The sequence below is a fragment of the Ciconia boyciana genome, chromosome 1, assembly GCF_034638445.1.
Source record: "Ciconia boyciana chromosome 1, ASM3463844v1, whole genome shotgun sequence".
Classification (NCBI taxonomy): domain Eukaryota; kingdom Metazoa; phylum Chordata; class Aves; order Ciconiiformes; family Ciconiidae; genus Ciconia; species Ciconia boyciana.
In genome coordinates, this window is record NC_132934.1 from 4788588 (window position 1) to 4860676 (window position 72089).

Genomic DNA, 72089 nt, shown 5'->3' on the forward strand with positions numbered 1-72089 from the left:
CAATCATACGTGTTGGGCTGTGACATGCTGTCCCCACCACAAGGAGTGACTCGGCTGGTTGAGTGCAGATGCCTGCTGTAGGGTAAACTCAATCATGGGGCTTGATTCAGCTGCTTATGCAGAGGTGTCCACTGCTATTGGGGTGCTTTGGGGTAATAGGGCTGTGGGATATGCCACAGGTTGTAGGAGAGAGCCATGTTCAGTGGAACTCCTCCGGAATACCCCAGGGTGTCCCAGTGATGCTAGATGACTAAAGGTGAGCAGTTAAACTGCATTCCTATGCCATAGACAGCTGCATTCAATTATTTGAATTAGGACCTGAATCCAGATTGACAGAATCTGAATCCAGGACAGAAATACTTGGATTTCTGGGGGAGATGTCAGGGTAGGAGTGGCTGCTCTGTGTTACCCAGGAGGCCAGATTAGGGCCATTCATCTGTTCTAGTCTCAGGTTGTCCCATCCTCTGAAATCTCAGAAAATCCTGTGCTTCAGCTACAAAAGCAACTTTAGGATGGTACCAGTGTCTTTGAAGAAAAACAGCAGAGTTGTAATTGAAACGATTGAATGAAGGGAAGTGTTGCATAAGATTATACCAACTGTTGCATAAGATTATCCCTCCTTTCTTGCCTGCTTTCCTTTTCTGTGCTTGTTTCATCTTCCACAACTCAATTATGTTTTTTCTTTGTTTCACTTTCCTTTTCTTTTTCAATTATTTCATGTCTTTGTGTATATAAACATTAAGGTAATACAGAGGATAAAGGACTCCATCGCGCCTGTTACCATACAGTAGAATGGACCCCATCATGTCAGGTACAGTCGCTGAGCTGTACAGGACCACTGGCTCGCAAACAGTGCCAGTTACAGAAGAGCCAGAAATACATTAATTCCTGTATTTCACCAGCTCTACATGTGCTGTCTCGGCTGCTGTGATACAGCAAAGATAAAACTTTGTAAGCAAGGAAGGTAGAAAAGCTTCCTGTGGTCTGCACTGGGACCTCTGCTGGCTTCACAACACTGCAAGGCACGCTTTGGGCCACATATTGAGTATGATCATAGCTGCTGTAAGTGATACACTAGCTGAGCTGGTATCTCTTGGAGTGAGAGAGAGTTTAGGTCCCAGCTGTGATCTCTTGCTTGGGTTTTAAGTGTCTAAGGTACAAATACAATAGTAAAGGGAGGAGCATACCTACTTGCAGTACCCACTATTTGGAGCTGTAGTGGCAGATGGGGACTTTTGGTGATACCTCTCCACTGCAGGATGTGCTTGGTAACCACTGGGCAAAGTTGCCTTTCCTTTCTGCATGGGCAGCAAAGAGCTTGGTGAGGTGCAGGATGGAGCTTAGTCTTCCTTGTGGGAGAGGCAACCATACCCCTGAGCTGCATGCTGAGGAGCTGTGAGACCAACCAACCTCCTCTGGAAAGCAACTTGGAGGTCTTTGCAGGAGGGCTGAATTCAGCGCTGGTGACTCCCACTTGTCCTGACCTGTTTATCAGCCTGAGGTTTGGTTTGGTGAATGCCAACAAGTAGGAGTTCATGCATCTGTCAAGTGAAGCAGCAAGACTGAGGAAGGAGCGGTTGGGTGGTGAGGACTCCCAAAACTTGAGCTGAAGCAGGTAGTGCTGGAGGTCAGACCCTGATGTTTGCAGCTGCCATGCTCCTAGGGCAGTGCTGTAATTCCATGGGGCTCCAGAATAGGATTGGGTCTTCAGCGAATGAATAACCAAACCTGGCAAGCCCCATCTACTATGCCATAAAATTAACATTTTTATGGAGGAGGGGAAAGAAAGAAAAAAAAAAGAAAGAAGAAAAGACAAGATGGGTATGGAGGTGCCAGGTTTAGTCAAGGCAAAGGAGCATCTTTGTGAGTACCTGAGCTTCTGCTCATTTCCGGGCGGGTGTTTGGCTTTCAGCCCTCATCGGCTCCTATCTCTCAATCGCTGCCACCACAGGAAAACGCTTGCTGCTTACCACGTCACTATTTGCACACCACAGGCACAGCTGGGAGGGTTTTCAGGCTGTGGCAGTGGTGAGACACATAGCACGCACGTTCGTGGTGGCTCGTACCCACCTCTCCCCATCTCCCTCCCCCCATCCTCAATGAGTTTATTTGGTTTTTAAGCTGAAGACACCTTGCAGAGAGAAGCAGGCACTTCTTCTTGTGGTTTGCATCAAAAGCCCTGCAGTAAGACTAACACTGTGTCTGCTCTAGCTGTTACTCTAATGTGCTCCTTTACAAGTCACTCTTAAGTTTGGCTGGTTTAGCTATGCAGGACCATAGCTGGAGTGCAGAGATCCCGCCTCTGGTCAGAGAGGTGTTAAACCCTGTTGCTCTTCAGTTACTTAACCACAAGAGGTGATTCAGCACCCTCCTTAGTCTACACTCTTGGGGTATCCCTGCATTGGCGTCAAGCACAAAACACTGTGCCATTGCAAAGAAAACATCCCTAACAGTCATTTAGAGTGGGATACTGCCAATTTTCAAATGCTTAGAAATGCAATATCTAGGCTGGATCAGGCCATCTGGACTCCATCCATAGCATGTGGACAGAGTCAGGCCCTCCCAGGGCTTGGCTGATCCAACCTCATTCAGGTGTCAAAGGAAGATGACCTGAATCGCCCTCTAATAGTAACGACCTCTGCACATCTGGCTCTGCAACCCCTTTGAGATGCTAGAGCCCGTTAACAGCCATGTCACCTTCTGGTAGTGAAAAGGAACATTTTACTCTCTTCTTGGATACCTTTGCACAGCGCCAAATCCTTGTTTTAGATGCTGATCTGTGGAGTAGTTACAGTTGTTCAAATGCTTGCTGATCCTCTGTGTTTATGGGTTGAAATTCCCCTGGGGAACATCCCCCAGAAAGTGCAGAGCCATTTTAATGGCTTTTCTAAGCACCTCTGTTCTTTGTCCCTATTTAATCACTTCAATGCCCATTTTCCAATTATACACAACATTTTATTAAACTGTACAAACAGCACTGGCATTTAAAAAATTCATGTTAACTGTTCTAATTAAACATGATGACCAGATGCACAAACTGTGAGCACAAATTCCCCCTGCATTTCATACAGCACAAACAAGGATTTCATGAGAGTCACTGGACTGAAACCTTTTTCAGCGTGCTCTGCTTTTCCTGTCGACGTTAGGCACTTCTGCTCTTGGTCCTGCAGGATTCAGTGCCTGCAGTCACTGCCAGCGGTACCCCAGCACTGCCTGCAAGGCTGCATTCATTCTGTTGGGAGGTCCAAGCTGACAGCCTGGTCCAGCAGAGCCAGAAAGGACCTCTGAAGAGAATCCGATTTTGGGGTGACTCACCTTCTAAAGCTTCTCTTTCTCCATGGACTGGAGGGGTTCATGCAACGAAACTCCAAATGTATACACTTCAATTAGAGCCTAACACCAGCTGGGGTGACTGCCTAAGTCTAAGCTATTACAGAATCCTCTGTTTGGGCTTTGACTTAATTTTGACCCGGAATTTAACTGGTGTCTCAGTGACAAGCAGTAACTGGGCGGTTCCACATCTCTTCAACTTCAGAAAACAGTGCATCTTTATTTAAAAGGATCCAATGATGAAAGGATCACAGAAAAGATTTTTTTTTAACCCGTCTACGTTTCCACAGACTGCAAAGGGATAGAACACACAGCAAAATGTCACGAGGTAAATGAGAGGACCACCCTCACACAATGGGCTGTCCTGCCCTGTGGCCGCTGGGTGCAGCTTGTTGACCTATGTCTGCAATGCATGCCAAAGAGTTGGGACATCATTTAAAGCAATAGAAAGTATATCAGCCTTTGCAAGGACTGATTACCACCTTTCAAGTAAAATATGCCAATGCTGTGACTGGAAGGCCAGTTTTACGATGCTTAAACAATGGTTTGAGGAAACCTCTTCCACCCTTTTCATGCAGTTTTAGGCTAAAACTCCAAAATATCCAGTCCACATTTTGCTCTGAGCCTAGCGTGTGTGAGGCTAGTTAAAGCTTTAGAACAGGGGTTCTCGAGGTTTTCTGCTGGACTGCAAGTTCCCATCCTTCCTGCTCAAGTACTAAGTGTAAACCACTGGTGTTTTGTATTGATCTTGACACTTGCCATGGCAATGATCCTCCTTTGGGGTTGAGTCCTTAGCTCCAGGGCCTCTGACTGAGACGTACAAATGCTGGAATAGACACCTGCAAAGTCTCTTTGTCCCAGTGGAGCAAAATTGAGTCCTAACACCTGTGAACATTACTTTTAAAGTGTGTAGGGAGTAAAATTGCTTCTTCAAAACTCCTGTCTACACATGCACAATTCTGCACATGTACAAGTGGAGGTTACCAAAGCACCCAGCCTGAAGTCTTCCAAGATGCCCTCAGGCCTTGAGCAAACCAGTTGTCCTTCAGAAGGAGGTGGGCTAAGGTGAGAATTGCAGAAATGGGCACTGACATCACCAGAAGCTCAAATATACTTGTTTTTTCTTACAGAGAAACCCGTTGGCTGTGTGTACAAGTAGTGGGGAACAGGTTTTGTCACTTCCTCATTTTCAGATGCTCTCAACTTCAAGAACATTGGGAAAAGAGAGAAGAGAGACCAAAAGATACCACAAAGAAACTTCATCATCAGTGAAGAGTGGCTGGCATCTGCTATAGACTGGAATAAGCTGGAAGCCTCCAGGCATGGTACAAACTTTCACTGAGGTGTTTTTCTGGTGGGTTCTTGATAAAAATAACCATGTACAGTCTTCAGTTGACAAAGTGTTACTCAAACCATTACAGAGAAACCCTTCAGTAAGGCAGATCTCAGGAAAATATTTTCTCCATTTTAGGGTTCACGAAAGAAAAGTTGCTGAACATATTTTGGTCCATGCTGTTAATCAGTGCTCTGTCGGCACAGGACAGTCTAGGTTTTTCATTTAGAAATTCCTTGTCGAAGTTGCTACAGTCACTCGGAGATTTCTTCAAGAAAAGGAAAAAAAAATTATGTCAAACCACTAATATTCAGATCTTCATTACAATGGTACTGGCCCTGTCAGTCTGCTTCCTATGGGCTAAGCTCAACTAGTTGGGAGCAAGCTTAGCTCAGCCAGGGAACCCGCAATGCATTTGCTCTTGGCCTTCTGCACAATGATTAGTTACTCCAGCCCAAACGATGCACGGTAACATGTCAAACTGCAATGAACTTCTGTCTGAGCTCTTGATATCCAGCAGCCAGTGCTAATCACTTCCTTATTACCATCCTACTGAAGTAGTAATGGGAATAAATATTATATAGGAGGCACTGAGCCTGTGATCCATTAATTCTGCCAGGCAGGGATGTTACAGCTTTGTAACACAGCAGACTGGACCCATCAATTAAATAACACTTGTGAAGGACTGTAAAACGAAAGTATGATGCACTTGTCAAATTAAATTATATTATTGTTATTAATAGGACTTTAATAGTTTAATAGGACTGTTTATTAATAGTTAGGACTATCCTGACTTAGCTAACCACTTGGTTACCTGAACTGCTTTTCCTTCTTTACCTTCTGCAGTGCAGTGAAAGATAACCCCTACAGAATGGGTTGCGCTTATGTGGTTAAGGGAAGGTGTTTTAAGTGGCATCCAGAACCCTGCTATGGTAATTGAGAAACTTATGAGTAATTTATGGTTTCTCAGGTGTGGGCATGCCTGACCTGAGCTTATAGCCATCAGAACGTAGTAGTCATGACGATCAGGTCAGGCAGCCCAGCCAATAGATATACATAGTTCACAGTTATCTTTCCAGTGACTGTACAATGAGTGAGGCTGTGGTAGATCCAAATTGTAGATGGTTTCAGCTGCTTGCGTCTGATGTACACAACATACCAGACAGCCTGTGAACAATTTAATCTGCATTTGGACATTTAAGTAAGAGTCAACACTTTCCATTCTGACTGTCCAAGACCAAAGTCCTAAAGACAGAGAGGCTGCATGTGCAGAGCAACTCCAGAAGATATCCCTGAAAGTTTGAGGGGATTTTGAAAGCCTTAACTTGGTGCCTTAAACTGTTAGTTCCAGTGTGAAGCAGACATTTATCCACCTTTAAAATCCTGACTTCCTGAATCTAAACAGGATTTGAGGTTTTTGACATTAAAGACCCATATCTGAAGATTTTGGACAGTGCCCCTAAATAAATGGGTTTGTAACATTACTGTGGGTCCTGGCTTTGGTTTAGTGCTAGCATGTGCTGGAGGATTTAAATATTTGTGGAATGAATCATTCAGGAAAGAAAGACATGAGATGGGTGGAATTGAAAGAAGATGCATTCTTACCACTCTCGGTTTGAAAGGAGGCTCCATCCTTCTTTCTTCTAAAGCCTCCCAGTTTATTTCCCGGAAAAAGGCATGCTGGCGGATGTTCCCTCTTGCTCCCAGTCTCCTCTCAGGTTCTCTTACAAAAAGCTAGAATGTTGAAGAAAGAGAAATACCTTAGTCTTTTATCAATAACGGTGTATTCATTAGGACAGTCCTACCAGATAGGGCCTTAGACTTCAAACTCAAGCATGGTTGGTGAGAGTGTGAAGACTCTTCTAACTTACTAAATCTCTGATTGGGGAACCAGTTTGGATTCTTAGCCTAACATGCCAAAACTGAGAGACCTTGGCTGTATTTTTCCTTCGCAGGAGAGAGAGGACAAATTTGCTACAGTGGCAACAACATATGTGTCTGAGCATGCAAATATGCAACTACACAGGTGAAATATCTGGATTGCACTCGCAAGCTTTTGTCTGGACAATTTCTTCCTATCAGGAAAATTTTTAGGGCCGAAATATAAGCGTAATTTGTGAAAATACTAGTCTGGCCTATGTGGGGTTGCATTCACCTTCTACACCTTTGGACACTTGGGATGTCACTATTTGACCCTTTATAATTAATGGAGAAAAACAGTCAAATCATCTGACCTTCTTTACACACTTAAAGTTGAGATAAAAGACACCCTGGAAGTGCTTGCTTCTCTCCACTGACTAGCTCAGATGCTGACAACCGTCTACTTTGTCAAAAGAGTCCCAATTCAGATAGCATGCGTTTGGTGCACACTGCAGGCTACAAGTCCTGTGGATGACTAATTCTGCTGAAGGTAGGAAAAAGCTAGAACTGGGGGCATATCTTTTCACCATCAGCTACGTGCAGGTCTGAGCCCACTCTTCAGTTTAGTGTAAACATAACCTGTTTTGTCATAGATGTTTTTATGGTGACACAGGAGCAATTTGACTCTGGAAGCAGCTGAAGTGTTTCTGGGGGAGAGTTTCAGGAGCGCTAAACACTTCAGAGCTCCTCTCAATGTTCATGAGCAGGACGTAGTGTTGAAATATTGCTGTAATGGTGGGTGTGAATAGTTTAAAATTTGTCTTTACATCTGCAGTAAAATGTCTGGGGCCTCCAGGTCAGCTCCATATACCGCCAGATCCTAGATCCCTCTAAAGTCAATGGAGAGGAATAGTGGCAACACTTGATAGCAGGTGACCTGAATGCAGCCAATATGTCCTACTTCAGAGGTAAGGGCAAATTTTCAAATGCACTTTACTGTTGGAGGTAATCTCAAAATGGACTTGGGTTACATATGGTAGAAGTTTCTTGCTACTCTATTTGGCCAACAGTGAGCATACAATAGATACCACTCAGCAAAGAATAAATATAAATATCTAAAGCCAAAAGTGGCAGCAAAAGAATCTGATATATGGACCATTGAGGGCTTGTTTGAAAAAAACCCAGGCATTGGGTTTTGGTGAGCACTGTGGGCAAAGCCTCACCAAAACTAAAGTGTCCTACAGACAACTGATTACACAGCAGTGCAGATTCCAGAGGTTAAATTCTGTGCTGATAATACAGACATTAAGCAGGGTGGAATATGTAATTATCCAGAGTCAGTGGCAATGAGAGTAGCCGATAAGGGAGAAAATGTTTTTTTTCCTACGCAAGGAAGTTTATTGATTGGTATAAAGATGATTAACATCTCTAATCCTGACAGAAGTACAGGTTGTTTGTGCAGAAAGATGGCAGCATATGTCCCAGAAATAGACATTCAAAATCTCAGTCTGCTATGGTATGTCTTCCGGAACAACTTCTTTTGAATGTTTTCATTATTATAATTTTATAGTGATACCTAAACATCTGAGCCCAGCACAGATGCTAAAGTAATCTCCTATTCTCCATTTTTTTGTAGTGGAACGCTGTATGTTGCCCTGTCGCTTTGTAAATGCAAAAGGCAAGGTAGGGACTGTAGGTCAAATATGACAAAAATCCAGTGATGAACAAGTTACCTCACATCAGCTGAGCCATTATAACCTTCTGTACATGATCTCTCACCATGCTCCATCTTGAGGTAAAATGCCTTAGCTTAGATCATGTTCAACGTCAGTCCAAAGCCCAACTGAGGGGAGGTAACTTATTAGACTAGCTGTGACTTCATTGCATTTTTATCTTGCAACTCTAGAATAATTTGCATCCCAAGCCAGAAAGGCTACAATGCTACATGGCACGAGGCTGAGAAGGAGGCAATGAAAAAATCAGCGTATTAATGGAAGGGAACCTAAAAGACGAGGAGGATGCCCATTGGGAGGCAACAGAGGGAAACAGAAGAGTGCTCCACTCAGAAAGGACACTATGCATTGCTATGTAGGAGATTCAAAGGGCCAAAAATCCAGATGACATGGTGCTACTAGCTTGAGTAGCTCCTCCACTTCAGGACACAGCTCAGGCTTTGTTTTCCTGCTCTTTAGTTCAGTGCAAAGATGAAAAACATTCTCTACTGAAAATCAAGCTGAACACCAAAGCAATCTACCCTCGATGTCCTCATATCTCTGAGGCACAAGAACTGCTTCAAAGCCATAATTTTCAAGGAAGTCACTGTAACCCTTAGTTTGAAGCCTGGCAAAATATCTTTTCCAGGAGTTAACATGCCTTGCACCTTAGGGATTGCTCTGCCAAGAAACTGATGTTTGCTGGTATCTGATACCCTGCGACCCTACTTACTGGATGTGAGGAGCCATCATCACAACTCAGGAGAAAGAAGACACCAAGATGGCCTTATGACTTAGGTCAGGTGTGCTTTGAGCTCCACAGACAAGAAAGTGACTCTCTCTCGTCCTATCACACTAAACTTGTTTCTCTGAACAACAGCTGAAGATGCACAAATCAAATATGACAGTTCTGGCAAAAAGACTGTTGTTCAATGTGTGGTAATTCTTACCTTCACCAAAATGTCCTTTGCATCCTTGTCAAGCCAGCGAGGGTAGAACGGGTTATCCATACGGATAGACTGGAAAAGCTCCTCTTCATCTTGGCCATGGAAAGGAGATTGGCCAATAAGCATCTCATACAGGAGGACACCAAAGGACCACCAGTCAACAGAGGTGTTGTACTTCTGCCCCAGCAATATCTGCCCAAAGAGAGGAGTGACAAAGACAGATGCAAAATATCTGACGTCAATATTTCAACTTCAGAAGGGTGGCCAGACCCTGACCTTTTATCAGTCACTTTGCACTGAGTGGGATAGCAGAGGTGCTTCCCCCTGCCTGAAGGGGATGAGCCAGAGCATCTGCCAGTGGTGCAGAGGCTGTGGTTGAGGGAGCTCCAAATTGCAGACACACCTTGGTGACAAAACAGTCCTTCACACTACAGATAACAGGTGGTATGTTTCTCTAGTTACTCTTAAGTTACTTGAACAAATCCTTGGCTACCAGAGATCTGAAACAAAAAAAAAGTGAGGCAAATCATCTTTTGCCTGCTCTCCAAGTTATCCCAGGGGTTCAAATCAGGCTTGTGAACTCCAAGAAGACAAATGGTTAAGTATTAGCATTTTGGGACTGATTTAACTCACAGAAGCTGTATTTTAAAATTACTAGTTTGAAAGTGTAAGGGTAGTTTAGGGCTATCAGTCAGTGGAAATGGTGTGAATCTACCCCTGCAAAATCTGCCCCAGGAAAAACATGAGAAAGTGGTTGCTGATCTGTCCTCTTGGACCAACTGAGTTATAGGTAGAGGAATGGGAATTTGTCCTCAGTCAGTCCATTGGTTTGTGCCTTTCTGTGTCAGCTATAAAGTGAAGGCTAAATCCAGTGTGTGGGGGCCAGGGAGAGTCAGCTGGAGTGATGACCTCCCCTAAGAAGGGATGTGGTATTTTCTTCCCCTACAAACCTGGCTGGACACCACCAAGTTCTCAAACTTCCCCTCTGGGGAAGCAAAATTAATCTCACCTGCCTTTAGATATCTGTTATGGAGATACTTAGAGATGAACCAGTTATCATTAGCTCCTTTTATATTCAAGGAAGAGAATTAGTCTAATTTTAGACATCCAGCTAAGTATCTACCTGCTGTGAAATGCAACCCCCTATTTGGCTTATACATAGATATTTACATTGCAGATGTTTAAAGGTACATGTGATGACTATGTTGTCTGGGATCCTTATCAGGATTTTAGAGCTGGAGAGAGGAATAGCTCATTTTAAGGCACAATCTTTACTGTTGAGCCCAAAGCCTGGTTGCACATGTGATCTCCTATACTACAGCTATGGTGTAGGTATCAATGACAAGCCATGGAGATGGCTTAATACCAGTGAAAACAACTATCCAGATCAGTACATATGAAACTGCTGATAGTTGAGAAATTATGATTTAGAGAGGTAATCTTTACTGCTGGCTCTGAGGTCCAGTGGAAGTAGATGAGTAATTTCTTCAGTGTTTTCATACCTTGTCTGCATTGTTTGTAAATTGCCACTTGGGCCCAGATTCATCTTATTGCCTAAAAGTTATGTGTCTTATTAATTTAGTTACCCAGAGTCTCTGCACCAGAGGAGGTTTAGACTGGACATTAGGAAGCACTTCTTTACCAAGATGGTGGTCAAACACTGGAACAGGCTTCCTAGAGAGGTGGTCGATGCCCCATGCCTGGCAGTGTTTAAGAGGCATTTGGACAATGCCTGTAACAACATGCTTTAACTTGGTCAGACCTGAATTGGTCAGGCAGTTGGACTAGATGATTGTTGTAGGTCCCTTCCAACTGAAATAGTTCATTCTATTCTATTTCTTTTCTGTTCTGTTCTATTCTGTTCTATTTCTACTCTACTCTACTCTATTCTAATGGAGGAAAAACGGTGATTTTAACTGACTTACACACCTAAGACAGGAAGGGATTATTTGTCTTCTGGGATGTTTGCCCTTCTACAGCACTATAAAGTGCCATCAGGTGCTTCACTTTTAGATGAATTTCCTCGCATTAGGTGAGAAATATCCCCCTCTAATGTACTGTGGCATCTAGCAAAGCAGGAACTTAATATCAGAAGTCTAAACCCAAGCTGATGTAGAGTGTTCATGACTAACACATCTGTCTCCAAAAATGCCAAAAGAGGAGATGCAAAAAGGACAAAAAACGTATTTGAATGTGAGAGGCAATATATACAATGTGTTTCACTCATAGTCAAAAAAAAGGAAAGAGCAAGACTCCCAAATATATTTATTCTGAGTCACTTATAAACAAAATCACCCAACCTTTCCTTCTGAAAAGACACATTGTTTATATAAGGCTTTACCTTTTAAAATATAAAATGCCTGGAGAATGAAATTAAATGCTTTATGGAAGTCAAGTTAGCTTTGCAATTCTCTGGAAAAAATAAACAAACTCAGAAATTTCATTTCAGGTTAAGTCTTCTTTTTTTTTGTCAACTATTTTTTGAAATAAAAAATTGCTTGTCTACTGACCCAAAGTCCCCTTATTTGCACGGCTGTAGCCAAGGTGCTGGGTCCGTAACAAATTATAGTGCTAGCAGCCGCAATGAAATACTGACAAAAAGTCCAGTGCTCCAGCCTCTGGCGGGAGAGATGATGCATAAACTCTAGCAGTGCTTTCGATTTAGAGGTAAAATGTTTTATATGCACTCGTTGAATCACTAAAATAAATGATGATGCAGAAATAAAACTCTGAGCTATTTTAGTCTTTCTCTTTTCTATGAAGTAAAATCACAGATAATGGATTATCACTTGGCTCTCTTTTTTTTAGGACCAGAAAATAGCTTTTTTTTTTTTTTTAAAATAAAAGCATACTGAAGTGGAATAAAAGACAATTGTAGCTTGATTGCAGAGCACACTTAGACCTGCTCTTAGGCAATACAAATCCAATTAATTTGAAGAGACCAGCCTTTGTGTCAGCAGTGGTGTAACCCAGATCAGAATCAAGCCCTTGGTGCACAGTAAAAGATCAATGAATTATAGTGGAGGGGAAAAAAAATGAAAGCTTTAAAAGCTATTTGGAGAGTTCCAATATCCATCATGAAAACACTAAAATCAGGAAATGGGATCTTGAAAGGCAAATAAATGGATTTCAAAGTGATGTCGGACATGATGCATGGGTGACTTGTAGGTTCTTCTCTGAGCTGAAAAATGTTTTCTTTGGCCCCAATTTGCCACCTAATTAGTTAAAGCCTCTCCACAGTAAGATCTATCATTGTGTGAAGTCACCAGGTTAAGGGAGCTTTCTCTTTTCTGGAGGGATCTAGTCCAAAATATCTACATTTACTAGGGGGAAAAAAAAAGAACAAGTTTCTGTCTGGGAAAAAATGGAAAGAAATGAGGGGAAGGGCAAAGGATCTCGCTATGGGCAAGCTGGAGTCTGGTGCCTGTGACCACCCAGTTTTATTGCATGGGCACATGGAGGCCAGGTTCAGCTTTTCTCCACCAAGTATCAGTAGATATCAACTGCAGAAGGAGAAGAGGAACTGTTGGCATGTTTTTGCATGGAGCTTAGAGACTGTCTCCATGCAAGCCCCAGCCCTCCTGAGTCAAGGGGACCTTAACACAAGCTACAAGCTCTGCCTTGCCCTTGTTAGCTCAAGCACAGCCTGGCCCTGATACAACTCCATCATCTCTAGTTTTAGAGTCTCCTTCACCAGGAGGCAACTTGTGGAGGCATGTCCTCCAGGGACAGATTCATGCAGTGGCATGAGGTGCTCTGGCACCGTGCACAGCCAAAGAAGAGAAGCAGTTTGTCCAGAGCCCAGACTTAGCAGTTCGGGTCCCAGCTGTCCTCCAGAAAACACCACCTCTCCTCTGACTGCTGGCATTTAGAGGGGAAAAATCAGGATGTATGACCACTCTCATGTTTATGCCTCCAAGCATCTCAGTCCCTTTTACAAGCAGCTTTTGGTTGTTTTTTATCTAGACAGACCTTCAAACCTGTGCTCAGTTTTAAGGTTATGCCTCTGATGGCAGAGCCTTTTCAGAGCATATATTAACTTATTCAGCTCTGGGAGAATGCTTGTGATGCAGGCTGTGTTTGCAGCCAGCTAAGAACCTGTCTGAGTAAGAGAGAAGTCCAAGCTTATGGGTGCCAACCCTATTCAAGCATCAGAGCATATCCCAGAGGGAGGGTGAACCCCAGTCTCTGGTCTATCATGGACCCAGCCTCGCTTCTCTATCTAAAAGATGGTTAATCAATGAGGAGGGAGAATCAGCTCCAGGCGGGCATTTTGTCCCACCTTTCTCTATTTTCTCTCTTAGGTTGTGATGAACATCATCCCTTAGAAGTGCCCATAGCTCCCTACTAGCTACCAAGGAGCCTGTACAGCCATGGAAGCCTACTGTTAGCTAGCTAGGGAACATGCTTCCCATTCCTTGTGCTTTTTCTGTCCCTGAATTGCAGGACCTACCTCTTGGAGCTTCTTCTGCCATGGCCCAAACTGGATTTCCATTAAGCATTCTGTTTCTTGGTTAAGCCAAACACAACTTGCTTCCCAGGCCCATTTGCACAAAAAATGAATTAGCCACAAAAATATGCAATGCCAGACAGTGACGCAGACTCTGAGTCAAACTAAAATCCAGTTTCTAGCCTGGCATTGCTCAAAAGCAAATTACTCTTTGTACCCTCCACCACTGACTGACGGTCATGTCTTAAGACACATTCTTTGTCCCACAGCGGCTTGCTGACCTCCATGGACCCCACACCTACCTCAGGAGCAATATAGTCAGGAGTTCCACAGAAAGTACTTGTCTTTGCATCTCCAAACATGTTCTCCTTGCACATCCCAAAGTCAGCAATTTTGATGTGCCCCTCATTGTCCAAGAGGACATTGTCTAGCTTCAAGTCTCTGTGGAGGAAGAGAAGGAAACCCCTCGTTTAAAGTGTTACAGAGCCACGCAAGTTATTTTAGCACATTACGCTTATTAACTTGCTATCTGCCTCTATGTAGTGCCTACATGTTGCAGTTACAAAGGTTGAGGGCCGAATGAGGAGCTGCTCTCTTGGACTTCAATATTCCTCTTCCTCATTCCTTCTGTCCCAGTACTGATTCATTTGCTGGAGAAGACTTTACCCAAAACATCTTCTAAAAGCTGCCTCCTTTGAGGATGCAGAATAGTGAAGCTAAAAAGGGCTTTGCGCCAGCTGGTGCTTCTGCCCTAACACAGCCTGAAGAAGGTGAGTGAGAAGGGACTGGCTAATGCCCACTTTCTCCTTCCCTGGGAGTCTCAGTACTCTCTCTGAAGCTACTGCCAGCTCTCCCTCCCAGTGCAGGCTCTACAAATGTTGGAAGAGGTAAGATCCCGCAAGCCCTGCATGGCTTGCAGAGGGTCAGAATAACCCCAGACATCAGCAGAACACCCACCACCTTTTCACTGCTGGGCTGCACTATCGGAGCCCCGGGGATTTACAAAGCCCTTCACACATAGCTGCCAAGCTGTTGTCAGAGGTTTCAGGCTCTGAGCTACTGTGGGAAGCAAAGAGCCCAGAGAAAGAAAAAAAGAAATGCACAGAGAAGGAAATAAAAGCAAGTGAGCTGATGAATCATGGCCACTGACAGAGAACAAAGAGGTCCCCATGTGGGAACAACCTCTGAAAGGAGAGAAAACCATGTAAAGAAAGAAAAAAAGGCAGAAAGAAAGGAAGGCTGGCATGGTTTCTATGTTAAATTTTTTATATCTTACCTAAACGTTTTGCTTTGCATTGAAATAATGACTCAGGGAGATGTTTGGATCAGTGATGCTGCACTTCACCTGGGATGTAGGTAGAATTTGGGTTACCTGGTCTCTGAGCACTCACGCTCCTGCACTGCCTATCCTTTGCTATCAATCACTGCCCCTTCTCAGGGCTCCCAAAGCACCCAGACACAACATTTGCTTGCGCCTGCAGCTGAGGAGACAGTTGGTCCTTTCCAACCTCTGCTGATTCACAGTCTACACACATTTTCCACATCTCAGGCAGGAGTCCTAACCACGAGGCTGCTATATAGCTACCCTCCTGGTAACAACTGCTTTACAATGTGGATTTTCAGAAATGGCTTTGACTCCCTCAAAGAAGGTAATTTCTAATGCATGATGCTCCTGAGATGATTGCCTACAATTGCAGGAAAGATGGCTGTTCAGCCTCCCTCTGTGCAAAGCTCCTTGTCTTGCTTCGGCCAGGTCCCAGTCGGGGTGGGGGACCTCGTAATGTTTACACACTAAATTTTTGTCATGGGGCAATTGTTCGTGGCTGCTAGAATATGGCCCAAGAAAAAGCGGGAGTCATCAGTCAAAAAGAAATATAGAGACAACTGAGACATTTGCCTTCCAAGTGGCAGACACTCATGTTGTCACAATTTCCAGCTGGAATGACTTATTTTAGTTACACCATTGAGATCAATCTCTGGCTGCCAGCACTGCTTTTATTCATCTGGTAGATTGAAGCAAAACAAAACCCCCATCACCTACAGTTTGCTTTCATTATTTTGATGAGTCTCAAACTCATTGGCTCCAGGGATTGGAGTTTCTGCCAAAAATGCCTTGGCTCATTCATTAAAATTTAAGCCAACATTTCCAAACGTGGGTGCATGAGACAGAACAGCTGGATTCATTATTCTTACTACATCGCAAGTGATGTAGTGTCAAATATGATTTCTATTCACTTTCCTAAGTGCTTATTTAGCTCTGACTGAGATACTGATGGCTGTGCGTTCTCAACTGATCTCATTGTCATTGTCTTCAGTGAAAAAAGGAAAAAGGAGTAGGACTGGTTAAATCTTTTCTCTCAAAGCTTGATACCCAAAGCAATGCCGCATCGACTCCCTATTTCTTCCTATCACCATGCTACCCAATGTCTAGCTATCCCAATTTGCCCACATTTCCCAAGGCTCCAGACTCTAAACGTTTCTCTCCTTTCATTAGGAAATGGGTCCCAAACCCTGACACACCACTGGTGCAGCAATTCCAAATAAAAATGTGAATTACAAACAGGATGTCAGCATTAACTGTCCTGCCACAAACTCAAAATGTCCTGCAGATATTTTTAATCAACTTTTCTGAGAAGTCTGAGCAAAAATGATAGACATGGCTAAGTGATTTGGGCACTTCAGAAAATGTTTCCCTTCAGTCATCCAGAACAATAATTAGAGCCAGAAACTTGCTGAGACCCCAGAGATCATCTTAGCTTAATGCCATTGATATTGATCTCATGTTTACGCAATCACCATCATTGGTCAATAAAAACTATAAATGGCTCCCACATGAATACTAATAGTGAATAATAAGGCAAGTTTCTATGAATCAAATCTTGCGGTTTAATGCGAGAGTGGATTGTAAACAAGCCATTCACTTTTAGCATTTGTTCTAATGTTCATACTACATGACAAACATTGAAATACGCTCATTTTGGTTTCTGCAAACATCATTGTTTTAGTGAGCTTTCTCATTTGTTTGTGACAAGCTATTTGCTTCCTGATTTTACAGAAGGCTGCAATGTAGTAACTAACTTTTGCCATGAAGGTGAGCTGGACTAGAGCTCCCCAGAAGTTCAGTTCCTCCTTTCCGCCATGGGAAAGCAGACTGTGGTCTGATTTCTGCAGCCCTTCTTGCTCCCACCTTGTCTCTGTCCTTTTACATAGGTCTGAAGCACAACACTTGTACATCAGATCAAAGCATCCGTGCATAACTTTGAAGCTCCTAGGGAGGTCAAGCAGAAGCTGGAATGGGCAATTTTGTAGTAGAGGACTTCTCGGGATTTGATAGGTTGCATTGTGGACTAAGTTCATACCAGTAACTCTGGGAGATGACTCCTCTGTCTGAGTGCAGCTGCACTAGGTGTCCCACCTAGTCCCCATCGGCTCCCTGTAGAGCCCGCTGGTAGAAATGGGTACTTCTCACACACACTCTAACACAGGTTTGATGAACCTAAAAAAGCACACTCCTGTCTGCCTACTACAAGAGTTTGGGTGGCTAACTCTGATTCATGATGGTAGGTGAGATGAATCCCATCTCACCATGGAACTGTGCACAGCAGACCTGTTAATAACCCAAAATTTAAGGTATATCACTGTCTCCCTGCTGTTGTTACTTGAGCTGAGCTTGTCACCACTGTCCCAGGGTAACCAGCACAGCAGATATACCAAATTTCTCATGGCTAGCTTGACCTTATATAACTTCATACATGGAAAGCTTAAACTGAGTGCCTATGCTAGGTGCTATATGAATGACTCAGTGTAAATGCATCAAAGGGCTTGTTTTAATGTTAACTGAAATAGGACTGGATTCTCAAAAAGCACTCACAACTGCCTTTTCTATACTATCTCTTCAAAATAAAACAGCCAGACTCTGTAAAAAGGAAATCTTCATAGAAATGGAATACCAGTAAGTACATCCAAGCAACAGTCTCTCAGTTACCATTAGTGCCTGCAGGAAAAGCAGAAAAGGTTTAGCTTATTAGACACTAAAGAGTAAAATTACCTGTATATTATGCCCTTGGAATGGAGGAACTGGAGCCCACATATGATTTCAGCAGCATAAAACCTGTGTGACAGAAGGCACAAGTTAGAATGGATGCTTCCCAACAGGCACTTTCAACTAGACCCAAAAAGATGGAAACTTTATCTCCACAGGAGCCAAAATTTTATTATGTTCCCAGAAGGCTTGAAGCGTCTCCAGAAGGCTTGGGGTAACTGGGTTTTACAGGTAACTGACGGATGATGTGAGATTCCCAAAAGCATGCCACACGGCTAGCAGCCCAACTCCCACTGAAACCACTTTGTGAAATCGTAGGGATTTAGAGCCTGCTCATCTTCAGGGATTTGGAAGCCACACTGCATGGCTAGCTGCATTTTTTGATATGTAACTGACTCTGAGGACATGTCCTTCACTGCCCAAGGATGTCTCCAGATCAGCTGTGGAGCGAAAAACCACCACCCAGCTCCTACTGCCTACCCTGCCTCGCCTCAAGATATGGTCCCTGTTGCAAGGAAGGCAGACAGGGTGGTGTCTGTGTCTTTCCCTTATTTACATATTTAAAGTAAATCAGTGAGTTACAGTGACGTACCAGACTGCAAACTGCAAATTACAGTTAATGCCTCAGACGTCAAAACAGCAGCTATAATTTGCTGTGTTCAGTAGACAAACAGTCTACTGAACTCCACAACTCCAAAACCAGTGGAGTGGTCCCAGTAATGGGACAGGAAGGTGGGCATCTGGGTTTGGGGACCACAGACAGTCTCCTTGGCTTGTCAAACAGACCTCTTCACTGCTCAGATTTATGACTTGCTTTTGAAATTTTATCCAAGATAGATATGAACTAGTTTGGTAGCCTTTCTCTAGAGTCTTTTAGAGTTTGAGATCTTTCTTCTCAACACATTTCTGCCTAAAGGACAACACCATATCCTACTGCAAAGAGGCAGCATAAGGCTGAAGCACCATTGCACAGTGGAAGTGCTCTCCCAGAAGGGAATGTAACCGCAGGATCGTATGCCCCTCCAGTGTTATACAGCTCTGCTCCCTCAGTCTTCAATGCATTGGCCCTTAATTCTGAACATTCAAATGCTTTTGAAAAAATCATCAAATTAAACACTGATTTAAATGAGGGTTTGGGTTTTTTTTAAATTATTAAATAAAAATTACTTCCTATAGTGGTTTCAATATTGACTTTTAAAATACCTTTTGCTCACAGAAGGATTAAAAGCACCTTTCATTTATTCAAATTCTTCTATTTACTTTAATCAAAGTGAAATAAATTTTTAACTCCCTGTTGGTGTATTAATTTTTTATTTAAATTTACCTTTTGCACTTTTGATAGGTTTTATCTCTTCCCCCCTCCCTCTCCCTTGAACCTTAAAGGGAAAATCCCATTAATTCTAACAAACAACTGCTTCACCTCTGATCACTGGACTGGGAACCTCAGCTTAAGCAGGTCCTGCAGCTTGGCTACAGGCCACCCAGTGTTGTAAAGAACAAGATATTTGGTTCCACAGATGGCTTAAAATGTATCTGTGCGATTTCTTTGATGGTGGTAAATCTGGGGTGGAGGTTGGGTCCACAATGTCATTACTGGGGCCTCCAATTATGGGCTGAGCAAGAACTCAATGAGTACAATGAAGAGCAACCCCAGCAGACACCTGTAGGTTGCTTTAAAATGACCCTTATCCATGGGCCATGTAAATAAGGTCTTAGGCATGCTTGGGGCTGTTTATAGACAGTGGAGGCACCTCCAGAGGTAAGACCTCAGGTGGATTGAAAGGTCCCTCTGGAGTCCCTCTCTGTTTGAGGGACAGCAGTCCTGGGAAGGGGACTGATCCAGCAAGCAGGGCAGCCTAAAGGACAGCTTCTGTCCAGCTCAGCTCTCGGCCCTGAACAAATGTTTGTGGGACTATGCTGAGCTTAGCACAAAATATGGGAGCCAGGTCACAGGCTAGAAGGAGGTCCCTGGTTTGCAGGCTAAAGCATAAGCCTGCAGGCAGATGCAATGCTGACGAGGGTGTAGCAGCGTCTGTAACACTTCCAGACAGAAATAGCTTCCCTGGTTGACCAAGAATGCAAAGTAAGGTCACGTCTGACTGAAATCAGCTGTGTGGATGGGCTCTAAAAAGCCTTCTGTGGGAGGGGAAAGAGGACAGGGAGAGGAAGTGACTTGCTCCAAGTCCATCATTGAGTCAGGGTGATGACCTGCATGTCTATTTTGTTCAGTTTGGAGAGAGCTGGGATAGAGAGTGATTCTGCTTCCAGCACAAGCATTATCCTCACTTTGCAGTTGGGTAAGGTGCAGAGAGGTCAAATGATTTGCCCACAGTTTCCTCTACAAGACAGTAGCAGAGCTGGGAATAAAATGAAGATCCCTTGTGTCTCCAGCTGCTGCCTTTGCTTCTACCATGCGTGTGACTTGCAAGCCAAAAGGTAATAATAACATCTTACGTTGCTCTGGGAAGGTCGAACTTATGACAACTCTGGATATGGAACATGAGGTCTCCTCCATTGAGGTATTCCATCACAAAAAAGAGGTTTTCCTAGAGAATGAGACAAGATGACAATAAGGGGTGGGGAAGGGTGAGATAAAAGTGAAAAAAACCCCACCCAGAAAGCACTCAAAAAGAGGAAGGAAAAGATTACAGTGAGGGTTTTGGAAAGAAAGCAGTTTCTTTTTCAGATTCCTCATTTCTCCTTTGTTCTCTAAGCCCATACTAACCCTCTCTGCTCTGATTTGTATAAACGGCATTAGCAAACATTGCAAATCCACTTAATAACCAGCTGGTGCCATTGATTTTTACCAGTAGATCTCAAGGTTCACTAGAAGGGGATGAGTGACTCAACAGCGCCTGTATAACAGAAGGACGGATGGACAAGCTTCCTGAGGGACTAGTGGAAGAAACAGAATTAAATCCAGGTCTCCTCTGGTCCCCAGCCCAGTGCATTATCCATCCCGTGGAGTGATCTCAAGCTGGTGTTACCTGCATTCCTGCACATCTTTTGTGGAGGCACATGGGTCTGACCTTTTCAAGTTATCAGAGACACTGGCCAGATGCTGCAACCTGTTTTAAGCACGCACTTGGTTTTAAACCTGGGAGCTGCTCTATTAAATAAGGCAGGATGTAACTTGCTAGTGGGAAGATTCATGAATTAATCATATTTCTGGATACCCGTTGGGTGCTTGCATGTCAGAGAAGACTGGAAAAAGATCCAGTCTTTGTCCCCAGTTGCATGCAACCATCAGCCGTTCTACCAGGGCAGTGGGAAATTCTCCTCCTGGTACACAGAAAGGATGGGGGGAATCTCTGTATTGAATAAAGAGCAGAACAGATCGTCAAGGTTTCCTTTCCAGTCCTTGATGGACACCATATTGATCCCCTTGCTGCTTCATGAGCCATAACCACCACCAGGCCCCCACAGAAGCTGGAGGCTGATTCAGACCAATCCCTTCCACACTGAATTGCACCAACAAAGCAGTAGGGGTGCCTTTTTCTGGAAGAAGAGTATCTGTGCAGTAAGTTATGCTTCCAGTTTAAACTTCTGTTTCAGGAGTCTCAGCTTTTGTGCATAAATGCATGGATAAAATAAAATGGATGCAATTTTTTTTTTTTTTCTCACATGCCTCTCTCTGTTCTGTACACATCTGAAGTTAGTAATCTCCAGGCTATGTTAAAGTCTATGAATATCTTCTCCTTGTTGCGTATTGCCCATCACAATTTTTTTGGGGGGAAATAGAGTTCTTTTCACTTATATTTTTAACAGTCAAAGGAAGATTTTTATCCATAAGATCTAATGTAAGCATCTCTGGCAGCAAGCCAAGATCTGGCTATTTAAAAAAAACCGTGTTTGTTCCTTTCGAATAACAGCTGTCTGCTCTAATTTGTGCAATTTCTTTAGCCAGATCCTTTTAATTACAGTACTCTTATTTAAATGGATGTCTGGCTGGAAACCCTACCTGTCATCCAACAAGCACAGGGCCAGATCTGGCCTCCCAGGGAAAGAATACAAATTTTGCCAATAAACCAAATGGGTGCAGGTTTTCAGTTTGAAGGCCTTGCATCTGTAGAGGTCTGTGCACATAAGTCAGTTTAAGCAAGTAAGAATGCCAAATGGGGATGGGCAATTTAGCACAGAAATGCATAAATCTTGGAAGCAATGTGAGCTCAGGAGCCTGTTAGGAAAACACTTGAACAGATGCTCTTTGTGAAGGTACACAGGGATGTGACGAAGTTTAGCTAACAACAGACCAGCAGCCCCATGTATGACACCGGGACAGAAGAAACCTCATGGATCTTCAAATATGCCAGACTCAGCTTCAGTGGACTGGGAAGGTGAAAACCCCTGGGTTTCCCTGGAAAGTCCACTGAGTTTGGCTACACCTTATCACGCATATTTAAGCATAACGTAAAGTCCGCGTTTATTCAGCAGTCATGCTCTGCTTGTTCATGGATTTGAGCAACCATCTGATGCATCTATTTAATTAAACTGGAGACTCTAACCTGAAACTGGGGACTTTGGCAGTATCCTTCTGCCATCTGAGAAAAGGAAAGGTGGACAACCTCTCAGATTAATTGGCATCCAAAGATCATTATACGAACTCAGTTGCTCAACTGTCTAAAGCTATGAAGCTGAAAGCTACAAACTTGACTTAGGCATGATTAATACTGAAGTTCACACTCTACCAGGTGCTACAGAGTGGTACATAAATGCTGTTGAAAAGAAAGATGGCATCAGTCTGAGTTTTCTGCTCTGAGACTTGGAAGTTCCCCTTGCTTCTTACAAAGGTCAGCTGTCTGGAACAGCCCATGGACAAAAATTGCTTGAGATCAACCCTAAGTACATCATTATGAGTAGCAAGATGTAACCAAGCAGTGCAAGCTGCAACAAAAGATTGAAGACAGCTTCCTAAGCCTGAGATCTACAGAGCCGTAGAACACGTTAAAAATGGGAAGCGGCAAAACCCATTCTTGAAACCACCAAAAATTCAACAGTGTGCTAGACGTTAAAGGGTTAGAACGGCAAGGAGGACATGTTTGCAGACAGGCTCCAACCTACACTTCCTCTTGTCCTGGGAAAGTTATCTGATGGCTCCTGTCTGATACTGCCAGGCTCTGAAGTCTGTCAGCACCTGGAGCAGGTGAGAGTGGGTTAAGTGGGTGTTTCCCAAGACGTGGCAGCTCGGATAGCATGACTTTATCATGCCCTTATCCCCTATGATGGTTCTAGTTCAGGGATGCTAAGCAAACAAACAGGAATGCTGTTCCTCAGTGATGAGACCTACACAGCTCTGAAGGAGGCTTGGGAAGGGCCTCTCACCTTCAGCCTAACTGTCTGCCTTGCAGACAGACAACAGACGATTTGCTGACCCCCTGTGAGAGCATCCTTGGGTAGCAAACACTTAAGTCAAACTTCTGGTCACACTTCCAGACTTGCACAACAGAACAGAGCGAGTCTGGTCTCTTAGCAGAGTCTGGGGCCATCTTTTACAACCACAGAGCTCAAGGAGGACTGTAAAAGCATTTCCTGCACTCAGCAATGGACACTGCCCCAGGATAGCTGGCACTAGTTGTCTTGTGGACATCCATATATCAGCCATTCCCTACTTCTAGATCATCTTCCAGAGGCCTTCTCCATTGCAGCAGGGGGAACATGACAAACCCCTCTGCGGGAGGATGAAGCGCTGCTCCTACAGCAGACAGAACTGTACAACATGATGTTGTACAACACACAGTTAGACACATGCAGGTGTGCATCCTGCACACAAAATAACATGGTTCCCTAGTCGACTCGATCCTGTCAGGTGCTGAAAGACTTGATTACTGCAAGAACTCAATTTCTTGCCCTATCAATCCCTCAGTGCCTGTGCTGAGCTGAGCTCCTCTCTGCAGAGCCACCTGCTCCCTCTGCCTCTCCAGGACATGGCAGGGATGGAGTTAAACCAACCTGCTTCTGTTCTGCATGCAACTGCTGTGAGAATGAATAGTCACTATCAGAGATGCTTTCAACTTTATAAACAATGAGTATAAAGCAGGCAGCATTTAAACTGATCTTTTTTGAAGGTACATCCTATAAGAGGCTCTTAAAATCCTCAAACCAGCTGGAAGCCCTCCAGAGCACTTTTCTGCAGAGATTTTCAGATTTTATTTTCTTTGCATTTGAAAGCACTTGCATACATACAAATACACAATTTAACACCATTTACTGAAGAGCAAAAATTCTTCCTTGGGATTCCAGGGGGATGAATATCGGAATAATTAATGCTGTAGGACAGCGTGGCTTTACCCTTATTTAGGGCAGTTACCCTAGCAAAAGGGTCCATGTGGAGAAGGCTCCACAATGCATATTAAATGACCTAACCTCACTGCGTGTCCAGTGAATTAGGTTGGCCCTTGCCAAGAGACAGGTTTGACACCATGCAACTCCTGCAGCTGATTCTTGTCTCACATTTTCATGCAGCTCAGCCCAGCCCAGTCTGGGTGCTCATCCATGCTTCAGATCTATTTTATTTCATGGGATAGATGGGAGCCAAAGGCCTCTCAGCCCTTCTCCACCACACTACCCAGTGAGTGTTGCAGTCCCATCACAGCATCCCATCCAGTGGGAGAGCAAGCAATGCACGTGCTCCTCACTGTGTCTACTCCCATGAGGAACAGCTAACGCAGGGTCACTCCTTGCTAGTAGGTGACCACAGGAGGTATTAACATTGCTATTTGCACCATCTGGGGATGAGCAAAGCCAATTTGTTACAGGTTAAAGCAACCTCTGGTTTAATTTTGTTTTCTGGTTTAAAGACTTTTTTTTTTCCCCCTCTTGTGTAATATCAGTCTATCTTCTGGAGATGGCAGCATTTCTTACAGCTGTCAAATAATCCAGTCCAGTCCCTGATCTCACGACTTATTTTTTTGTTCTAATCTTTACACGGTCAGCATTTTTGACTGCATGTTAAACTGCTCATTTGGGACACTTAGCTTTGTGTGCCCATCTACTTGGTACAGAGCATATGAATATATTTATACACATATATAAAAATACATACGTATACATAAAGGTGCAGACATGGCTGGCAACAGCTCCTTTCACTTGAGTTCTGAGATCCCAGGACCCTTCCTCACAGCTCAGAGCAGGCAGAGTACATCACTTAGAGTGGTAAACTGAGTTACTATCAGCCCTGTCTTGCAAGAAAAAGTGGCTTTCCCTATCACTATAGGGTGGGATCTTGGAAAGAGACTAATTTTCTCAAGGTTAGAAAAAAAATTCCGTGAAAATTTGGGGATTAAAAAAATCACCAGACCTAAAACTAAACAAAAAGTAATCAAATTTATGAAACATAAATATTTTATCAGCTGAAAAATTGTGGAAAAAAAGTAATGTTTTTATTTTAAGAAGTCACCTTTTTTTCAGGACAAAGAGCAGCTACACTGCACTGCAGACTTTTAGAAATCTCAGGCAAAGCTGAATGCATTTTGGGCTGATTTTTCTCAGAGCTGGACAACAGGAAGGCAATTAGAATATGTATATTTAATATGTCGATCATCTATCACTTAAAAAAGCTATGATTATGAGCTGGCCCCCTCTTTTCCTTGCCAATACACTCCACCTGTTCAAACCCCATGGGCTGACACCACCTAGAAGTGTCTCGTAAAGACTTCATTTTTTTGATGTTATAATTACAGCTGCTCAGACCTTCTCTGGCAGAACCTTGTTGAAATCCCAAAGCTCTGCTGAGACGCTGCTATTTCTACTGAACCGTGTTGAAATTTTGGCCAGGATTGAACGAGACCTTGCCAGTTTTCCTGCCTGCTGGTTGCAAGAGGTAAAATCCCCAAAGCCTCCTTAAACTTCCCAGTTCTTCCCCAGCTTTCCCACTAGCTGGCTCAAATTTGGCCAGCTAGCCTTGAATCAGGTGTTTCCAAGCTGACTTATCCCCCACAAAATACTAGGAGGATGGAGACCTAGAAACCTTGAAGCTTCAAGATTGTGTCTCCCAAATGGCTGAACACCAAGATATAGGATGGTTTGTGCAAGGGAAAAATCACTGTTGCCCTGTACTCTCTTCCTTACCCTTCCTTCCTGGTCAATGCCAAAAACTGGATGCTGGCTAGAAAGATACTGGTCTGACCCCACAGGACACCTCATCCTGTGACCAAGATTTTTGTTGTGCTTCTAGTTTAGTCCATCCAATATTTTGTTGTGTTTCAGTGGTTCAGCAGCGCTGGAAGTCAAGGCTTGCAACCTCCCCTCCCTGCAGGATGACTTCTCCTGCAATGCATCAGCATTCTGCAGCCACGCTGTGGTCAGAGAGGATCCTGCATTGCCTGGGAAGGGCATGTGAGCCTGATCCAGGGCTGCTCAGAAGGTCCGTGGCACAGTCAGGCAATGGAGCTGAACATCTAACGGGTGTAAAATGCGTGTATGCCAACCTACACAGTCTGATTCAGGTCAAATAATTCAGCCCTGTCCCTCTAACAGCAAGACAAAGATAGAAGAAAACTGAAATTTCCCTTGGAAAATTTTGAAGGAATTGCAGTTTCCTCCAAGGAGATATTTTAATGAGAAATCCCCTGAAAATACTCATGGACATGGAAAACACTTCAGAGCCTAAGAATTTTTAAATTAGGATCACGCTCCTTATTAACAATCCTTTTCTCCTTTCTGCCAATGTAAGAGTTTTTAAAGTCAGTATTAAGCACATTAAAACAACAGAGCATGTGAAAATGGCTCACCACCAGGACTTTAAAAAGATATAATACATTAGTAAAGCAGAAAAGAAATGTTTCTGTAACATTTCCTTTTAAATTGCAATAAAGATTACTTCTCTTTTGGGTTGAGAAAGTCTTCTGTGTTGCCATTTTGTGCTACAAGCCAAAATGCCTAAGGACTTAATTTGCATTAGTTTGTGAATAAAAACTTGGTCAATGAAGTAAAGAAACAGTTAGAAACAAAAGTGACTTTCAAAAAGGGAAAGCCTATTTTTATCACAGAAGATCAGTGAAATGCAAAAAGAAGAATAAAACATAAGCACTGGGATGCCAGTCACTGTTTTGGCATTACTGATTTGGGGATTTTACAGAATTATAAACATGTTTTTCCTCCTCTTTAACATAACAGTGTCCCTTTAAATCTAATACAACAGAATAGCTCTCCAAGCTTGTTGTTAAAATTCACACCATATAATTATGTCAGCTGAATATCTGGATGCAAAGATTACTGAAGTAAAATAAAACAGTCAAGTTCAAAAACAGATCAGGGGAAAAAAACCCCATGTGTTTGAATTTATTCTCATGTAGCAAAACATGACAAGTATTCTGAGTTTTGAAAGCACTGATCATTCAGCCTCCGCAGGAATAAAAAGGAGCATTAGGTGCCTGGTGCCTACAAAAACCTGTCTGAAGGGCTGTCAAGCTTCATATATTTCAGCATTCACTGATTACCTGGGTTGAGGCCAGGAAGAAACTCATCCCAGAGCTCAGAGAACTGTCAACAGCTTATATGACTTTTTTTCCCTCTGGAGACATGGGGACTACTGAGATTCTTGTTTCAGTATAGGAATATTCCTATTTTTACTGTCCTTTGCAGAGGCACTCAGTACCTGAAGCAGTTCAGAAACCTTGCGAGTCAAAGCATTACAGATTCAGGACAGCGTTGGCACATGCATTTCTGTTTGAAACTACTTATCTAGCCAGTGAAACCTTAAAAATATATCAGTTTTTTAATTGAAAATTCAAGTTTTCAATATTAAAGTCCAGAGAGGGAGTACACAGCAGTGCCCTGGCTTCTAAAATAATCGCTCTAAAATGTATTACGACTGAACCATGCTGTCATTTGAGCCATGAAAGACTGTCCATGGCTTGTCACAACTCTCCTGCTCTGAATGACTTTTATGTGTTGAGCGATCGCTGCTTGGCTTGTGAAGGTCAGAGGAGAAAAACATAAGCTAGGAATCAATCACAGCCTAGAGCTGCTTTGGCCTGGGCAGCCACATTCCAGCTTCTGTATCTCTGAACTTGAGGGCAAAATTGAGAGATCGAATAACTTTAAAGGGACAAGTTTGACTTGGGATGAGATGGATGGAGATTCTTTCTGTATGTCAAGAGGGCAATACTGTGATGCCGCCCATAAGACAGCACAGGAAAAGATCACTTGGGTTTTTGAGCCTGACACCCATGGATTTTTCAGGCACTCATTGCTTTTCCATCCTGCAGGTTTTTCTTTCATCAGCCACAGCTGGAAGTACAGTCCCCCTCTTAAATGGTCAGTAAATCCCATCTGGCTCCTGGCATGACTCCATTTGGTCTCTCATCTTTTTGCCATGGTCTCATGAGAGAAGTGGACACTTGCATGCATGCACTGCCTGAAACCAGAGCTGCAGACTGCCACTGCTGTATTCATCCTGAACCTGACCTCCAGCTTCCAGACCAGGGCTGGACCAGGCTGGACCACAGACAACATGGTTCTGCTGCTGCATGCAAGTCAGCCGCTGGCATTAGTCAACCTCTCCTTGGACACCTGGAGTTACAGGCAGCACAAGCAGCTGTCCCTGGAGTATAAGCTCCCTCATACAGCTGTGACTGTTGTGAATCAGTCAGTTAATTAAGTCTTCATTTTCTTTGCTTTTGGAATTGGGTCATTTATATTTTCCTCTGAATCTAGCCCCCAAATTAATTCCTTTCCTCTCTAGACAAGGATCCATTCCCAGGACATGCTGTCCTCACTGACAGTCCTGAAGGGGTTAAACATGAATGCCTGGGCTTAGTGTCACATCGCCTACAGCAGTTCGCAGGCATTCCCTGTTATAAATTTAATCTGTCTTTAAACAGGTGCCGCATCCCCCGGGTGACTGGGATATACCACAGAGGTTATATTTGTTTCTCCTGACCCCGCAGAAGCAGCAAGCCTCTTGCTGAGCAGGTCCTAACCTCACACCAAGCAGTATTTTGTATCACTAAATCCTGGGACTGAACAGCGACTGGGAGCACCCTAACAAAACCCTGAACAAGCAGCCTTTGGAGAGTGATGTTCCTCTGAATCGAGCTTTGGGATAGCAAACACCTCTCAGGAGTGGTTTGGGTAGGTCGGACAGACAAGACGATCTCTCAAAATTCCTTCCACCATTTTTTTCTATGCCTTGTGTGTGCTTTAGTGTTAAGATGATTCATTGTGGCTGTAGAAAAGGCTCTGGAAACTAATGGTGGTTCATTGCCATGTAGGGCCATGAAGGTATATACATTACTTAAATGTCACTTCAATTTTGCTTTGGAGTTCTAACCAGGATTTCAGATGAAGACGCTTTGTGCTGCCCCTCTGAACTGCAGCTTTCACCACCAGTGATCCTGCATGAATTAGGAAGTCTGATGCAATTTAACGGTAACTGGGGGCAAAGAAGATTACCAAAGTGAATGACAGCATATTTATTCTCCATAATCAGAGTTTCTTGAGTTAGCTCCAATCCAGGCTAGTCGCTGCAGCACACCGCTTCACAGTCCAAGAGATTCAGATAACACCAGTGTGGGCACATCTGGATCCTGGCTGTGGATGTGGCCTTTGCACATCCTCAGCCCAGGGTACCAGGACGCAGATTTTAATAGTGGGTCTCTGCATAGCCACCTCAATCAGTCTTGGATGCCATAATCCTCAAATGCACTCCCCAGGTTAATGTGAGGAAGGCAGATGAAATTTCTAGAGCCATTTCCCAAGTGGTTAACCTGAAGATCCCTTCCCTTAGCACCACATCATGTCCAAGCTATTCCCTAACATCTAGGAGACTTAAGCCCTTCACTAAGTATCTGTATCTCAGCAAAGTATCCTCAGCCCATGGAGGAAGGTGACAGATCCTTTTCTTACCTTGGTTTGGAACGTACAGAAGACATGAGTCAGGAATGGGTGCTCCCAAGCTAAGGAGAGGACTCTCTTCTCCACCATTGTACATTCAACATCATCATCCATCAGCACCACATCCTTCTTCAGGGCTTTCACGGCAAAATACTGGTCTGTGCTCTTCAGCTCTGCAAGGAACACCTAGGGTGGAAACAGCTGCTCAGAAAGAGCAATGCTTTTCTCTCCAGAACTGGAAACAGCCATGTGAGGATGGGAGCTGAGCTCTGGGGAATTCACTAGGGTAGACCTTAAAATGTTGATGTTTAAGGCCCAGTTCTGCCATTACGACTTTGTAGACTTTGAGTTTGTTTCCCACACCCAGAATAGTTTTATGAAGCTGAACCCCGAGGAAGGATGAGAAGGTCTTGAGAATTACAAGAGCAGGGGCTACATGCCCGTATGGACAGGACAGGTCAGAGAGTCAAACACTTCTGATAACAGAAAACATCTTTATGCAAATGCTCATGAGATATATTTCCTGTTTTTGACTTCAAATAACAAAACATAGAATATTGCTTTGTCAACATGTGAAATGCAAATGCCCTGCACCAGATCCTCAGCAGGTGTAAACTGATGTCCACCAGTAGTTACACTGATCTATATCAGACATGACTTTTTCTCCTCCCTCCCAGTTAGCAGGAGGCCTGAGCAAACAGGCTGGGTCCCCCATGCTTCTGCAGGACTTCTTCTCTGAGAAGAGCAAAACACAGCCCAGAGGAGTCAGGACCTCTATCTATTTTTATGGGCAGGGAAAATGAGACACGGAGCAGCAGAAAAGGGTTTTCTAGAGACCACAGAGCAAAAAAGTCTCCTCTGGAAGGCAGCGCCAGTCCTGATCTTTACGCTAACAGGCTGTTAACACTGTTTCCCACAGACTGAATAAATATATAAGATTCATCAAAGAGGTCTTTGAAGTTCTCTACCAGACACTATTTACTGAGTAAGCTCAGACATGTTTTAGCCCTGACAAAAGTTTTATTTACCCTTTTGGCTACTGCTGCATTTCACTTTGTAGCACTAGACAGAGAGTAGAGCCTAGAGCCTCCCTCTGTTTCTGCAGTGAATGACCAGAAATGCTAACAGTGCTGATGCTGCAGGCACCCTTTTTACCCCTGTTTTTGTGCAGGGCATTGATGTCCTGGGGAAACGGGGGAACGCAGTACATTTGTGACTTGTGCTGTGACTTCCAAGGTGCAGGTAGACAATGCTAGATCTCATGCAGAGGGGCCTTCTTCACAGGTCTGGACCTCAACCTCCCTGCTCCAGGCAGAGCTGGAGAGACCCCTCAGGCACTGAGCTCTGCACACCCTGTTCCTTCTGTGGGGAAACGAATCTTGCTCTAAGCAAATAAGGGCACCAGGAGCAACACCTACACAGGAAACTTGTGGGTGACGTTTGTTGCAGAAGGGCATGAAATAGCCCATCCTCTCCACACCCACATGCTGCACTGCAGAGAGATGCAGACGCTTGCAGGCTTGGAGAGTCCATGTTAACACAGGGGGCTGAAGCAAGGTACAGAATCTGCTTCAATGGAGGTATTCAAGACTTGACTAGACAAACCCCTGAGCAACCTCATCTGATTAGACCTGTTTCAAGCAGCAGGTTGGATTAGATGACCTCCAGAGGTCCCTTCTTTCCAACGTAAATGTTTCTATGACATCTATGCTCTTGTGTCCAGGTTAGTCTGGGCTGTGGATTTGGGGTATTCTGGCTTAGCTCTAACTGAGATGCCTCAGCTCTGCTTCCCATGCAAACTGTAGACATGCCAAGTATTTTCAAGTATGGAAAGGCAACACAGCAAATATTTCACCAGTTTAAGAATTGGCTGCAGCAATTGTTCCAGCTCAGTTAGCAGGCAAAAAGCAGCCCTTCTTTAAGGCACAGTTTCCACCTTGGAAAGACGTGGGATCTGAGCAATGTGATACATAATGATACTCATTCTCCTTATTGGCTGTGAAAATACAATGGTGAGTTCCTCTGAAATTGCTTCATGCAGCTCTGCGCTGGCACTGAATAACACGAGTCCCCTTCCAGGGGACATCTGCAAGAAGGAGGAACAATCCACAATTCAATCCACATTCATCAAGATTAATGAGTCCACTGAAAACAGGTGGTTCTTGTTTCAAAAGCACAAATTCTTGGCTGTTGCAAAATTTGCTTTATGCTGTCGCACAGACTGGAGCTGGGAATGAGCAGTTAGCACTCCCAGCTGGGGACCTGCTGCTCTGGAGAGGGAGGTGATCCACACTCAACTTTTCAGCTAATGCTTCCGCCTCCCTCCGAGCTTGCTCAGCTAAGTTGGCAGGAGTAGCTGCACGAAGGGGGACAGCATGGAAATCTTTCCCACTGGCTCTCTGTGGATGCCCAGGCCCCATAAATCTGCACAGAAGGGGAAGTTGCAGCTTTACTTGGCTGCTTTCCTCTCCTGTCATGGTCACTCATGAGACAGCAAACTAATGGGGCACAGGGAGGGGCAAGGAAGACCTTTGTCTTAGGCAAGGAGAAGACTGAGTTCAAGACTCAGCCATGCCAGAGCAAGGGTTCTTTGAGGGCTTGGAGATGTTTTTTCCTAAGTGGCCTTCAAACCACATGCTATTTAGTGCCATAATAAGCAATATGCAGACCTATGCAGTTGTGTCTAGTACCCTGATGCTTACCTTGCCAAAACTGCCCTTCCCCAACATCTTGTGCAGGACAAAATCTTCGATGGTTAGTTTTAGCTGCACTTGGTGCTCTTCTTGCTTCTGAGGCTGTTCTCCCAAGTCTGACTCTATCAGAGACTCCCCCTTCACTGTGCCCTCCACCGGAGTCTCCCAGGAGATGCCCTGTGGCTCTGCAACACACATCAAAGCATTCAAATAAACCCCTGGAAATGAACAGAAAATCCCCAGAACGCTTACCGGTATTGTGTTTAGAGTTTTAAAAGGGTATTTTAAATAAATGAAAATGTGGTGGCCAGTAAATTGGCTCTGCTCCCACATTGCTTTCTCTCTGGAAGAAATTTTAATCCAGTATAACTTCACCTTCTTCAGTGGCATTACTCCCACTTTACAAATTCCTTCATAGAATCGTAGAATCATAGAATCATAGAATAGTTTGGGTTGGAAAGGACCTTTAAAGGTCATCTAGTCCAACCGCCCTGCAATGAGCAGGGACATCTTCAACTAGATCAGGTTGCTCAGAGCCCCGGCCAACCTGACCTTGACTGTTTCCAGGGATGAGGCGTCTACTGCCTTTCTGGGAAACCTGTTCCAGTGTTTCACCACCCTCATCATAAAAATTTCTTCCTTATAGCTAGTCTAAATCTACCCTCTTTTAGTTTAAAAACATTACGCCTTGTCCTATTGCAACAGGCCCTGCTGAAAAGTTTGTTCCCATCCTTCTTACAAGCCCCCTTCAGGTACTGGAAGGCTGCAATAAGGTCTCCCCGCAGCCTTCTCTTCTCCAGGCTGAACAACCCCAACTCTCTCAGCCTTTCCTCACAGCAGAGGTGTTCCATCACTCTGATTATTTTTGTGGCCCTCCTCTGGACCTGCTCCAACAGGTCCATGTCTTTCCTGTGCTGAGGACTCCATCTGTCTTTCTGTTTTATGGCAGCAAAATATGACCAAACCCTTCATTTCTGGCTACCCATGTTCTTCATTCCTTCTTGCTGGTTGCTGTTATGATGTGGTCCCATTTTTTTGAGGCCTTTTCAAGACCCTTGGTAAAGCTAGCATGTGAAAAGATGGGACAGCATTTTCATATTGTGTCCCTGCTCCAGATGTGAAGCTCTGATCGAGTACTCCAGCTGTCCTGGAGTGGAACTACTTAGAGTTTCTTCAATACTCCATTCACTTGGATGTACGTGAACTTCTAAGAGATCCTGTCCCTTACTGGATTTATCCCATGTACTAAAATGCATATTTGCTGTATTGTCCTAAATTGCTGAACAGCAAGAACGCTACTCAGCAGACAAACAGACCCTCAGGTAAAACAGATTTGAAACCATTTGCGGCTTTACTGATTTGCATCAGCATAGCCAGTTCTACTTGTAGAAAAGAAAGAAAATAAGCACAGATAGGGACACCGTTTATTTCCCCTTGCGGGCCAAAGGGCACTGTCCCTTAGCTCAGATGGTACCAAAACCAGCCTTTGAGGCTCGGTAGCCTGGTGCTGCACAGTATCAAACCCAGAGCACTGGTATAGGGCCCCATCCTTGTCACCTCCACCTAACCATGTACAAACTAAAAAATTAACAAAGCCTGCTGTCTCATATCACTAGGGGAAGCTACCTCTTTTTCCTGTTGTAGATGCTGGCAATGCCTGAAGCGGTGTTACCTCCTTCACAGGAACTGGGAAGCCAATTTCAAGAGGTCCATCCCTGGAGATCTGTTCAGTGTCACGCTGACAGCGAGCCTGGATTACAGAAAACAGCAAATGACTTTTGAGCCAAATGTCATGTTCTGAGCTTATGGAGTCTCTTGCTTCTTGAGTGTAACTGTCACAGAAGCCAAGATCTAGAAGAGGTCTTTGCTTATGAGAAGAGCATCTCTGTACCTAACGTTTAGGGGTTTGGTAACCTAGAGGAACCTACAGCCTTCTGTGAGATGTGGGGGGGTCTTTCTACTGCCAATATAGAGATCCCCTATTTTGCACAGGGGTCTGAGTCCCTGGCTATCTACACAAAGGGCATTTTAATTAACAACTTCCTTCCCAACAGTACTCTTTGAAGAGAAATCTGGAAAAATACTAGAGACTGGAATATGCTGCAGCCTCATCCCTGTACAGTGTCTGGATGTCACTCTGAAGAACTCCTTGCACCAGGATGTTGTAGAAAGTAAGAATTTGTCTGGATTCAAGGGTGATGAGACAAAAGCATGAAAGATAAGTCCTCTGAGGGCTACTAAACACTAAGAGTCCACCTATGGCTCAAGAAGTCCCCAAAGTCTACATTCCTGGAGATGAGAAGAGTATTTTGGGGAAAGTAGCTAGTGTTTGCCCTCTTCACCTGTCAAAGGTGACTCCAAGTATACAGTGCAAGGAGCTGTAGAGAGACAGCAGGTAGGAAATAGAGAAGCAAGAGCAGAAAAACTCCTCTTTGGAGGTTTGGCAGCACTACCTATCACATAAAGGTGAGAGAAATATGCAGAGCTAAACCTGGTAGATAGCCCCTCAGGAAGCTATAGATGGAAAAACACCTGCTGAATGGATGAAGATGTTGCCTTGGGATATTTGAATAACCTAAATATGGACGACTAGGTACCTACGGATTTTGTCCCTCTGAGGTTACTCAAGAGCTGAGAGGCATCCTAACAATCCTGATTTTGAACTAGAATCTCTAAATTCTTTTATGGTTTTGGGCTTGCGACAAGCTATTTTTCCTTCTTTTAATTCGATTTTCTGTGTTCATACAGTGTTTTTATATGACGGTAGTATCTAGATCCTCTTCCCAAGGCCCAAGTCTCTTCATGAGAGTCCATGCTCTGGGAGTTTCATTCCAAACAGATCCGAGAGTCATAGGACAAATTGCTAAGTCACAAGCATGGAGCAAGGTAGTGACAGCAAAAGGACCCAAACCAAGTTCCTCTCACTCTACCTTGGACCCTGTTACACAACATCAGTTACGAACATAATGTAACTACGACTGTAGTGAATCAGAGCAAGAGTCCATCCAGGTCATGTTCCGTCTGCAACGGGGGCCAAGCAGACACCAGGTAAAGATATAAGAAGAGTGCAGGCATGCAATGTCATCTCCTCAGAATATTCTCCAGAGACATATGGCTCAGAGATTTCCTGATTCAAAGGCAGTGCTTTTCTATTAACAGAATTAATCATTCTATTATTCCTGAATGGATTTCTCTTCTATGAACACTGGAGATTGTCACTTGAACCCATGGAAACTTTTGGCCTCCACAAAGTGCTGAGATGAGCTTAACTACCCATTCCATGAAGTACCCATTTCCTAGTCTTTACTTTGAACTTGCTACCCACAGTGCTCCACTCAATGCCCTTATTTCTTGCACTGAAACAAACATTGAACAGTTGATCCTCCTTTCTCCAGGTCGCTCAAGGCTTAAAGTATTTACCTGCTGGGTGCTCTCTATCATTGCCAGAGCTTCAGCCATTAGTTTCTGGTTAACTCCACAAAGATTTGCTACTTTTGTCTGGCACTTGTGATGGACGTTCATGCCACATGCTGAAAGAAAGAACAAGAGGTGTCACAATAGCTAGGCTGTAAAGGGTTTGACATCAGGTTGGGCAGGAACATGTGCTGCTGTTGGCCAAGAGCAGAGATCAGCCACATAAACAGCTCAAAGCCAGGGCACCTTTTATGTCTCATCAGATGGCACTCAGGTAATTTTTTGGTTCTCTATGGAGACAAAGTTTTTTTGTATCTTCCTCTGGGCAAAAGGCTACACTTCCACGTGCATCAGCCTTTGCACAGCTACAGGCTACCAAAACTCTACAGTCTCTCAGCTCAGAGATAAACTGTAATCACAAAACAGGATCTCCCTGTTAGTATAGGACTATGAAGATGGTGAAGTGTCTTGGGTCTGTCTGATAGTGGAAATAGAGCATGCAAGTTGATACTAGGAGTGATTTTGGAAGATCAGCAGTGTCACTGAGATGTTCTTTGCCTCTCTGGGAAGCGACTCTTCAGCCTCATGGACCACATATCTTTCTGTATACTGACAGTTGTCATCCTCCTTGAAGAATTATGCTCCTTGAAGGATGGTCCTCTTGACCACTCCTTCACCACCCCGCATGCCATCTCATACAGGTCTTGTAGAGAAGTGTGATAAATTAGATTTGGCTCTTCAGATTGCAACCCTCTAAAGACAACGGCTGACTTCCATGCTCAGCTCAAGCCACATACATCAGGGACTCACCATCACACTTCAGTCCTTGCCGTGCAAGGCCCCAGAGGAGCGTGCCGCAGTGCTCACAGAAAGTCGGGCTCTTGTAGTTGTAGACTTTGAAGCGGTGAGGCATGTCAATCTTGAACCGCTCTTTATGGAACTGCAAGAGAAAAGCCATGTTGGCAATTCACTCCTCTCCATCTCAGCTCTGTATGGAAAACCAAAAGCCCCCAGGCTTGTACCACAGAAGTTGGGACGTCTACTGCCCCTTTATCCTTGAGTATGACCACCAAGAAGAAACGATCTATAACTATCATTCAGATATACAAAGCTAAATTTTGTTACACAATATCTGTGCAATTCAGTGGGAACTGGGTAGTTTAATCCCTGGGCTTGATTTATCTGATCAGATAACGTGCCCTCAGCTACGCACCCAGACTCCTTTAATGCTCAATGGAAAACCAAAGGTAATTCTAAAAAATTATTCATCCCATCCTGAAATGGATGTCTACATTTGTTGTCATGAATTACTCTTTGGAAGAGCCTATTTTTCTTCTTTTAGTTTATAGGGAGTCAAAGGTGACAACAAAGTTGGATACATCTACCCTGGAGACATCAGAAGACAGGCGAGACGAATCTCATTTCTAAAGACTGTAAAAGGAGAACTGGAGCTAGGGTAGGACTGGAAGCAAACAGAAGCTGTGGGACACAATTAAGAAAAAGGGAATAGTCCTATCAAGAGTATAAGTTCCACTTTTGCCCACCAAAAAAGAAGGTGTATTATAAACTGATATGAGAAAAATAAAATAAATAATAGGGGAGATGCTAGATCTTCCACTGATTGTTTGGAAATCTCAGATAACACAGAGTGGGATGTTAAAGAACTGCTCTGAAAATTCAGTGTGACATCCTGCCTAACATCATGTAGTGAAAAATTTCCTCCAGTAAATCTCCACCTCATGTCCACGACTTCCCTGAGCTGTACTTCATACATTAGAAAAATGTCAGTCCTGATTCAGCAACTGCTTATTCAGCAGCTGCATTTGAGTAAATCAGAAGTAGGAGGTAATGAAACCACTGGGAACATAAAAAACAAAGCGCATAGATCAGATCACACAGCCTTTAGTTCAGTAGCACTTTTTGCTTCATCAGAAGTTGTTTTACAGCAAAGTAGGAAAGATCTGAGTGACACCCAAGTTTTTTAGAAGCAACCAAATAATAATACATACCATTGTTTCTCTGCTGTTAATTGCTGATCCTGTACACTTGGCTATTACTTTATCAATGCACTTCTTATGAATGGCAGCATTACATTCTGAAAGAACAAGTATGTCATGGCGTTAATAAAAAAATTCCTTAAGAAAGGATCAAATAAATAATGATAGTAACAAAATCAAAGAAGTTTCTTACGTCTGCATTGATAGCCTTGTTTATTCAGACCCCTGAAATAAACAGAGAAATGGTTAATTCTGAATTTTCTGAAAGCCTCGACAGAAGAAAGGAGAGCAACATTTATGAAAGAAACAGAATAAAACAGCTTTTGCTTTTATCAGTCTTTATAGAGCTTCTCTAATCTAAATATCTTCATTCAATCTAACTGTGGAGTGATTCTCTGTGGTTTTCACAGCCTTTTCAGCACATATTCACATTCTGAATTTCACAATATCCAAATAGCAAACTGGGCTGATGAGACATTTCTGTGCATTTGGCCAAAGACAAAAATATTTATAAAAAATAAACTAAAAATTGAAGGGAATTTTCACAGTTGGAATTACAACTGTGAACCACATCCTTGAAGTGATACAATAACTCTACAAGTGAGATGCCAAGGGTCCAGTTCTGCTGCCTTTACTGACAGCAGGAGCACAGATATTCACCAGAGAATCATAGCATCATAGAGTCATTTACTTTGGAAAAGATCTTTAAGATCATCGAGTCCAACTGTAAACCTAACACTGCCAAGTCCACCACTAAACTGTGTCCCTAAGCGCCATGTCTACACAAGAACTGGTCCCTCGGGTTAAAAGGGGAAAATGCATAGATCTATTTTCATTTACCATACGAACTCATGACAGACAGAGCAGAAGGTGGGTTGTGGAAAGAAGGTGGCTGTGAACTCGTGACACTTGACATTATGGATTTTGGCCTGTTTGATGGCTCCCCTGCGCTGGTGCAAGGAGAAAAAGCCTTCAGTCTCACAGTCTGCCAGGTCCTTTGCATCTGGGGGGAAAGGAAACAGAAGACTTATTAGGGTACCCTGTCCTGATCCGGTGCCTTGAGAAAATGCAGCTGCCAGAATGCTAAGTCACTGAAGCTAATGATTCACTCATGGAAATGAATATTTTTAAGAAATACCATTTTCTGAAACCCACACAAGGCTTGTTTGGATGTTTTTTTATCTACCATTCCTACAAGGACACTAAAATGACTTTAAAATTGGGACTCTGAGGTCCCTTGAATATTCATAATGCTGCTTTTGAAATGTAGACCAGAAATTTCCCAAGGAGAGATAATTTGCAGTTAAACATAAAATTCTAACTTTGTATAGCACTGAAGAACCATGCCCTAAAAAAGATGAAATTACATAAAAATTAATAATTATCTATATATGCACACAAACACACATGTGTGTATATATATATATACATGGGTATTTAACTGAATCTTTTAGGTGTGCATGTACGTGTGTGTGAGTAAGCACATATGTATGTTCCTAGGATATTCTTTTTTTTCCATGTCAACAATTGCTTTGCTGTTTGCTACGTCCATGCCGCTATTCACAGTTCACATTTAAACTTTTTAGAACAGCAAACAAACCAATTCTGACTATACATGCATATATACATGCGCACTTATATATGTGCTTGTGTCTACAAATCTAGATATGCACACGATATCTCACTCTCACTCTCTGTTTTGTTTTACTCATGTATTACACAGCAAGTTACATAGGTATTCTGTGGAAACTGGCCCCCCGTGTGATCTGATGCTGATCTTTCTATTTCTAATACAAACACAGCCTGCATTTTCTATGCTTTGGCCTCTCTGATATAACATACAAGGAGGTGTCAATAGGCTATTTATATTAAAGGTAGGAATGGATGAAGAAAATATCAGTATGGACATGCTATTAGCTGCTTTCAGTATTTCTATGTTTCTATAAATGGAAGGTCCTTCTAGATATCTACACCTTACAGTTTCACCCCACATCTGTGAAAGGCAGCGAGAACTTTGGCATCAAAGACAGGAGAATAAGACTGAGCATTTGGATTGCAACCCACTTTCTTCAGCAAAGCAAAATGCGTTTCACATGGAGGTAGAACTCTGCAGGCGGGATTTGGTTCCCAGTGAAGACGCATAAATGGTGGTGTGTCCCCTATCCAGGGTGACTAAGCTGCTGCTCCGTCCCTGGAGGTCTAGCTGGAGCAGGCAATGGAGCACAGTGAATGACTCCGCTCACCTTGCAGCAGAAACCTGCATTTGATCAGATGAATCACTCTCTAGGTTCTTTTCCTGTTTTGCCTAGATTGCTCTTGATCTTAAAAGCCCAACTAACGGTGTTGTCAACCGCAAATTGTATCCCAGCCTTTACATCTGCACTATATCGCACACCACTGCCCATGTTACATGCATACATAAAAGTAGAATGATTTCAGAGGGAGCTGGGTCCTTATGTATCTATTCTGTCTTACTTAGTGTAATGAGAAAATCTACCATTTTAGTGGTAAAATGGCCAAAAATCTGCCTTGCAAATCACAGAGGAACAGTCAATCTTCATCCTCACCATACAATAAAAATTGCTTTTCTGGCGTGTTCATTTCAAACTGTTATGATAGTTCCTATGAACAAATTAGTAATAACATAGGCAATGCTTTCAGTGAAGACATCATGTCTGCCCCACATAATCAGAAATCACATCTATCAATTAACAAACAAAATCACTTGCCACTTATTTCCAGGAAGTATCTTGCATTCATCAGCATTCGGCCTTGAGGTTTTAGTTCTAGCTGATTGAGATAAGTGAAAAACAAGAAAAAGAGACCAGTGCAATCATTAAGCAGTCATTCAAAGAAGCAACAATCATTACAGATGACTTAAGCTATCTCCTTTTCCCAGTGGGAACTGATGAATGCCAATGAACGCTAATTTTTGGGTTGCTTATACCCGTGTGGGGCAACAAGGCAGCGTAGGAGCAACTATAGAGAGAGGAGGCTAGATCACCTCTTATCAAACTCTTGGAGCAGCATGATAGAAGAGATAAATGTGACTAAACCACAGAAGCTGTAGGCAGGTTTTTAGACACCAGGTCAGGACCAGCACTATCTATAAAGAAAACTTGTCGTTCCCAGTGGATCCTGCAAGGGGGAAGTGGGAGCACCTCAAAAAACCCAGACAAATTCAGACAAGTGCTTAAAAGATACTGAAACCTTTTAGACACTTGGTCCTTGTCATGGTTTAACCCCAGCCAGCAACTCAGCCCCACACAGCCGCTCGCTTACTCCCCCACAGTGGGATGGGGGAGAGAATCGGAAGACTAAAAGTGAGAAAACTCTTGGGTTGAGATAAAGACAGTTTAATAGGTAAAGCAAAAGCTGTGTGCGCAAGCAAAGCAAAACAAGGAATTATTCACTACTTCCCACGGGCAGGCAGGTGTTCAGCCATCTCCAGGAAAGCAGGGCTCTATTACACGTAACGGTGACTTGGGAAGACAAACGCCATCACTCCAAACATCCCCCCTCCTTCTTTCTTCTTCCCCCAGCTTTATATGCTGAGCATGACACCATATGGTATGGAATATCCCTTTGGTCAGCTGGGGTCAGCTGTCCCGGCTGTGTCCCCTCCCAGCTCCTTGTGCCCCCCCAGCCTACTCGCTGGTGGGGTGGGGTGAGGAGCGGAAAAGGCCTTGACTCTGTGTAAGCACTGCTCAGCAGTAACTAAAACATCGCTGCATTATCAACACTGTTTCCAGCACAAATCCAAAACATAGCCCCATACTAGCTACTATGAGGAAAATTAACTCTACCCCAGCCAAAACCAGCACATTCTGCAAGTCTAACTTCCATTACAGTCAATGTGAGTGATGCTACAAGCTTACTCAGGCATTTTTTGGGCCTTCCCACTGGACCTGGAAATTCCCACCTATCTGAACCTCCGTCCATAGGTGCCTTTGTAAATCTGGATCCACTTGCCTAGGAATAAGAAAACCTACATTTAAGGATTCTTCAGCCTGAGTACCACAACAGTGCCTCCCCCACCCATCTCCAGCACAGCCTGGGCAAGGTTACCTCTCTATCTTCCAGGTGAAACAGTGCCCTTGCACAGAAAAGTGAGAAAAATTGTATTCTCTCCCCTTATGACCCTTGCAGGATGAGATATCTGGGAGCACCCTCCCCAGGTTGTAATTTGTATCGGGGAGTGAGTGGAGAGAAGATCTCAGGAGCTGCTACCAGGCTGGGACACAACAGGACCAGGATCTCCCAACTCCACTTGACCTCAGGTCTGTCACCCTTGCTGTAAGCAAGCAGGACCCTAGACTATGTGCCCCCTCTCCTCCTCACCAGGCTACTGCCTCCTAAGCCTTTGAAGCCTGGGGTTGGAGTCTTGCTGAGCAGAGCCTTTTGGTTTTCAATTCCATCCCTAAGCATCTCAATTCCTTCCAAGTTATGTGTTAAATGTGCAAATCTCTACCAAATCTTGCTCTCAGGTCTGTTAAGTGACCAAGGCCTTTTTGACTTTTCTACTCTCTGCTTAACCCAAGCAGCTTAGCCTGAGAACTGGCATGAGAAATAAAACAAAAAAAAAATCCAGGAAATCAGTTTCTCTCCAAATGTCTTTCCACTTTATTGTTATTCATGGCATGGCTACTGAATACTACATGTTAAAGACCATTATCAAGAACTTTCTTGCTTGGACTACCAGGGAACACAACCTTACATATAGCATCCTTATGAAGACTGTTACTTCAAATTTACTCCACTGTAACTCCAGTGATTTTAAAGGCATAACTCTGACATAACTCTGAAGTCAGGCAGCTGTGAATCAGTTACTTGATATTAGATTAAATTTTTTAAGCTGTTTCCTCAGAACACATAAAATAATTCACATTTAGCCACTCACATTACCATTTGTCCCCAGTGTGTTTCCGAAGCAAAGATTAATATGTGGGCACGGCTCACCTGAACCAGAATCCTTTGTAACAGAGGCCATATTTTTCAATATAACAGAAGCAGGTAATATAAATGTGCCATGCTCTTTTTTTCTGATATGCATGGAATTCTTTCCTTCAAGTCATACCCAAGTAGATTAAAAACATTATTCCTTGGATGGCAGCCAGTTCCTGCTGCCCTGCTGGTTACAGCCACAGCCTGGCATGGACACAAGGCATTCCCCTACCCCACAACAGCTCCCCATCACATCCTGCAAGAGGAGATATCGATGCTCACCCATATCTCTGTCTTCCCATTGCTCTTTTTGCACCTCTCTGCCAGCACCTTGAGTTCCACCGTGGTCTCTGAAACCATTTCAGCGCTTTTGTCCTTGACGACGATGTGCATGACCCTGCCGTTGTTGATGTGGGCATCGAAAGTGCTGTTCCAGGGTGGGTACATGGTGGGCTTCTTCTGCACATACACTTGGCCATTTTCTGTCAACAAGAAGTGGTTTGGATTGACTGGACTTGCTTCTCATCTGCACTAAGGCCACCACTCTACAGTCCCTGAGACAGATCTGTGTTATTTACCCACCCTCTCTCCAGGCAGGGTGTGTAATGGATCATGTTAGAGTGTCTTACAAGGTTACTGTGTGAAGTGAAACCTAGGATGGGGTTCATCTCACTTACCTTTAGGTGTCTACAATGTGTATGCCCATATCTGAGCTGTCTGAACATTGGGTCCATTCAGAGCCAGTGAAGAGAATACAATCAATATGAATGAATGGAGTTCGGGTGTGTTCATTTGACCAAATGCAGACATCTACCTTAGAAAAGATAATTTCCACCCTTGACTCTGTTAACTCTATTGAGTAGACCTCAAATGTAGACTCCAACACCATAGATACCCACTTCTAATCAGGTGAATCTCATCACAGATAACTAGCTACATGTATCATCTGTCCCATGGCAATGCAAAATGAAACAGGTTTGCTTCAATGCCCCCAAAAGCTGGATGCGCTTTATGATTAAGGTTCAGCTGGAGTGCATGTCCAGTCAGTTGCTACATCTCAGCTAACTCAGAGATGTTAATATATGAACTGCCTTGCAGACCTGCAACCACATCCACAGCGGTGAGTGTTTTCAACCTAGCAAACTTTTCCTGCGTGTCTTCCTCATGCATTGATTTATTTTCCTTCACAGCAGACACATCTTAAAATGGTGAAGGGTATCTCTGAGGCTTAGCATTAGCTTGCAGAGAGTTATGCCTAGTTAGTTCTCTCTGAAAAGAGTCTCAGCCAGCTTTATTTATTTCATACAGCCCATTTTATTTCATATAGCCCTGTAAAAGGCTTGGACACTGACTCAGGGTAAATACTATTTCACAGTTACCCTCTGCAAATTTTCAACCCATCAAATGCTGAAGCGGGTGGAATAAGAGAATAAAAAGCAGTTGTGTCAGCAGCAGACCTGCGACTCCTGTCTCCTAAAGACTCCGCTCCTATTTCTAATAATCCCAGCCTTTCCCTCATCCCATCCACCTGGAAAAGCACATGCAGCTGATAGCCTGGAACATGGCATGAGCTAGAGAAAATCTTTCCCTAGATGGGAGGACTAATTCCTCTGCTCAGCTTTCATATACACACCTTCAAGATGGATTAAAACTGGTAAACAAGCTCCAAAGTTATTGGAGACAGGAGAGAAGGAGAAAAAAGGAAACAGTGACTCCTGATTGTGTAATATTCATCTCCAGAAATGAGAGAATGTATATTGGGGAGAGAACAAATATCAGGGCTGTGAGATTATAACAAAAATCTCCCTTCACCACCCCATACGCTGGTTTCCTATGAAAGGAGAAACAACTGCCAGAGCCACTAGATAGATCTAGGTTGAGAAAGTAGCTTCCCGAGGAGAGGCAGGCAGGATCCTGCAACTGATACTGACTTGCTGAAATTTCACTCCACGACCCAACACCTGGCCTTCACAAAGTGGTTTTGCACTTGGTTCAATCACATGAACTTGATTCAAGCTGCAGTCCGCTCTGACCATCAGCACTGGTCTGCATCGCAAAACTGAGCGGAGATCATTCCTGCAGCGTGAAATCACTTCTCACACTTGTACTGCCCTGCATGACAAGTGGTTGTGCAGCTAAATCTTAGGTTCAAATTCAGTTTCCCCAAAGTTTAGAGCACCTCAATCTAAGGTGAATCCACCTCTATCAGTTAAGTGAGGTTGATTTTTCACATATGCAGATTTAGGCAACCATATACTGAGCTCATTGTCTGCAGGCTTAATTCATTCCCATCAAGCTTGCAAATATATATTCAATGCACTCTTTCAACAAAAGCAGACAAAACGAGACATAAAAATGAGAAATAAATTTCCCAGCATCACGGAGAACAGAAATCTCAGTAAGGATCGTTATTTCTTTGCTACATCAGTGAAACTCCACGGATGTGAAAGACAGCACTTGCAAAACAAGTGCTTTCGTTTGCATTGCACTCCAAAACATATGGCTTAAATAAACAAACCCTGGCATGTGAATGAACTGGCCAATATAAGGGATCAGACAGTCACCCCCAGTGCATCCCCGCTGACGTCTGTGGAATTCTGCCAGGGATTAATCTAACCCCGGGTTCCTGAAAAATGAAATAGCATCTGTTTTTCCTGGACAACAGCTTCCACTGTAGCTGGGAGCACTTTTCCTGGAGGCTTGCTGAGTTCAAACATGGAGCAGGATCTTTCACAAAGCAAATGTCACCAAGACAGGTGGTGAAATGGCACTGGGCCAGGTGGCTTGTGAAAGCAGAAGCCATTTTTAAAGGGCAGATTTTTTTATACCTCAGAGGCACCTATGATCTCTGAAATGGTTTGTCTTCAGTAACAAATTGCTATAACACTTCTAACTATGTGAAAGCGTTTGGGTTTTTTTTTTAAAGATTATATCATAAAATACCAGGATCCCTTTTACAAAATGAACAAGTGGAACAAAAGAAAAAGCTCCCCAGTATCTTTCCTGAGCTTCTGAAATTTCTTAGGGTGCCCTTGTTGTAACACCCTTGTGTCCACAGATGATGTGCATTACTCCCAGACCCTTGGGGTCCTCTGTCCCAATGACTTATTCATCATGGCTAGTCGACAAGGGACAGCCTTTGGCATGAACCCAAAGGTAGACTCAAGCTCCCTTTCTGGGGGAACAAAACACTTCTATCATGTACCAATGCTCTGTTTGCAAAAAAAGGAACCTGCTCCCCCCCAAAAAAAAACCCCCACCTCCTCACGCTTTTCTAATGCTACACGTGGTATATATCTGTCCCATAATAGGACATTGCAAAAGTCACAGCAGAATCATTTACCAAAATGGTTCCAGCACAGAGCTTGCAGGGATTTGGGACTGGATCTATCCTGGATTCATCTCTGTGTTTAGGCACGTCCTCTCCTGCATTCTGCACTCACCACCATATAGCAATCATTTGCCCTGAAGAAATCTTAACGGCCACGTGTCAGGATTGGTCAGGATTGTTTGCAACTCTTACCAGCTTTGCAGCTGATTCACTCCCGCTCCTTGGACGGGCCACTTTAGCCAAAATTTGCATATCAGGACATCAATATATTTTTTTTTCTGAATCCCATTACGATTGAGTAGCAAGTGCTTTGTGAAACCAGGGAGCAGAAGAGCAAGCTGTGATCAAAAAAATCACAAAGCAGGGATGCAGATATTTCAAAGATACTCAGCTAATGTTCATCCCGAGACCTTCATTGCCTTTTGCCTTCTCTAAGCCTGTTGGAGCATGACAGCTCCTTGGGATGGTCACGTTGAGAGCATTTCTGGCATTTAGAGTCGGGCTCAGCTCACTGAACGTCAGACGTGTACCTCTGAGTGGACTGTCTAAACTGCCCTCAGAGACAGTGGAGAGCACTGCGCTTTTCTAGAGTGTGATTCATCAGACCCATTATGGATGTCTTCCTCAAGATGAGATTAATCCCACCACAGAAACCCCTGTTTTATTCCCCTGGGCTATAATGCAAAAGTAGCTGACTTGCTCAGATATCAACATCCTTGCAGAAGACTGGAATTATAGGGGAGATGGATCGCACCATGGCCTCATCTTGTCTTAGTCATCGTAAGGTAAGGTTAGCCATCTACACATTTAGACACCTTCCACCAGCAGCAGATTAACACATCCCAAGAGGGATTCAGCCTACTCTAAGATGGGAGTCTGAGATGCACCAGTCTTGGGAGTTTCCTGCTGCTATCACTGACATGACGAGAAGTCCCTCTGGCTGCCCCACCATGCTCTGAGCAACAGCTAGATGAGTGCAATTACAGCCCAGAAAACAGAAATCTTCTAATACAAGGATGTCATTTTTCCTATATTCAATCCTCACTAATGGAGAAAAGTTCCCCCAAACACACTTTTTTATTGCTTGTTGGTAGAGGTATTATTATTATTATTATTATTATTATTATTATTATTATTATTGACTCTCAGGGGCACAACAATTATATCCCTTATTTAGTACATTTTTGTTTGTTAGATGACAGAAAATGCTTTCAGCTCTGAATAAGACAAATAAATATAGGTCTGTGTCAACCAAATTGATTTTATTCACTTTTGAACTGACAAGAGACTTCAGTTTGAGTTATAGCTTTCAAAGGCCTCATTAAAGCAAACAGCCAAGCCCTGCAAGAGCTGAAATAGGACATATATTCAGTAAAAAGTGAGATCTTAGGGATATCTTGTCATGCAATATTTTCTTTCCTTTTGAATTTACCAGTCACCACATCTTCCAGAATCATTTAAAGTATAATTTAAGCCAAGACAAAGTTCAATGTGATAAATGCTGACTCTTTTTTTAAAACAAACAAATAAACAGGCAAACAAAAAGTGAAATTATTAAACGTTTTAAAATTCTAAAATTTCTTTTTTTTTAAACTATTTTCACATGCTCTAGAGGTTAGAGTAATGGGGTTTCTCAAGGTATAAAAAGGGATTTTTGAGTTGGCTTAATTTTTAAAAGAATCACAGCAGTCAAGTTAGGAATTTATCAAAGATTTAAGATAAATAACAGCCAATATGAGGAATTCCCTAACACTGAAGGTCTTGATCTTCATGATTCTTGAAAAGAACTGAAGAACTTTTCATCCTCTTACTGGGACTATTTTCATGCATAAGACAGATAAGAAATGTTTTCCCAATGAGGACTCATCAGTGTTGTTCAATCAGGAAAAGTGTGCAATAATCCATATATCCAGACACAGAAAACAGCTTAGCAGGAGGTTTCACTTTCAAACATTTTACATAGTACAGCAATTACACAGATAAATTAATTCTCTCCGCAAAGACTGGGGCTGTTGACTGCTATTTTGTTTTAAATGGTGGAAGTTGCTGGACCTGTCAGTTCCTCAAAAAATGTGATAAACAAAGACAGTCCTCCCAGGATATTTCTAGGACACCCAGATTTCATCTGTCTGGAGTCCCACTGACAAACCAACAACTGCTCTTATAAAAGTGAAAGAGAATACAGCTCAGCTCATCTGCTCTGTCACATACTGGGACCTGTAATTCAGTTGATAATAACTTCAAATTGAAGACGTAGACTTGTTAGGCATCATCTTAAAATCAGATTGTCTTGCAGGCCATGCCAAACCCAAACTTGCACTGTGCTGAGATACAAAAGGCCCTTCACAAACCCTTGTAAAGATTTACCAACCTACACACCAGTAATGACACAGTAGGGTGCACACGTCTTACAAAAGCTCACACGCATATTTAACACCTCCCCACTTACCTGACTCCACGGCTTCTTTAACCATCACAGCACAGTAAGGGTTAATCACCTCCCCCTGGGATGGCAGGTAAGGGCCACTGTCATAGTTGGATAAACCAATACGTAGAAAGGGAGACATGACAAGTCCTGTGTCAAACAAAAGACAGGCGATATTTGGGAAGAGTCTAAAAATTCCCTCGATTTTAACCAGCCTCTTATCTCCGTCGGACAGGGGTACACTGGCCGTTAGTTATCCATCCAACTGGAGACTCTCTGACTTCCTCCACTGTCTAGCAAGATGATGGACTGACCGAGTGCCGCTTAACATGCATAAGGTAGCGTAACTTAGCTGTCGGCTTAACCATGTAGCTGAACTCATCATAGGACTGGAAAGACCCTCAACAGCAGCTTCGAGTACTAGTGACTTGATGCCAGCCGTCAGGAACAAGAATAACAACACACAAGCCAAACTGGGACCTTCTTGGCTGGGATAACCTCTGCTGTAATTTATGTTGAGTCACACGTTCAAGAACCCAAATGCTATGAGAATAGAAAGGGTTTTGGGAATACAAGGCTGTTGGAAGCCTGCAAGCTGAACATGAAACTGTGAAATAACTGCATACTATTTATATATAGCATGGAAATGATCTCAGGCATTCAACTGCCTGGGTGCTGAGTGCTGACCCATATTCATAAGTGAAGCTATAAAGAGAAAATTCAGCTCATATGAACCACACTGGGTAGAGAGTGGAGCAAAAAAAAAGGATCTCAGGATAACTTTAAGCAGCTGAAAACAGAAACATATAAAATCAAGATGCCAGGAAACACAACAAAGCCTTTGGGTTGGTCTTCTCTGTAGGCTCTTTCAGAGCTTCCAGAGAGAAGATTTAGTGAAACCAGAAATTATTAACTGCTGTAACTGGTGCCCATCATTGTGCCATCTGGGCCTAAGGACTAGGATTTACCACCCAACTTTTGTGTCAACTTCTGAGCTTGTCATTCCTGGCTCCCCTTCTAGTCAATGGGGAGCAAGAGGCACTTTGAACTCAGCTGCAGAGGTCTATGTCTTGGACCACCAAAGTTAAAAGACATGAGTCCTATCACCAGCTGTCACCTGTCAAATATATTGACAACAATATATTGTTCAACTACAACAGCAAAAAGTTGAATGACTTGTGGTGTGCGATGCAGCCCAAGTCTCTTCTCCTTCTTACACATAAAATGCTCTATCCCAAGAAGAGGCAACTTCTCTAGCCCCACACAGAAGAAGATCCAGATTCTTTACTGGGAATGGCATTTTCTTACCTGTAAATGGTATTTTCCTGATAGACAAGTTCAGTCTCTTGCAAGAGGGGCTTCTCTTTTCATCACAGTTGTGGACAACATGGAAAGGATTTTCTCAGCTGAAAGAACGAGGATAACTGCTCCTCTGGCTGGGCTGACTTTAAAACTTGGACTCTCTGTTCAAGGAGACAGGAGGCAAGACCATCAAGGAGAGAGGAAAACTTGAGAAACCAAGACGTAGCCCTTTGCTTGAGTGTCTTCTCTCTTACCCAGCAGTGTGGAGCGATGAGTTTCCATCAGCCCCCTGTGCAAAACTCTAGGGCGACTGTAAAACTCAGGACAACTTTCTGTTAGTGCATGGCCAGGTCGCAGCAGATTGTTGTTTTGCTTGTGTCCTGGATACGGTAAGATCTTCTCCTTCTTCCTGTTTTATAAAATTAAGACAAACAGCTACAGTTAGCACTGGGACTGAAACGCCAACTATTCTGGCCCGAGTACTCACAAGCACTGAGCACTCACACTGCAACAATTTCTGACACTTTGGCAAACAGATGGTCCATGCAGCCAACTGCAGCTATTCTCTGATAAAGATTTCGGCAGGGAAGGCTTCCCAGGAGGTTTCCCTAAATTTGTTACCCTACATAAGGCCAATCTATACAGTGGACAGTATAGGAAAACTCTCCTTCCCGTTTGAGCTCCTGCATAGGTTAGCTAACAACCAGGCTGAGTTTTCAGGAAAACAGCGAAGATTCATAAACTCTCTTGGACATTGCACTTAAAAGAGAAGAAACCCATCAGGTTTCCGGGGAAGACAGGGTAGGACAGAAAGTGAGAATAAAATCCCATGACATGTCTACTGTGTATCCCTAGGAATGCACAGGTCTTGGGCCACCAGCAGCTATCAAACCTCTTCTGAAGACTGTCCAAGGACCTCTCCATGTGCCATTGCCCTCAACTGGGAAAACATCAGCACTTTTGTGGTTTTACAGAAGCTAGTGGGAAAGGCAAAGCACCACCTAGGCCTGGATGCAGGAGATTAGGACGATTTTGTTCTCTGGATGAGAGCAGCATCTCTCTGAAGGGTCAGAAACACATTAGCCAAGTGCCTGATGAAACTTGCTCTGGAAAGGCACTTGCATTTAGATATTCAAGCACAGGTAGCTCTGTAAGGAGGGGCATTTGTGGCACTGCACAACAGTGCAGTGAATGGTTTATGAGTGGTCCATGGCACAAAAAGGCTAAAATTTCTGCCTGGACTGACAGAAGCAGAGAAATCTGATCAAATTAAGTAGGAAAAAATATCTTTAACAGGAAGAAATATATGTATATATATTTCCCCCCTCTGTTTGATGCAATTTTTTAGCCATTTCCTTTGTTTCAAAAAATAAGAAGCTTGCTTACTCTAAAGACAAAAGGAAAAACAAGTCAAAGAGTCTCTGGCAGCAGAAGGGAAATCCAAGTAGTTGCATGTTCTGTCTGTGCAATGTAGCATCAGTGTGGAAAGCTAACAAGAGCCAAAGACTAAGGCCAAGAGTCAAAACATCTGCATCATGCCTGTTTGTGTGAACGGAGATCTATTCTCTCTGCCTCTACCATACTCCACTAATACTTCTGGTGACTGCTGGGCAAGAGAAGATTATGTATCCTCTTCCAAATCCCCAATTCCCACACTCTTGGCTTTAAGAACCTATTGTTCTACGGATGGGAGCAGGAGGAAGTGCATGGAGGGCTGTAAGCACTCCCTTACCAAGACTTTCAAAACTCACCTTTAAAAACTCAGAGTGCTAGCCAGAATTACTCGTCAACATGTTGGGCATCTAAGAGTATGAGTGTTGCTAAAGAAAGCCAAAGGTTTTTTGATGACTCTTCAGCACTAAAATGTAGTAACACTATTGGCTCAAGTACTAAAGAAACAAAATTAAGGCTAAAAGTTTGAGCCTGGCATTCATCACATTTCAATGAAATCAATGAGTTACAACACAGTTAAAACTGTGAAAGCATCTTGTCCTGCTAAATACTCGCATTAATACTCCAAAAACCACTGGTTGGATGTGCTACAAGATACGTGTTCAGATCTGTGGATCTGCTCCCTAAACAGTCACATTTAAAACTTTTCTTAGTCTTAAACACTGGACACCCCCTCCCTCCACTCCAGTGCAATACTTCCTTTTGGCTCTGTGCAATCAAGCACTTCATGAACAGGTTTTCCAGAGAGGTTGTGGAGTCTCCATCCTTGGAGATATTCAAAAGCCATCTGGACATGGTCGTGGGCAACTGGCTCCAGGTGGCCCTGTTTGAGCAGGAGAGTTGGACAAGATGACCTCCAGAGGTCTCTTCCAAGCTCAAGTAGCCTGTGATTCCATGAAAACATGGGTGAGACAGATCTCACCTAATCACAGATGTCTACAGCATCTGCGTCTCCATGTGAGGCAGTTACCTGGGCTCCTGAGAGAGGAACAGAGAGAAAGTGGCACCCTCAGATCATGAGCTGGACCCATTTTAGACCCCTCCATTAGCATGTGATGAACCCATTTCTCTCCTTTGAGAGCAAAGGGAAATGCCTGGGGATGATCTGTTCACACAGAGGACCTCCACTGTAGAGATCTGGTTTTAATCAGATTCCTCAAACCATTAAATTTCAAAAAATCCCTTGCATTGTATCAGATCTAAAAGACTTATTCTGGGACTTCACATAAACCAGTCTATTGCGTGAGATGTTCTGCAGCCACCAACAAACAGGTGAGAATTTTCTACCCAGATGCAAAGCACGTAGGTTTGGCACACTTAGTGTTAGTACTAGCAAATCAACAGCTGCCCATATAAGCCTTGCAAAGGCTGGTTAAAAGCTAGCTGAAATCAGAGTTTACTGTTGTACCAGCCTCATGTGAACACTCTGCCCTGGGGTGAATTTCTTCACCCTGTCCAATAAATCAGACAGATAACTAGTTTCCTGCTTCTTTCTCACTGTCTTTCCTGAAACCACCTTGGCTTTGGCCCAAACATCTGTTTTCCAGGTCATATCTTCAGCGTTTGCTACTACAGGACTGCTACTCGGCTCGTATCCACAGCCGTAAACAATTATGGAACAACACAACTCAGCTCCAGCAACGGCTCACTGTAATAGCAGCAGTTTAATTTAACACTAGAAGCAGCTGCAATGGATATAGAGAGTGTCTGTTTAATTTCCCAGCGGAAAGGATACTATAAGGTATCTGAAAACTAAGGATGAAATGCACCTTTCTATAAAGGGCCACCTGCAACCTCTCCTCCAATAAAACACTAAATACAGTGTAATTGGGGTTCAGCAATACCACACCCCACTTCGCTGGCACAAGGGAGCTTTGCCCACTCTGGAGAATAATGCAACATATGGAAAGCATTCCCAGATGATATTAGGATGTAATAAACTCCTTAATATCCTTAATCAATTCTGGTTAAGGAGAGAGGAAGAAATGAGCTCCTGCTTCTAGTCAGCGGAAGAACTGCGTTGAAGACAGCTGCCTTTAGTGGGATTCATGCTTTTGTGTTTTGCTGAACGAAAATGGATGCATGCATGACGCAGTAAAGACAGCAGTTTACTGAATGAGGGCCAACTGAGGGGGGAGGGGAAGTGTTTCTGGATTTGAGATGCTGCTTTCCTAATGTCATCAAATTCTCATTTTCTAGAGGTCAGAGGGAATATTTCCAGCTCTCTCCCCTTTTTGAGGCAAAACCATGCATACAGAATGAGTTCATAATCTGAGGATCAGCATCACCAAGAGGGAAAGGAACCAGGAGTTATAGCTGAAGGGTATGAACTCTCCCTCACCCCCTGAAATGCATCTCCCAGCCAAAAAGGCAGGTCCTGACCCTGCAAAGCTCTGTTTATATAGCTGGTGGAGACCTGCACATGAGCATAACTCAACACACCTCAGGGTCTTCCTGCAGGTTTCAAGAGCAACACTGAACACCAACAGTGATGGCTGGAGTCCCTATCTCTGCCCTCTGACTCCTCATATCCCACCGACCATACAGTAGGGAACAGGGATCTAAATAACTCCCTTGAGTGACTTTCATTTTGGATGCCCATATCACCTGTTATTTCAATGGAGATCAAACCAGCCTGTTCATAAAGGAAGAAGTTCAGAACCCTTCTGGGTGCCATCCAACGTTTCTCACACTTTCCTTTTACAAGGATGTGGATCAGAGGAGGAGGAGGAAAAGGAGAGGAATTTGCATAGCTGTTTAATTTTCCCTCTCTCCATAGTCAGCCACCCCATCTGCAGCATCTCGCAAAGGTGGTGGAGGAAAGGCAGGACCAGCAGTCTCTGATGGGATTGGTACAATACCAGACTCCATGCAACTAAAGAGCCTCCCAAAACTTCATGGAACAACTTGATTTCGAAACACAGGTGATGTGCTCCCCGCAAACCCTTCCCCATCGCTTGCAGACACAGAGGACCCAGGCAAAGTATTTCTTCTGCCGCCATGTGGAAATGAGGTTTTCAGACTTTTCTGGGGCCAATGGCAGGCACAGGAATGGGCATCTATCTTTAAAAGTCTCTCGGACATCTTGTGATGCTGTGTTTAGAGCAAGTTGCGTGTATCGGTAACAAGACCTGGCCTCCTATATATAGCCTATAAACACGGCTGTTCGGACTCTGCTGAGTTCACGTGGTTTCTTCCTGTTGCATTTATCATGCACAAGGCACGACCAGAGGCTCAGGTCTATTTTCAGATCTTATATGTGATTTAGCTACAGTGGAGTTAATGCAGGTGAACAGATATACAGCTGTGAAAGGGTTGGTATTTGTCCCACTGGGGGAATTGCAGAAAATTGCTGCTGGGAATGCCAGTGGTCATTGCATACACCCACAGACTACTCTAGGATGGAATCCACAACCATTCTAGCAGACACATGTATAGCTGCATCTTAAAAACAGGGAATTTATGCTTTGCTATCCTTAGGTCTCTTCATAACAAATGCTTTAACCTGACCTAAATGCTGGCTATGTCCAAAGACATGGTTCAGCTTTCCACCCTATCTCACATTACAGGTTCCCCTCTTCCAGCACAGCCCAGTGTCTGTGTAGGGTTTGGGATCAGAGAACAGACTTCTCTAAAAGCAACGTTTCTTCTTTTCTTTACTTGACAAGCGAGTTTGCAGCTGCATCCATTTCCTGATTCGACTGACCCGGCACAGACGCGGGGGCCTGCACTAAGCAGGAATGATGACATGGGGGATGGTATGCAGCAACTGCATTTTGGTTGGGATAAAGAGACCGAGAAGTCATGGTCTCGCTGGCGGTGAAGAGATTAAGGGAGGATTCACATGAATATATGCAGACAACTGCAGTGCGCATATGAGCTATCACCCCAGCTCCCGTCATACACAGTAAAGGATGTAAGTACTTGTAGGGGTGCATCACCCCATCCTAAAGAAGACATTTAAATAATGTTAAGCCGTTCCCATCCTGGAATTGCTATTTCCCCACTATGATTATGTCTACCCCAAAGATGTCCAAAATCAGGTAAGTCCTACTAATGGTGTTCTGATGTCCAGAGAAAATGACCCAGATTGTAGGGTTTGATCCAGGACCAGATGCATTCGTGTCTAACAGTTACAGTAGTTTGAAAAGACAGTGAAATACAGCTGGGTGGGGACCTCACACATCCTGCCTCTTCAGGGACATCTGCTTTGAAAGTTGCTCTAGAAATGGAAAGAGGGTCTAGTGCCCAGGGACACTCCTTGACACTTCTTAATTTGCTCATATAGAAGGAGCCAAGGTCTCCCATCCAAAGGAGAAGCTTTCAGAAATGCCTTTTGTTTTCCAGTAGACAACGTGAATTTATCACCCTCTGGAGAGGCAAGATTTTTCGGGCTAAACCCCTTGTTATTTCTGCAAACTAGAAAGAGAAGCAGAGCAGACCCACCAAATCTCTCTTGGGAATAAACCCCTCCAGGTCCTGTCCCTGAAGCTAGGTCATAACCCTTTTTTCCCTCACATTTAACGAACATTTGTCATGTGTGGTCCTGAAACAAAGCAAACTTGCACCGTCACCTGTCCCACCTGAAACATGCACAATTATTCAGTTTACTCTCCTTTGTAAGTCTTTTCTTTTTCGTGCATTTTTTTTCCCCTTTGGGTTCAGATTATTAAAAGCAACTTATTGATTTTGCTTTCTTATTTTCCTAGAGAGCTTCTCGTTAATTTAATTTCCTGTATCACTTCATTTCTGCAACACTTGGGCCACACAAACTCAAAAGAAATGTTTTCAAAATAATTATCCCCATTGTATTTATTTATAATTTTTAATATTGACTTCTCTTTTCAGGTTTTAGTTGCCTTCTAACAAACACAGGAAAAACTTCAAGGAACAGTGCCCAGTTTTTCAAACACTGCACACCAAATGTTTTCAAATAACTTTTCAATGTAATGAGGGAAATAAAAATATCTTGAACTGAGATGTAGCTACAATATCTCCTTTCCTTTGGCCTCTTGTTCGTTAGCCCAACAGTTCCTGTATTTCTGTAAGATTTTGGCACTGGTTCACAGACTCCTTGTTATATTTTCTTTTCGGTTTGGTGTTTGTTTTTTTTAAATGACACAGGTGGATTTTGCCTCAAATACTTCACCATCTTGTATCCGGATGGTCGTTAATGCACTGAACTTCCTGCCAGTGCCAGCATCTGCAACTATTTTTTACTTTCCTTCCCTTAAAAAAAAGAAAAAATCCAAAGCAGGACCATAATGGGGCATATTAACATCCTTCCTCCTGCAGGCACAGTTTCATGCTTACGGTTAACCTTGTTCAGCAGTAGAGGTATTTCATGTCTTTATTTAATCTAGAAATCTGCTAAAGGTATTTGGACCCAGAATCACAGAAACGTTGGGCTGGAAAAGAGTGTTTTTCTCATCCCTCTGCCTCCTGGCAGACTACGCCTACATCATCCTTGATGTACCTGTCTAGGCATCTGTCAGGAACAAAGCTTCTTGTGTGCTTGGTGTTACCACATGCTCCTCAAAAATATGGACAAATTTGTCACAGAGGAGCCTCGGATTGTAACTGGAGTCCACGTTGGACATCCACACCTTACTTCCGTGTGACACAAAGGACTTTGGAGATGTATTTTAGGAAACCAATTTTGATCTAGGATTGTCCCGTGTTTCTCCAGAATTTGCCCTATTATTTAAGGGGAATTAGTATTTTCTCCTCTCTCCTTTCCAGCACTGTACATTTCCTATTAGGCACAGCAGATAGGAATTGCAAAAAGATGTGTGACTGCCAGATAACTTAATTTTAGTCTAACAGCACAAGCCCAACTCTGGTCCACAGCCCTCAGCTGCCTTCTCCTTTCCCTGCAGTCCTCCCAGTAAGTCTGCATGAAGCTCTACCCCCGGAAGCGCCTGGCCCAGCTCACACTTTACAATGAACACCACCACGGACATTTCAGATAATGCAGACTTCTCCACACCCTTGCAGTTTCATGTTTATTCTTAAACATCTTAAAAGCAGAAATATTTCTTTTGCATGGCAGAAGCTGGCAGACCTGCAGCTTCTGCCTTCATTCTCTGCTCCATCAGTCTTTGTTTCCATGGCTTCACCAAAATGACCCTCAATTAGGGTTTTTTTTTATTTCCATCAATCTCAGGGCTCCCTTCTGCAGATGCTACACCTGTGCCCTCTCTTGCCAACACCATTGCAACACCACCCTCTGTGTCTTTCCCGCTCCCAATGCTTCTGGATTCCAGCCACCTCCTTAAATAAACTCCGACATATCATTCCCTCTTCCTCATTCAGACCGGAGCTCAATTTAAAACTATACTTCTATTCAAATAAGGAAGCTCTGGCTCCAGCTAGGCTGAAAGCCCTCTTCCCACTCATAGTTTGGTGTCCTATTCTCAGCATCAGACCCTCAGATGGGCTCCTGAGAGACCGTTCATGTCTGTCTCTTCATATCTTTCCACCCTACTTACCATTTAGCTCACACCAGCTCTCTGAGAGGTCATTTGTCCACCAGTTTCTTTCTGCGCTTCTGCCCTTAGTTATGTCCCTGACTGGGTGGATGTAGGACACAGAGTAGGTGGAAGAATGTAATACAAAACACACTCAAAATTCATTTTAGCCCAATGAATCAGTTTTTTGTTTTGGTTTGTTTTTTTTGTTTTGGTTTTGGTTTCGGGTTTTTTAATTTTTTTCATATCACCTCCTGGCTGCTCAAGCAAACCTTTGTGGGTTCATCTTCACACTGTATGAAGAGCTAAGTCATGATCACGCAGACAATATCTGCCTCCCTTCTCCCCAAAACTCACACTGTTTTCCCTACTAACTATCCCTGGCTCATGCTGTCCCTGAGCTCAGGAGGTAGCACAGAGCCTTGCATAAAGCAAATGAATGTTCAGTCCATCCTACACTAGCTATCTCAGTATTACTGTGGCTCACAATCCTCAGGAACCACGCAGGGTTCACCTCAGCACCACTCTCCTAGCTCAGCTAAGCAATGCAGAGCACAAGGAAGATGTGCTGTCCCTCCTGCACACACCACTGGCCAGAGAAAAGCTCAGTTACACACTCAGCTATCCAGGTGCAACAGTACATGTAGACCCAGTGCACTCACAAAATCCCAAACAGGTACTAGCTCAAAAGCTGTGTCACCTCTGCACAATGGTATGAGTTACAGCCGTAGCAGCATTTGCAAAGATGCAACAGATGACTGTTTATTTTAGACAAATGAGGTCCCTTTTACTATGATCAGAAAAGGAAGGATTGACCAAAGAAATCAAGGCAGTGCTTTGCTCTAGAGATGACAAAGGTTATAATCAGTTACCACCCCTTCCTCACCACTCCCAAAAAGAAGAAAGTCCCTTTTTCTGAGGTGATAGCATAGCTGTTGTCTAACATAGAACTGCAGAGCCGGAGGGGCTGTGCAAGTGGGAGCTGCACCATGAAGAGGCGTATTGGTGGCTACTAGGACTTCAGCAAGCACATACGACATGCCCTGAAAGCATTGAATTCAGAGGCTCACATCAGTACCGCAGTCCAAAGCTCATTCAATTAATACCACGTCCTCTTTGTCTACCATGCCACTGCCCTCTGCTCACTCCTCATCCACCACCACGGCCTCCCTCTGTGTGATTAGTAAGAGAGGTCCATAAGCATGCGGGGCTGTAGCTGGTGATGTTTCTACTACCGGCGTCCTCTGCCCAAAAGGGACCACAGTCTCCAAGAACCACCATATGGCAACTTCTCCCACAGAGATATGGGTCCATTTATCGATTCTGACACACTGGAGGTCCCCTTCCCTCCCCACTTTGCCCAAACAAACCAATATACGCCTGCAATTCCTGACACCTAACTTTAGAAATTCACTCTACTACCTACTCCGTATACATCTGCATGTGGACTGTTCATCCCAGGCTCCCTTCGTAAATGACAGAAAGAAAGAGACCTGCTGGGTTTTCAGTTTCCATTATCTCCATGTAGCTGACTAAAATAGGCCAAATGCCTGGTGACCTCAAATGCCTCTTTCTCCCCATAGCCGACAGAGACCAGGCGGCTAGTTCAGGTGGAGATGTCTGTCTGGCATTTAGGTTCTGAGACAAGAGGGGATGGCTCCTCGCCATGGTGTCTCACCTGCCAGCTGTTAAGCAAATTCAAAGATCAGCTTATGGGTCTTTGTCTGCACTGAGACCCAAATGAACTAACACACGTATTGCAGAGAGAGACAAATAAGCTGAGGACACAATGATGGCTTTGCCTAAGTGCAACAGACTCTGAAGCAAAACTCACTGAAACCTTTATTTAACTTTCTGTGGGGTTTGAATCTGGTCTATAAATAAGGCAGAAGGACAATGTCAATAACTATGAACTGGAAAAACTGACATAAGTTGTATAACTGAATTTTCTAATAATGAAATTTGGTAAAACCACCATCCTTTCCAATTTCACTACAAAATACATTATAGAGAACCACCTTGCTTTGGCGGTAGGGGACAAGGAGACACAAAACTGTTTGCAAGAGACCTTCTCTATCTAATTTGCTCAAATGTTTTAATAACGTCTGTAGTTGCCCTGACAAACACCCTCCCCTTGTACGAGGGGGAGAAGGGGACAGGGGAGCTGAAAACGGAAGCTGGAGGATGCATGTTCTTTACTATTTCACCATTGTTATAAATCAAAACATAAATAGCAAGTGTTACTGCAAGGGTGGGAGGGGAAAACCTGGGTAAATTCAGCTCTCGACATGTGCACAGTCCTTCAAGACAAATAACGGTGACTCCCACATCAGCATTTGTCTCTCTGGTTTCTGTGGGTAAGTAGGGTACAACCTTGCCTAAATCCCATTCACAAGCCAGAACAAATCTCTATAAGCCTCAGCTGCTCTTTCTGTTCTCAACATATCAGGCCCAAAATGCCTCCTCTTTTGCTCAGACTGATTCTTCCCCCACTGCCGCTATTCCTGACTTGTATTGCTGATTTACATCAGAAGAGGAGCAGGCTCACCAGCACATAGAAACTCCACAGCAAAATCAAATGACCACATCAAAAACCTTCTCAGAAGAAAAGGCTTGAATCCAAGTGAAAATTAAACATGTGCAAGTTTAGTTTTGAAACAAAATAGAAGTTAAGCTTCTGCTCCCAATGCACTTGCAGAAGTCTGGAGCGAGGTTAGTGGGGATTTACGGTGTTAGATGACCCCAAAAGTTGGCCTCTTCATTAATGTGACAGCTGTCCTGTTGCTGGCCTTGGAGTCCCTGAGTATCCCTGTAGATTGTTATCTGCTATTTACAAAATCACAGGGTTATTAAAAGACCAAGCTGAATTAGTACTTCACTTGTGCCAAGGCAAAACTGAAACAAGCCTGCACATTTCAGGGAAGTTACTCCAGCCTTCCATGTGTGTGTTTGCAAATAATCCTGCTGTCACTAGCATTTATCTCTTTTTTTTTTTTAATTAAAAAATAAAATTAAGGCCACATACCTGGGCAGTTTATTTAGGTTGCAAGGTAAATTTGGCCTCTCAGACAGAGACATTTAGCCCACAGTGAGGCTACTGCTGCTGCGTGTTTTGTCTCAAGGACAGAACTGGGTCCAAAGTGTTGAGTTACTGCATCAATGAGGACAGATAGGGACAAAGTGCACACCTACCAAACCCAAGAAAGCCTTACCGTCAGTCCAAAGTTATGAGTACATTTGTTAGAGGGGTTCTTCTCCCACAAAACACCAGAATAACTTCACAAAACGAGTCAGCCAAAGCCCTACAGCCAGTATGCTTTGAGAACACATCCTCTTTTACCGTTGACCCCTGCATCCCCGAGATGAGCTACATTAAATCTACACCCTCAGCAAATGCGTGCATTTACAGTGGTGCGACAGCCCTTCTGCTTATCGGGGATGGACTGGGTTTATTTGCTTTTCCAGAAAACATGTGGTGCAATGGCATATGAGGGAGGAATTGCACTTCTGGCCTGGTGGGGGGTGGCTGCTCTGCAATGAAATATCCAGATGTGATGACAGAAGAGGAATCTGTGTTTGACTTAGAGCTATTGTTTGGGTTGTAAGTTGTCTGCTGTACTGTTACTGGATCTTTTAAATGCCTCATACTTATCAAGGTAAGAAACAGAGGAGTCCAGAGGAGTCTATGCCCTTGTACGTGGCTTTTTAGGGCTGTGATTTAGTCCACACCACTTGGCCCAGACATAGCAGTGGGAAGCAGGTCCATGCTGGTGACCAGGGAGAGCTATTTCTTCTCACTTTCTCTGCTGAGGTCCAAAACTTGTTATGTGCAGCACGCAAAGACAATTCATTAGGTTCATTACCCCTTTCTGGCCACATCCCTTCCTGAGGGCAAGGGTGTATCATCTCCTTTCTGTCCTGTGACAGGCACATATGCTATAAGTGATTCTAGGTCATGAAGGTCCTACTAAACCCAAACTAGGCATTTTGATCTTGTGAAGTGAAGCCAATACTGTTGGGATCAGCAGTGCATGGACACACATGTCCCACACTGAGTGGACCAAGACACCTTCTCTGGTCCCAAGAGCAAACCCACATCCATTCCTTAGGTATATCTCCCTTCCTTGAAAGATCCTCATCCATCCTGCCTACAGGGAACAACCCCTATCATATGCTATCACTCAAAGTGTGCCTCTCAGAGCACTACTCAAACAAGCCACAACCGGACATGGGACTGTGCTGACACTTAAATGGTCTTGCTGACTGCAGCACAGTGCCCAGCCCTGTTATTTTATTAGCATAGCCAGTAACTCCGGACATGCAATAAAGAAGGCGACATGCTTGCTCTCAGAAGCACATCCAGTGGCTCACACCAGCTATCAGGTGGAGCTGCACGTCCTGCCCAGCAGGAAAGAGTGGGTAGCAGGTCCCAATCCTTTGCTTAACACCAAAGATGTGCCAGCAAGGAAAAGAAATATCACTGTGGGGACGCGACCAGGCATCGCTGCTTTAGTTTGGACTGGGATTTGGTTTTGGGCTACATAAGATGAACATTTGGGTTCACTAAGTTGACTTGGATCTCTTGAGACCTCACCTTCCACCCTGAAAGTAAACAGTGGCTCCATATTGCCCATAAGGTGGGAGTTTGAGGAAAAGGCATGCTTGCATTATTGCAGAGTCCGAGTGAGTCCGCTCTGGTTCTGGGACTACATGGCCTTCTTTCCATAAAGAAGCAACAGGCAGAAAGGTCTTATGCCTTGGATATCACCTAACAGGAGGTAACTACCTCAGTCTGTCCCAGGCACATTTTCTGGAGGTGTCTCTTTCTTTCTTACAAGGAGCAAGGAACAAGGATGCTCTTGTCTTAGCTGTTCTGGCAGGGTGTGTAAGCATGAGTCCTCATGCCCTGGAATGAGGCTAATGAAGCCAAGCAAAGAGCCAAAGCTTTAAGAAAACTGAAGAGCACTTCCATACAATGTGCTAGACCTAAACACAGGTGAATCTCTAGCTTAAAGCTTCACCTTTCTGCAGTAGGGAGGAACACACTAGCCGCCCCCAGCCCCACACCCACCTCTCACATATACCTATCTATCTTCTACCCACCTCACTGTAACCAGCGTCTTCTTCTCAGGCTGTCTGTCTACACTGGGTTTTTCCTGCTCCAGATTGCTGTTGTGATGAGTCTGAGGTCTACCCTACCTCCTCCACTCAGTGATCCACTTCTGCAGGCACGCTTACACCTTCTCCCATGTTACCCCAGCACCTGGAATGACCTTTTCAAACCAGTTTCAAACATCATTTTCCTGCCTTTCTAAATGATAAAACCTTCCATGAGCAGCAGGTGGTGAGCTGGTGTTTTTTGTTTCCGTAGAAAATTCTGTCAAACATATTTGATACAGAACCACTTTTTCAACTAAAAAAATTTAAATATTTTCTGAAGAAAAAAGTTTTTTGCTCTAGGAAACTGAGGTGCAAAGTCTGAAATGTTTTGATTCAGCCAACCTACCATAATGCCTCATGGAAATTATAGATCAGGTTCCCTCATATGCTCATGCTCTCTGTCAAGCAGATTTATCCACAGGACCACATCTTCCATGAACACTATTGCCAGGGACACTGGGGATGGAGCCAACACCTTTCTGCACCACATAAAGAGGTCATGGTGCATCTTGGAAGAGCCAGGAAATCAACTGAATGGAAAAACACATGCCATCTCTAACTAAATTCCTATGACGCACAATAACAGCATTCAGAACCAAAACATTTTTGTTGTGGACCAAAATATTCCCACTAAAGAACTAAAAAAACCTGAAAATTTTCTGTGTCTTGGAAAGGAAAACACCTTTACTTCTCTTGTCCTCTAAAACCAACTGAATCTGTATCCCTGAAGCTTCCAGCTTAGACCTTGCTCTTCTAACACCTTACCTGGGAGCACGTCACCATTCCCATGAAGAGCTATGATCTTGCAACACACAAGGTTGCAAGATTTCCTCCCTCCTTCCATCTCCTTCTTTCACCATTTCTACTTCCATATGTACCATGCTTTTGCTACCTTTGCTACAACTCATTCCTACATACATCGTAAACTCCTTGGGATCAACTTTTTTTATGCGTTCATGCACTCTTATCCTCAGCTCCTGGTCAGGGCAGTAGTAATTATGGAGACAGTCCTCCTACTGTCAGGTTTGCTGATAATTATAATGTGCTAAGTACATAACGGTTTTTATTGCCACCTTTAAATTCCTTTACATATTGTGAAAGATGTTCCAACCACCTCCTATAAGCACCTCTCTTTTACATCACATCGAATTCTTTCCTTTAACTGTTCATGGTCTGGCAACCCTGGATGAAAACTGTCTGAATTTTTCATCATTGTAGGTGCCTTGTCTATGCTAGGAGATTATTTCAACGCAGCAATAATTTGGTAAACTAACACATATTTCTCATGAAAAAAAAAGATACTTCTTATAATTGCTTTTTCTGTTTTTCTAGTTTGTAATCAGTGGGGATAAGATGCAGGGCTTTTTTCTTTTTCTAAACTCAGGTATTCAGCAGGCATTATTGATGAGATACAAATGAAAAAAAAAATTGCCATGAAAGATACAGTTTCTCCATAAAGAGTCTCTTCTGCCCCTGGAGAAGTGGTGTCATGTCATGATGGAAGGGCAAGAGTGCCCTGGCCTTGGATGACAAAATGGGACAGAATGGGGCAGAATGATCTTTTCTGCTCTGTTTCATTTGAAGTCTACACATAGCCCCAGTAACACTGCTCAGTGAAGTTCATAGTCTGGTTTGTGGATATCCTGAGGTTTTTCACATTATTCTGCTGGCTGAGATGCTTCTTTTTGTCTGCAAGCACCTCCCAGGCAGTTCAGAGCTACTTTCTCCATAATCTTTACGCAAAGTGTGGAGGTTTTACCCCTGTTTTATAGCCAGCTCCAGACTGACATGCAGGTCAGGTCCTTGACAGCTTAGTGACAGAGTGTCAGTCAAACACAGGTTAAAACACTTGGCCGTGCAGGAAAAGCATGGCAGAGGCCACAGCACAAAGTGCTCACGTGATGAGCAGTACCCAGCAGCCCTTCTCTCCCCATTGACCTGGCAAGGTGAGGATGCCCTAAACTGGTCTCAGCATTAAGACTCCCTTCACTTCCTTGATGAAATGGCAAGTTCAGTAGACGTAACGTAAGTCACAGGAGCAACAGAATCAGACTGAGTACGATACACAGATGGCCACAACATTTGTAATGTCCCTGTTCTCACTCGCTTATCAACTGGAAATTTTTTTGTCTTTTAGGGTTGGTATTTCCCATACATACGTTCTGACTATATTGTTGTATCTCGCAGAGATAAGTGGGACATTTGTACTTGACAACGATAAGGAAAAGAGGATACACTTCTTTTGAATGAGTGCCAAGCAAATTAAAAGACATAATAATTGAGACAGCTAATTACTGAGAAGCAAGCCGGCCCAAAACAGGTTGAACGTGATGTGGAAATGACCATTCACAAAAACCAGAAAAATGTTATGTAGAGCTTATCGCCTGTAAATCTCAGGGCTCTTTACGACTCAGATAAATATCAAGAAATCACTTTGGAGATAACTGAACCCTACATCCGCACCACACACATGGCACCATGGTGAGAGAGACAAGGTACGGCTACGTGAAAGCTGCATCATTTTCTTTTCATCCCACCCCGGGTACATCCTCTACTACCATACATTTCTTCCATGCAGCATTTCTGCCCAAAAGGAGCAAAGACGGGAAAGGATTCTTACACACAGGTGGAACTAAAAAAATCCCAAAATGGGATGGCAGAATTCTGCTTCAGCAAGCTGCTCCAAAGCAATGATGTTGCTACAAGGTACGACACAAACCAGAGGAATTGTCCGTTGCTAAAACAGCTGTGCGTAATTTGAAAAGCAAGCTGGGTTCATTCCACACACATCATCAAAGTTAATAAACGTTATCTTTACTGCTGGATGTGATCTGGCTGGTGGTGACAAATTAAAAATCTCCAACAGGCCTGATAAATCACAAAATTAACACAAACAAGCAACGATACAAAAAGCACTTTGCAATTGGCTACAGAGAAGGGTTTGCAGTTTACGCTGCCTTTGCCAATGTTTTCCTTCCAGCCAGGCCTACAACCAGGAGTCAGATGCTCTGGTTAGGATGCAAGTGCAGGCAAGCAGAGAAGAACACCACGGCATGGAAACAAACTGTCACGGTGAGCTTGCAGGCTAACACAGACTGTCTTCTGATGTCAATCACAAACATCATCTGGTGAACATTTCTATGTGAGAACAGGCAGATAGCACGTGAGTAACCCTGCGAGGGAACTGTGCATGCACACTAAGTTGTAGGTGCCTGTGATTACAGGATCAAGGCTCTGGTTAGTCCTATAGATGATTTCACACATACAGGTTTTGGATGTTCATGCTACTGTACTGACTTTCTCTTTTATCTTGAGAATCACTTCTTTGAAGCTTAGGCAAAGAACAACAAGTCTGTAAGCAGACTTACACAAGTCCTGGCTTCAGCAAAATAGGAAACAACAGCAGAATTTGCAGCCAAGGGTGTTAACTTAGATCCACAAACATCTACATAAAAAGCCAAGAGCAGCTCCTGCAGAGCAGCCATCCTGACAAAGCCCTGGTAGGCGGTTAGTACTTCACCTCCTTCCTAGGCTGCTGCAGAGTTCTTTGCAATTAAACCCAGATAATAAGAGAAGAAAGCAAAAAGTTGCCATCAGAAGTTATATTCACCATATCACCTTCTTCAGAACCAAGTGGGAGGATATACAGAGACTAACCTGGGAAAGATGCCAAGGAGGAAAAATAAAAACTTGTCACGCTGGGAAGCTAAGCTGCTGGGGCTCTCTTTCCCTCCATCCCTCCTTCCTCGTCTCTCCCTCTAAGACTTTCCTTTGAGACCCTCCACCTCTGATGTGACAGTGAGGCACACACTGCATCCGTGAGAAGCTCTGAGAGTCAACTGAGTGACTTTCTTTCAAAGGAAACACACTTGAGGCAGAAAAAAAAAATCAGTTAACTCCACCCTGACAGTGTAATAACCCTCTGCTCATAGATCTCCTTGGTGTGAAAAAAAAAATGAAAAGTTTTACTCAGTGTAGCACTGTGATTACAAAAACAGCCTGGGCACAGAGGGACTGCTGAGATGCAGGATGGAGGTTCAGGAGGGGGATCTGAATCTTTGACAGGGCTTTGAAAACAATCCCAAAGGACATGTAGAAGTGGGAAGAATGTCTAACTAAACTCTGCATTGCCTATGCCAGTGCAACTGTGGCGTTATCTTAAAGCAAGGAGTCTTTCAAGTCAGAAACCTCTGCGCAGGCTGAGCATTACTTGCTTCATTCGTCATGTGTCCTCATAGGGGTTGGCCAAAAAGTCATGCAAGGAAAATGAGGGGTTCAGCATGGCTCAGGGAGCTTTGGCAAGTGAAGGCTGGTGGACGTCAAAGTCTCATGTCCAGCCTAGACACCAAAAAAGAGACAGGCAACAACCCAGAGCCCACGCTGAGATCCAGATTCAACTCTGATGTCAGGCATTCAGACAACGGCAGCTCGGCAGGTCTGTGAGCTCCAGGAAAGCAGCTGTCTTAGGAGGCCATCTGATACCTCCAGCTGAATGAGGCCCTGCTCCACCGCAATCAGGTGGGACAGGAACCTCCTTGGAGCAGGTGCTCCTTGCTGGTCCCTCGACTCGGCTCCTAAAGCACATTCTCCAAAACCTCAAAAATGCCTGGCAGCCTCAACTGGGACATGGAGTCCTTTCTTCAATCAAAAAGAAGGATAAGAAAAGAAATATAAAAAACACAGGCCCAGGACCTCAAGGATTTGGCTGTTCAAAAATACAAAAGTCAGAACGTTGCCCTATTCACCGCAAATAGTTCTGCTTCTCCCTCCCCCCCTTGCCTTTTTAATAGCAAGTTCAGTGAAACTTTATCTCTTCCTGCCCTAGTAACCCTACTAAATAATCTGCTATTAGCATGACTCAATTGAGTGGCTTTCAGCTGCTGAAGTCATTTTCTTTACTACTGTTTCATCGGTGGAAATTAAAGAAAGAGCCCATAAAAAGCTTTCCGCCCCTGCAGAGTATCACACTACCGGAGATTAGAGAAAAGTACAGGCGAGAAGTTAGTTCCATTGTAGTTACAATTAAAAAGGACCCGATTACACCCAAGAGTTTAACTTCATTAGCATTCAACGTGCATGCAGGGAACATAACCCAGGTCTCAAGACCGAACAGCCAGGCTGGGTTTTCGAGTCCCCTCCTTCAAAAGGAAATGCAGCTCACAACTCTACACAGCGGAGGAGGGATAGACACAGTTCATGTCTCTCTACCGCTCAAATCTGCTTTCAAACTTATCACCGCGCTAGTTTGTAGAATATTACAAACTCGCTCCAAAAATGATATACCCAGATACTGAGATACAACATCGCCTTTAAAACTAGACTTCTATCTGGCTTACTAGATACTGCTGTAACCAAGAAACACCTACAAAACATCACAGAACCTAGCAGGGGAAAGTATTTTCCCTCTATATTTTCCCCAGTTTGTTTACTGTGTTGAGTAACACTTTGGTTATAGACGGTTTTCATTGTTTTTCTCATTTTCCCCTCTTCTTTGTATTGCATGAAGGCACATGGGAGAAAACAACACTTTTTTAAAGGCAGGGAAATGTGATTACGAAACCACAACCACTCGCAAAAGACATCAGGTGTAGAACCTGAAAGAAATTTAAACTCCTATTTAAGAAGAAAAAAAAAAAAGAAAGAAAAGAACTCTTTGCCTAAATGTCAAGTTGACAGCTTTAAAATTCGCTAACCGAACACGAACTGATAGCTGAAGCAGAGCGTCCTGAGCAGCGTCCCAGGTAAAATGAAATGCCGACAGCACCAAATCCTCCCCGAAACTTTCTCGCTGCTGCTGCTCCGCTGGGCACAGCTTCTCCCTCCTGCCCGCACACAGCCTGCGCGCACCGCGCCGCCCTGCGCACCGCCTGCGCGCACCGCGCTGCCCTGCGCGCCGCCCGCGCCCGGGGCTCGCACCCGCACATCGCCACTAGCCCCCGGCCCATCGCCCCGCAACCCCCGCTCCGCACCGCTCCGCAGGCAGTACCTGCTGCCCGCGCAGCGCCGCGCAACTTGGCTCAGCTCGGCTTGGCTCGGCTCGGATTAGCCGGGTTCGGCTCGGCTCAGCTCGGCTGGGCACAGCGTGGTTCAGTTGAGCTCGGCTCGGCTCGGCTCAGCGTAGCCTGCTTCAGCTCGGCGCGGCTCAGCTCGGCTTTGGCGCGGCTTCAGCCCAGTTCAGCCCGGCTCTGCTGGGCTCCGCCCGATACCGCCCGGCTCGGCTCAGCCCGGCTCGGCGCAGCGCAGCGCAGCGCTGCCCGCCGCAGCCGCCCCCGCCCCGCCGCCGCGGCCCGCGGGGGAAGCGCACACCGGGCCGCCCGCCGCCACCGCCGGGGCTGCCCTCGCCGCCTCTTCCTCCTCCTCCTCCTCCTCCTCCTCCTCCTCCTCCTCCTCCTCCTCGGCGCCACCCCGCTCCGCGCCCCGCCGCGTCCCCCTCTCCGCCCCCGGACCCCCCTGGCCTCCTCCGGCGTTTGCCCCCCAAAAGGGCCCGATCCGCGGGGGCTTGGTGCTGGCTGGGAGGTGAGCATCGTGTCCAGCCCTGCAAGGGACCCCGCTTCGGGGCTGCGCACACATAACCCCCTTTTGCAGACAGGGAAACCGTGGCTGCAAAGAAATGCTCGCCAAAAAGAATGAAATAATTCGGACAACCTGCATTTTTTTCAGGCTGCAGAGCCTTGCCGTTGTGGCTAGCAGGGGAGGTTTGCCGAGGGGTGCAGGGCGGAAGTCAACAGGGAAGGCTTTCCTCATTCATCTGTCCCTTCGTGTTACGTTCTTGGCCATGGGTGTTTGAAACGTCTCTCTTCCAGGCAGGCCCAACCTTGGACCAGGTTGTTGTATGAAAGAAGGCCAGGTGGTACCTGTTTCATGCACCCCTTTCAGAGCTTGAGGGTGTCAGAGGTTGGTTTTGCCTGGGACATCCCCTGGGAGACCTTCTCAGCTCCACTGGTCCTGTGGCTTCCTCCTGTGCTGTAATATTAGGTGTGATGCTGAGGGTGTGGACAGGTGGATCTGGAGGGGGAAACTGGCCTGGGAACCTGGGAGAGGAGCAACAAGAAGGAAAGGAAACCCCAGAAATTTGGGGGACAAACGATTTTGGAGAAGACCATGAGAAATCCTGCAGGAGCACACCCAGCCCTGTGAAACTAGTGGGCTTTGCTGCTGCTAACGGCCAAACAAATATGATTGCAGCTATAGCAGGGAAACCTACAGATGTCCTTCACACCTCTCACATACCCATAGAAGACACGAGGCCATATTCAGGTACCTTCTGTGGGTCCTAATGCTCTGGTGAAGAATCTCAAATGGTTTTTCCCTAAAAGGTCAATGCACTGTTAGAGGTGCAGAACATGCCACCTGCCAGACCTGCAAAAGAGATGTTTTGTTTGAGATCATCCAAACGAGGTGTTTAGAAATTTTGGGACCTGTGAGTGTTCACTCTGAACAGGCTAGGATAGTTCTTTGAATACTGTTGTGATTATTTTTCCCTTGCTGCTGAATCCTAAAATGTAAACTATGCATTAAAATGAAGAAAGGGGGGGTAAGGCCATTGAGCTTTTGGAAATCAGGGGCAATGAATTGCTTTCAAAGAGTGGTTTTCTCCTATTTTCTGGAACAATTTGAGCTGAGTATAATACGTATTCCTGTTACCAGGAGGAGAGAAAAACACATTTCATGAGGCAGATAATTTTGCATTTTAATTGCTCACACACCATTAACTTAGGTATCCATCCTTCCTGTCTGCATCAGCTTGCATTATAGTGGGGAGACATGGGGTGTGGTGTTGATAGTACAAGCATGCAGAAGAGGTTCTTTCACCCCAAGTGAAGGTGAGCTGTAGATAATTAAAATCCCATGTATTTCCATCCCAAGCTTAAGTTTTTAGCTCCACTGGTTGCTGATGCTGTTGCTACAACTTGCACAGGAACGTCATGGTTGGAGGACCATCGTATCCACCTGCGCTTAGACTGGATGAGTGCAAGCTTTGGGCATCGTAGTGGCATATCCCCAGCTGCAATGCAGCCCCATGGTCTCTCCCCCATTTGCTGACCCCATTTATATTGTTCCCCCACATATACCGGATCCCACCTATGGGACAGAGCATGACACAGCAGCTGGTTACATGAGGATCACTTTGCCTATAGGAAATGTTGCAGCTCTGCAAATACTTAGGGTCAGGATGAGTTTCTGGATATCACACACAAAACAGTGCATCAGGCCACTCAGCTCCAACATAGGGGCAGAAAAAGGCTTCAGCTTGTGTCCTCTCCCAGCAAAATATTTGGCTGTGCAATGACAAGATCTCAGAGCAGGAAAAATCCTTGGCAGGACATCTTACAGACCCTGCCCCAAGGAAAAAACAATACGAGCCCTTTCTAAAGGGGCATTCACCCACCTTGTCCCTCCAGACCTCTGGTGACATCTCCACACCTGCCCACCACAGTCTGTCCCAAAGCTGACCTTCGCTGCCAGAAAGCATTTCCTTAATGTGTAACATCAACCTTCCTTGCAGTGTTTTAAGCCCCACTTCTTGTTACAGAATCATAGAATCACAGAATGGTTTGCGTTGGAAGGGATCTTTAAAGGTCATCTAGTCCAACCCCCCTGCAATGAACAGGGACATCTTCAGCTAGATCCTATCCACCAGGGACACGGAGAACAGATTTTCCCCTTCTTTTTCACAGCAGCTTTTTGCATATTTAAAACTCACAGTGCTGTAGTCTGGGAGGCAGCTGCCATATTAATTACCCAGCTGACACAGAGCTTCCACTGAAACACGCATCAACTGCTGTATATTATTATTGTCATTTAACTTGACTTGTACAACTAATCAGGCATTGCCTTCTACAATAGACGAGGCCACTCCTGTGGGTGTAGGTATTTGGAAACCAAAAGCCCTTAAAGCTGCATCTTTCTGGTGGAAAATATCACCACAAGCCATCGTGTTTTCTTTCCTGTATTTGAAAACCACCCACATTTTCAGTAAGAAAAAAAAAAAAAATCAAACTGATTGAGCGTTTTGCCTGGGCAATGGGCCTTTCTGAAGAGTTTCATTCTCAAAATATTTGGTCTCTGTTGTTTGGTTTTTAAGGATGATTATTTGCAGTTTATTGTTAATTTAAAGGAGGTGTGGGGAAAAAATAACTAGGCAACACATTTAATAACTGCTGCGAAAGAAGGTAAAATATTCCTCTTTGTCTTTGCTTTGAATTAATTGAAAGTCAGTTAATGAGTCAATGTGCTTGAAAAATAAAGAAGAAAATATAGCAGGTTAGGTAATTTTCAATGTTAAAATAACACTAAAGCTGGGCTTTTTTTTTTTTTTTCTTTTCCTCCCTAAAGGTTTCCATTTCTGCTCAAAGTGTGCACTGCATGTTAACATGAGGTTTACATTTCAG

At 44.0% G+C, this 72089-nt stretch overlaps 1 protein-coding gene across 1 annotated transcript; it reads right to left on the minus strand.

Annotated features, from left to right (window-relative positions):
- Positions 1-3210: 3210 nt before the first annotated feature.
- Positions 3211-49724, minus strand: PRKCQ (protein kinase C theta). The gene is made up of 18 exons (XM_072865560.1): positions 49622-49724; positions 48338-48463; positions 42840-43039; positions 40343-40403; positions 38454-38616; positions 37807-37838; positions 37626-37711; positions 36427-36556; positions 35623-35732; positions 33829-33952; positions 32212-32387; positions 29522-29695; positions 20129-20220; positions 17681-17743; positions 13935-14073; positions 9186-9374; positions 6269-6397; positions 3211-4931 (listed from the first exon to the last, which is right to left on the minus strand). The coding sequence occupies exons 2-18, from the start codon at positions 48453-48455 to the stop codon at positions 4776-4778; spliced, it is 2142 nt and encodes a 713-aa protein (XP_072721661.1). The 5' UTR covers positions 48456-48463; positions 49622-49724; the 3' UTR covers positions 3211-4775.
- Positions 49725-72089: the final 22365 nt, after the last annotated feature.

Excerpts from the sequence above, each read along its gene's own strand:
- PRKCQ (XM_072865560.1), bottom strand. The coding sequence starts at position 48,455 with ATGTCTCCCTTTCTACGTATTGGTTTATCCAACTATGACAGTGGCCCT. Across the intron at positions 40,404-42,839 it reads ATGGGAAGACAGAGATATGG|CTAGAACTAAAACCTCAAGG; the intron begins GTGAGCATCGAT and ends TATCTCAATCAG. Across the intron at positions 35,733-36,426 it reads GCAAGGACTGAAGTGTGATG|CATGTGGCATGAACGTCCAT; the intron begins GTGAGTCCCTGA and ends TCTTTCTTTCAG.